Raw genomic sequence first — 72089 nt, 5'->3', positions numbered from 1 at the left:
CTTCGTAATAGAGGTACTTTTACCGGGACCGCGTTTATCATCACTAGAGTAATCATGAGAGTGGACTTATTGAGTCCCTATCCCGCTTGGTCGTTTTTAAATTTTCTGCATCCATTTGAACTCCTATATGAGATTAACTATATGCTATTGAGAAATTTTTCTAGATCCACTGTATTTGAGTCTAAATCGTCTGGGTTAGAAATCCTTGCCCCTTGTTTAACAGTGGACAATTTATTCATTTTCCACTTAGTGGATTGCTTCTACTTCCAGTATTGATTTACTCCCATCATATTACACCTCAGTTTTTATCTTACTTTCTGTTCTAACTTTTGATCTTCCTTTGATTGTAACTTCTTCATTATCCTTGAGATAGCACTGGCTATTATGGAATTATTCCATTACTTGAGCTTGTCTTGTTCAAGATCAGACATTTTTATTCATCACATCCTAGTCCCTACCACATCCGACAAGAGTTAGGAATCTCTAGGTAACTAGGATGGCATAACAAGAAGAGTTTTTGGAAGAAAACACGAGTTATGGGAGCAGTCGTAGAATATTTTATTACGAGACGAGCACAACAGTTCGATTATGGATTTTCTTATATTAGCCAAGTATGTAGAAAGCTAACCATTTCGAGGATGAGAAGAAGTGATGCTAAGCCAGAATAGGCAATAGCAGATTCAAGGAGATCGAGATGATAGATTAGAACAGACGACGTTTTCCATGATAGCAGACTGAGATGACGACTAGTATGGAAGTAGAAACGGCATAGTATTACGGGATGTTTTATTTCCGTTATACCCTGCAATTGGTAAGAGTTCTCGAAAGAGAAAATTTTCTTATATGTCTATACGACGATGACCAGAGAGTCTCTATGCTTGAGTAGAGTTTTGAGCTGATGTTACAATGATAGACATGAAATATGTCTTTGACGTTGAGTTATGAGAATAACATGATGATTGAGTAAGAGTCTGATGATTTGTGAGTGATGAGAATTAGTTCTAAGGCTGATACATGTCCCCTTAGACTTTGCCGAGAAAGAGAAACCGATTGAAGAAAGAAATAGAGTTGATGATATGAGATAAGGCAATGAAACCGTAGCTGAATACGAATGTCAGTTTTGCGACTTGGTTCGGTATGCCACATATAGAAAAGAGATGAACGAGAAGATGTCAGAATTGTTTCGATCAGGTTTGAGACAAGAAGTACGAGACGATTTAACGAGTCAGAGTGCGATTTTGTGCACTGAAGCACTAAATAGAGCATTTGATATAGAACTGGCAATGTAGCCAGAGAAAGCGAATTAAGCTTCAGCACCCCAAAATGGTTAAGAGCACTCGAACGTGCAATCCATCTTTTTATGAACGAGAGTATGAGGGAAAGAGAAAAGGAGACGACCGAAGTCAAGGCCTTAAGAAGCCGTGGCAGAGTTAGAATGCGCCACCGCAATATCAGAACTGAAACAAACGGCCTTATGTTGGCCCAACTGCCCCAGCAGCAGTAAACCTTCAAGAACCGCGAGGGATGTCGCCTTGTCGAAGAGCAATAAATTACATTTGAGATAATGTAAGATGAGACAGAATAGCTGTTACACCTGCGGAAGGGTCGGGCACTACTCGAACCAGTGTTCGAATCGGTAGCAAAGTGGAAGCGGAAGACGACCGAGTCAGTTCGGCTGCAACTCAAAAGCAATGGAGGGAACTCTACCGCTACCTCCACCACAGCGACAACAGCCAGCCTACCGACCACATCAGTCAAGAAGGAACCACCAGCCCCCGGGCGAATCGACTTCATCACCAGAGACTGTTCGCACTTGAGCAGAAAGCACCGGACAAGAATCGAGGAAAATTGTCAGATATAAGCGAGTTGAAAGATGTGCCCATAGTATTTTGTTCAACACCGAACGAAGAGCCTGTTCCACAACCTCTAAAGAGTAATCACACCCATAAGTTGAACCACTACGGTTCCATCCATGTGCCCTAACTTAGAATTCGAGTTAAGATCGATTAAGCTCGAGGCAAGAAACTTGAGATTGATGCCTATGTGGCACTTGGATATAATTTTGGAATGGACTGGATAGAGGGAAACCATGAGAAGATACAATGCAAGGAAAGACGGATATCTTTTCAGCCACCTGGCCAAGAACCTACTTCCTTCATTGGTATTGAGAGAAAATGGAAGAAGATGCTGATCATCTCGGCACTGCAAGCAAGAAAGTTCTTGCGGAGAAACGATACAACCGCGTACGTTGTATATCCGAGCTAGAAAGACGAATCCAAAGCAAACGATGATGATGCAAATCGGGCGAGAGTATAAAGATGTTTTTCCTAAAACTTTATCGGGATTACCCTAGACCGACAGCTTGGATTACGATTGATTTAGAGCCCGGCGCGTCACTGACGTCGAAAGCGCCATACAGGATGACCCCCACAGAGTTGCGAGAGTTAAAACTGCAACTACAAGAACTGCTAGATATGGGTTTCTTTTGACCTAATGTTTCCCAGCGGGAAGCACCAATCCTTTTGGTTAAAGAGAAAGATGGAAGCTTGAGGTTGTGTATCGATTTTCGAGAGTTGAACGAAGTGACGATAAAGAATAAGAATCCGTTACCCCAGATCGATAATTTGTTCGATCAACTGCAGAGAGCGAACACTTTTTCAAATTTTGAATTGAGAACGAGATACTATCAGCTGAGGATACAATCGGAAGATACTCCGAAGACGGCATTTCGTACGAGATATAGACACCATGAGTTATGGTAATGTTTTTTCGGATTGACGAATGCTTCGGCAGTATTCATGGATCTCATGAACCGCGTTTTTCGAGAATACCTAGACAAGATCACGTTAGAAAGATTATGAGTTGAGAAGTTTTATGCGAGTTTTGGCTTGAAGAAGTCAAGTTCGTTTGGCCGAACATTTATGAACGAAGTTTTCAAGAGTTAAAGAAGAGACTTAGTACGCACTTTACATTGATGCATCTGAAGGAATATTAAATTGAATTAATACTCGATTGCCCGATGATCGTTTCTTGGATTATTATTAATTCATCATACAACGATTAATTCCTAACATGCTCCTATGAATTTAACAGCTGCACACAGGTGTTAGGAAAACTTACTTGAGAATCGGATGCACAAACGGTCGATGATCGCGTCGAAAGATTCTGACTCCAGCTCTGATCTTCTCGACTGTATCCCGCTCAATTCCCAACGTTGGATGGACAACGAGCTATGGAAATTCCCAAGACAGAAAAGCCTCACACGTTTCCTGCGCCTCCCTCTGCTCTCAAAACCCTAATTTTTATCAGTGTATTTTCCTGAGAGCTGACAGCTGTATTTAATAATACAGAAAGGAGGAGGAGGCGCCACTTTTAGTGAGAGGGCCGAAAATCTGTCTTCTTGGGCTAGGAGACATTGGGCCAGCCCAGGGACCAGATACAAGGAATAAAGATGGGCCTCAAATAAATTAATTTATCTATGGTCAGCCTAGACCATAATTAATTTATAAATATCAGTTCATTCCACTAGAGAACCGATACTGACTTACCCCTTTATTGCCGGTGATGAGTCGGGGCTTGTATTTAGACTTATTAAATCTCCGTATTTAAAATATCCGACATCCATTAATTAATTAGAGCTCTGACAGCTTAAATTAATTAATCTCTTAATAATTCCTTAAGCAGTACCACTCAATCTTTATTATTACGCCTGAACTTAATCAACCTGCAGGGTTTAGCGTAATAAACCTTATTGAGCTCCTTAAGGGGATGTCATTATCCTATACCGGATACGGGTACTAATACAGATAATCAAATATCATATATTAACCGCTATCACCCAAGATACAGAGTACTCGAGTTAGTATATAACTTTCACCCATAGTAAGTCAAAGTGATATACGAGTTAACATATATATCTGAATACTTATTAGTATTAAGATTTATAAGTCACCGAGATCTTGATTCTTCACTTAAGTCAGATAGAAGAATACATCTCAAACTGTGGTCCTATCAATACGTAATGACGTACCAGTATAGACAAGTAGCCAAGACAAACTACTTCCATCTATACTGCAGCCTAAACCAATAACTTGTCCTAGAGTTATTTCGGCTGTGATCATATTATATCTCTTAAGGTTATTCCAATTATATGGTCTTCTGTGATCTACAACACACCATATAATCTACTTATACAGAGATAAAGAACATGCATATGCAATCATGAACACAATCAGATAGGAGATAAGAATAGTGAAAACAGGAATCATTGTATACAAGCATAAAGTTCTTGCTTTCAGTATACAAATCCAACAATCTCCCACTTATACTAAAGCAAAACTTTTATTATACAATGTGTCTAAATACTAGCTATTACAAAAACTTCACTTCATCTCTCCCACTTATACTGAAAGTTTTTCTCTAAGTGGGTGGCATCAACCGCAATCCCATCCCTCGAGCATGCTTCTCATAGGTCTTTTGCGGTAAGCTTTTCGTGAAAGGATCAGCTAGGTTCTCCAATGTATCAATCTTTTCTACTAGCACATCTCATCTGTTTACGATTTCTCGTATGATGTGGTACTTTCTCTCTATGTGTTTTGACGCCTTGTGGCTCCTGGGTTCCTTAGAATTTGCCACTGCACCCGAGTTATCACAATAAATTATGATACTCTTAGGCAAATTAGGGACCACTCCTAGATCCAAGAGGTAGTTCCGGAACCATACAGCCTCTTTAGCAGTTTCCGAAGCAGCTACATACTCGGCTTCCATGGTGGAGTCTGCAATGCACTTCTGCTTTGCACTCCGCCACGATACGGCTCCACCTCCCAAGGTAAACACATAACCAGAGGTAGATCTCTTCTCATCCCGGTCAGCCTGGAAATCCGAATCGGTGTAACCCAAAGGAAAGAGACTGTCTGACTGGTAAACTAGCCTATAATCTCGAGTCCTCTTCAGGTACTTGAGAATATGCTTTATCGCAGTCCAGTGTCCTGGTCCAGGGTTCGACTGATATCTTGCAACCATGCCAACGACATAGCAAATATCAGGTCTCGTGCAGAGCATCGCATACATGAGGCTACCTACGGCGGAAGCATAGGGTATCTTCCTCATCTCCTCAACCTCACTAGGCGTCTTAGGACACATGTCCTTAGACAGAGGAATGCCATGTCTAAAAGGTAGCAAGCCTTTCTTGGCATTTTGCATGCTAAAACGAGCAATCACAGTATCAATGTAAGACGCTTGAGATAAGCTCAACATCCTTTTCTGGCGATCACGAACGACCTTGATCCCCAGGATGTACGCTGCATCTCCTAAGTCTTTCATTTGAAACTGTTCGGATAACCACTTCTTTATGTCTGATAATAGCTCAACATTGTTGCCAATGAGGAGGATATCATCTACATAAAGTGCAAGGAAAACCACGTCACCATTGGCATCTAAACGGTACACGCAACTTTCGTTCTCACAACGAGTAAATCCATAGGATTTAATGACCTCGTCAAAACGTTTGTTCCATGACCTCGAAGCTTGCTTAAGTCCATAAATGGACTTCTTAAGCTTCCACACAAGATGCTCTTCGCCCTTTTTCACAAACCCTTCAGGTTGCTGCATATAGATGTCCCTTCCTTCTTCAAGGAAACCGTTTAGGAAAGCGGTCTTGACATCCATTTGCCAAATCTCAAGGTTCATGTGGGCTGCTATGGCAAGGAGTATTCGGATAGACTTGAGCATGGCAACCGGCGAAAAGGTCTCATCATAATCTATACCCTGTTCCTGGGTATAACCTTTCGCCACCAGTCTAGCTTTAAAAGCTGCGACTTCGCCATCCGAATCTCTCTTTCTCTTGTATACCCACCTACTACCTATAGCTAAAAAACCATCTGGCAGTTCGGTCTTTTCGTATACATGCATAGCACCCATGGATTCTATCTCAGAAACCATGGCCTCGTACCAAGAATCTGCATCTTGATCTTTCATCGTTTGTCTATAGTTATCAGGGTCGACATCCTTTTGTTCATCAACAGGAAGTAGATCCGAAGATTCTCCCAAGAACATAAATCGATCGGGTTGGACTACAACCCTCCCACTACGACGAAGCGGTGGTGGTACAGCTGTGACAATGGTTTGTGCAGTGTCTTGTGGTGCATTCACTTGCACACTTGGCTGGGGTGATGGAATCGCCTGTCCATTGCCTTCGATTTCTTGAAGGACAATCTCGGACCTAGACTTGTGCTCATTTATATAATCATGCTCCAAGAATCGTGAGTTGGTGCTAACAACCACTTTCTGATCCTTAGGATTATAAAAATAAGCACCTTTCGTTTCCTTAGGATATCGTGAGTTGGTGCTAACAACCACTTTCTGATCCTTAGGATTATAAAAATAAGCACCTTTCGTTTCCTTAGGATATCCTACAAACAGCATTAATTCGCACCTGGGTTCCAATTTCTTCGCTTCCTTGTCTAGCACGTATGCAGGACAACCCCATACCTTTATATGGTTCAAACTGGGCTGACGCCCTGACCATAACTCGATAGGAGTTTTAGGAACCGATTTGGACGGTACCCTGTTTAGCAAATAAACCGCTGTTTCCAAGGCATATCCCCAAAACGAAATAGGCAAAGATGCATAACTCATCATTGATCGTACCATTTCCATAAGAGTTCTGTTTCTTCTCTCTGCTACACCATTCTGTTGGGGAGTACCCGGTGCAATCCATTGGGATGTAATCCCACATTCTGACAAGTACTGTAAGAATTCGTTTCCGAGGTATTCACCACCGCGATCAGACCGCAATGACTTGATAGATTTACCCCTTCTCTTCTCCACTTCTGCCTTGAATTCTTTGAATTTCTCAAAGCATTCAGACTTGCGTTGAAGTAGGTAAATATACCCATATCTTGAGTAATCGTCAATGAAAGTGACGAAGTACTCATACCCTCCACGAGCTCTAGTGGACATCGGTCCACACAAGTCAGAGTGAATCAATTCTAACACATGCAAGGCCCTATTCCCCTTGGCCTTAAAAGGCCTTGCCGTCATCTTTCCCTCTATACAGGATTCGCAGGTTCTAAATGGAACAACTTGAAAGTCTTTCAAGACTCCATTTGAAACGAGCCTTTGGATCCTATTTAGATTGATGTGGCCTAATCTTAGGTGCCACGCATGCGTATATTGTTCATGAGAATAATACTTCCTCTTATTCGGATTTGGAAGGATTTGTGATGTAGATGCAACATGGACAGAGTTGTTAACTGGACATGTAATAGTATAGAGAGAGCTGTTCAAAATTCCAGAACAAATAGTCTTGTTATCTCTCATGATAGAAACACCTCTATCAAAAATAACAGAATATCCATTCAAAAACAATTTTGAAATAGAAATTATGTTCCGCCGAAATTCCGGCACATACAAAATATCTCTCAAAACTAAAATGTCATCACCAAAACATAAAGATAAATCTCCAATAGCAACAGTTGCGACCTTCGACGCATTGTCCATGGAGATGGTGATCTCATCACTTGCTAGCTCCCTTGTTGGGTTGAAGCCCTGCAAGGTGTAACAAACATGGTCAGTTGCCCCCGTATCCACTACCCACGAATGAGTAGAAAACGAAGCTAAACATGTTTCTGTTACTAAAACTTGTGACGTACCTTGTCCCTTTGCCTTGAGCACTGGACAATCTTTCTTCCAATGCCCAACCTTGCCGCACTTGAAGCATTTTCCCTTGGCCGTTGGCTTGTTCACGCAGCCGGTAGGGCCATCAACTTTGGCTTTACCGCTCCCACTAGCCTCATGGTCATGCTTGCCCTTTGGACCTTTCCACTTCTTTTTCCCGCCTTTCGACGAAGAAGTAGATCCCTTAGCAGCAACAAGGACCTCTTTCCCATTGCGCGTGCCCATGACTCCCTCCGCCGAAACTAGAGCATTCAATAACTCATTGAGAGTATAGTTGGCCTTGCTCATAACGACGTTGAGTCGGAAGTTCTCATAGGTTTTGGGGAGAGTGTTGAGGATGATATCGACCTTGGCTTCGCCTTCGATACCCCCTCCTAGCAGATCAAGCCTGTCAAACAAATTTGTCATATGCATGACATGATCGTGCACCGAGCTGCCCTCGCTCATTTTACAAGATAAGATTTCTCTCATCAAGTTATAACGAGCAGACCTCTCGGACTCCCCATAAACCTCCTTGAGGTTTAACATGATTTCAGCCGCGTCATTCATGACCTGATGCTGGAGTTGCAAAGTTTGTGACATAGTCATCATAATATAGCACTTGGCCATATTATTTGACTTGTGCCACCTTTTATGCGTTTCTCGTTCCGCATCAGTGGACTCATCAGTTAAGGGCGCGGGACGTGGAGTAGTAAGCACAAAACTGTGCTCATCAGCCTCAAGAATATACATAATATGGCGTTTCCATTCGGTGTAATTTGGACCGATGAGAGGATTGTTTGCTAAAATGTTAATAATCGGAGACATAGACATATCTGAAAGTAAACAAATAAACATGTAAGAACATGAAGCACATAATTCGTAACAATAATATTGTAACCTTTTGATAAAACAATATTAATGAAACCTCCAACGGCTCAAGGAATTCCATGTGTAAGCCACGTGGGGTGGACAGTTACACACGAACTCCTCAACCAGACTATTTACCTAGTCATTTAATTTCTATCCATGTCAACTTAACCTTTTGACAAAAGAAATTAATAGTTGGCACCTTGACTAGACCATATCATCATCAAGAAGGGACTCCGTGGGGGAGTTGTACATTGTACTTGATATGATATCTAAGCAATAACCACATTTTAACCTTGAAAATTAAATTCTCGAAATTAACATACTCACGCGGACCATGTCGCTTTCAATTTAATTTTCTTGGTTATCTTATTTAATACCATTCTCCAAAGTACTTATGAAAATTACACAAGTAAGCCACGTGGGGTGGACCGTTACTGCATAACTCCCACTACTTCAATGGTTTAAATATTTTTATAGAAACCTCTTCTGACAAACTTATGAGAAACAGATATGAAGTAAGCCACGTGGGGTGGACCGTTACTCATATTGCTAATCACTTTGTCTAGAGGCTGCATGTGGAGGTCTAAAATAATTTTTAATTACTATAAAAATTATTAAACAGCTTAGTCTTTTTCTTTCAAAAGGTTTGTCCATGCTCAAGCACATAAACCTAAACATGCTTTTCTAGAACGCAACATGTAAATCATGCTCGCAGAATTCTAAAACATGCTTAAGAAAACGGCAAACCTACTAGCATGCTCGTCTAGGCGCAATTAATAAACAAATATTAACAAGCAAAGACGTGCAAAAGCAGGTAAAGAGCATAAGGGATTAACAACCACGACATGCAAAGAACAGTAATAAAAGAATTAAAATTCTTCGTGACCCATTCGTGGAACCCAACATCTATTCTATTACAAAATAAAATAGAAAAACAAGCCCAAAACTAAACGAAAAAACTCGGCCCGAACACATAGGCCCGTCAAGCTAGGGTTTGGGCCCCCTAGGGTTTGAAACGCAGCTAGGGTTTGGAAACCTTAGCCGCCGCCGCCCTTGGCAGCCTCCATCGCCGCACAGCAGCCTCCAGCGCGGCCTCCAGCGCGAGCGCAGCAGCAATAGTAGACTCCCGGCGTGGACTGGACGGCAGCGGCATCAGCGGCAGTGCGCCGCCCGCTGGGCGCGCAGCGCGCAAAGCGCGCAGGCGCTGCCCCCGGGCGCGCTCAGCCCCGTCGCCCGCCTCCTTCCTGCCCGTCTGATCTGCGCGAGCAGCAGCAGCAATCGGCCTCGGTGTCTCGGCGCGCAGACAGCAGCTCGGCAGCAGCGGCCGCGCAATGCCCTTCGGGCGCGCAGCGCGCGAACGCGCACGCGCAGCCCCAGGCGCGCACCGCCCCCGCTCGCCCCGGCCCAGCCTCGCCTCGCCTCGCCCAGCACGCAACAGCAGCAGTAAGGGCGCACGGCGCCTGCCCAGGCGCGCGACGCACAGCGCGCAAGCACTCGTGCCCGCGCAGCCCTCGGCGCCGGCGGCCTTGCTCGCTCCGTGCCCGTTGCGCCTCTGTTACTCCAAACACCGTTCCTCGTTGTTGATTCGTCGTCATCCTCGTTTCGTTCCTCAGTTTTACAGATTTACAACGGAAAAACAAATACAATTGAAATCCTAATCTAAAGTTTTCAAGAGTTAAAGAAGAGACTTAGTACGCACTTTACATTGATGCATCTGAAGGAATATTAAATTGAATTAATACTCGATTGCCCGATGATCGTTTCTTGGATTATTATTAATTCATCATACAACGATTAATTCCTAACATGCTCCTATGAATTTAACAGCTGCACACAGGTGTTAGGAAAACTTACTTGAGAATCGGATGCACAAACGGTCGATGATCGCGTCGAAAGATTCTGACTCCAGCTCTGATCTTCTCGACTGTATCCCGCTCAATTCCCAACGTTGGATGGACAACGAGCTATGGAAATTCCCAAGACAGAAAAGCCTCACACGTTTCCTGCGCCTCCCTCTGCTCTCAAAACCCTAATTTTTATCAGTGTATTTTCCTGAGAGCTGACAGCTGTATTTAATAATACAGAAAGGAGGAGGAGGCGCCACTTTTAGTGAGAGGGCCGAAAATCTGTCTTCTTGGGCTAGGAGACATTGGGCCAGCCCAGGGACCAGATACAAGGAATAAAGATGGGCCTCAAATAAATTAATTTATCCATGGTCAGCCCAGACCATAATTAATTTATAAATATCAGTTCATTCCACTAGAGAACCGATACTGACTTACCCCTTTATTGCCGGTGATGAGTCGGGGTTGTATTTAGACTTATTAAATCTCCGTATTTAAAATATCCAACATCCATTAATTAATTAGAGCTCTGACAGCTTAAATTAATTAATCTCTTAATAATTCCTTAAGCAGTACCACTCAATCTTTATTATTACGCCTGAACTTAATCAACTTGCAGGGTTTAGCGTAATAAACCTTATTGAGCTCCTTAAGGGGATGTCATTATCCTATACGGATACGGGTACTAATACAGATAATCAAATATCATATATTAACCGCTATCACCCAAGATACAGAGTACTCGAGTTAGTATATAACTTTCACCCATAGTAAGTCAAAGTGATATACGAGTTAACATATATATCTGAATACTTATTAGTATTAAGATTTATAAGTCACCGAGATCTTGATTCTTCACTTAAGTCAGATAGAAGAATACATCTCAAACTGTGGTCCTATCAATACGTAATGACATACCGGTATAGACAAGTAGCCAAGACAAACTACTTCCATCTATACTGCAGCCTAAACCAATAACTTGTCCTAGAGTTATTTCGGCTGTGATCATATTATATCCCTTAAGGTTATTCCAATTATATGGTCTTCTGTGATCTACAACACACCATATAATATACTTATACAGAGATAAAGAACATGCATATGCAATCATGAACACAATCAGATAGGAGATAAGAATAGTGAAAACAGGAATCATTGTATACAAGCATAAAGTTCTTGCTTTCAGTATACAAATCCAACAGCATCGAAGAATGGTCTAGGTTGTGTGCTGAAGCAAGAGGGAAAAGATATCTTACCTTTCGATGATTTGAAGTTGAGCTCTGCTCTGGAACCAAAACTGAAGTTGAGCTCTGCTCTGCTCTGACGACAGAGCTGAAAGCATTCCTCTGCACTGGAGCCGATCCCTCTGCACTGGCACCGATTCCTCTGCTCTGACAGAGAAATCACGATTCCTCTGCTCTGGCAGAGAAGGATAAAAAGATGGAAAGGCTGAGAATGAAGATTCGAATCTAGAAAATGGAGAATTACAAAGAGGCGGCAGATAATGCCATTTTGTTTAAGGAAAGAGACTGAGTGTGCCTGATAAGAAAAGTTGAAGAATAAAATCACGAGTGAATCCGTACTTTTATGAGAAGTAGTAGTGTTGAGACACTACAGAGAGTACTACGGTACTAAGATATGAGATTATAATTAAGATGAGATGGAGTTATGATGATAAATAGAGATATTGGGCATGTGAGTTACACTTTTGTTGAGGCGAGAGCGCTGAGATATAAACATAAGTTTATGATGAAATGAGATATTTGCGCTAGAGCGGAAGCCATTCCTCTGACGATTCACTTCGCTGCCCTGGCATTCAGTTCCTCTGGCTAATGATTTCGCTGCCCTCGTTAGTGATTTCGCTGCTCTAACAGAGAAAGTATGATTACGTGCCAAAACAAAAACGACGTTGTGGTTAGAAAAAAAAAAAAAAAAAAAAAAAAAAAAAAAAAACGAGAGATGGCATCTTTCGTAGGAGGATGTTCGATGTGTTAACACGTGTAGGCGCCACTTTGGCAGCCTCATACAAATTACACCTGTTAGAGACTTCCACAATAGAAGTGAGACCACATGCTATGAATTATGATATCGATTAGCAAAATCGAGAGAAGAAAATCCGACAGTTGAGTAATCACTGATAGATTCTTTTGACGATAGAAGCGATGTTTATGTAAGTTCTCCCTATCTCGGGGAGCGTGTTATTTTCGAGTAAGGAAAGACTCAAACCGAGATATATAGGATCTTATGATATATTAGAAGAAAAGGCCAAGTAGCCTATAAACTAGCGTTGCCACCGAGCTTCGCGAACGTCCAGGACGTTTTCCATGTTTCTCAACTGAGAAAGTATGTGTTTGATCCAAAACACGTCATCCATCAAGAAGAAGTATCCCGAGTACCAGTTTTGACCTACGAAGAGAGAGACTTGATGCTATACTGGACCGGAAGATCCAACAATTGAGGAACAAGTCGATTCATTTGGTGAAAATCCAATGGAGACATCACGGTCAAAAAGAGAGTCAACATGGGAACTTGAAGAGAAGATGGTTGTAAGCAGATGTTTAAAGCAGCAGTTACAATATAGCCAATCTCCAATAAACTCTAATAGCTGCAAGGCACAAAATTCTAGATGGCTAAAAAGCGAAGTTTGGGAAGCGTAGAAAAAATGATAGTCACATTTGATGGGCTACTTGGAATCAGCGGGAATGTATTCCCCTAGAGCTTTAAGAGAAGATGAAAGAGAAGTACCCAGAGCTTTTTCCCAAAGACGAATAATTCAAATTTCGGGACAAAATTTCTTTTAAGGGGGGTAGGATGTAACACCCCATACTTTTCCCTTATGTTGGGAGATAGTGTTCTAACACTATTGATAATAATGAGATGTCGAGATGCGAGATTATTTTCTTTTATGACCAGAGAAGACAGACTTCCTTTTTAATAGAGTGATGAGTGGATAAACCAATGATGGAGTTAGAGTGATGAGATTTGAGAAACGAGTCGAGTTAGAGATGCTGATTGAATTGAGTTAAGATTTATTTTACTTCCGACCACCGGGAATAGAATTACAGGATACCGAGATATCAGAGACTGACTGTCCTATTAAGAAAATAGGAATAATGAGTTTGACATAGAGTCGAGGAAGAGAGGGAGAGAACCCTTGATGATGTAACACCCTGTATTTTGGTTACCTTGAAATAGTATTAAAGTACTATTGAGGACCTTGAGAGTTAAAGACTAGCTTACCAAAATCGAGAGGAAGTTATCGATGGATGGTAATATGAGTAAAATACAGATGTTGATAGAATTGAGAATGATGTTAGAGTTGAGATAGAGAGGATAATTGATTTTGAGTTGAGATGAAAGACGAGAGATAGAGTCGAAGTAGTGATTGAGAATCACTATAAAGAGGATTAAGCTAGAGTGACGATTAGATTAATGACGAGTGTTGATCTGTTGTTAATGTGATAACTTTGTGAGCTATTTTAATTGACGTTGTGTGATTTATCTGATATGTGTGCACTTATAATTGAGTAATTGTGGTAGCACATGATTTAATTACCACCACACTTTTCCTACACTCACACGTTTTTTTTAATCTTCCTCACATGTGTGATTAGATGTGATTAGACAAGTGGCCAAGTGGGGAGACAAAGTACTATTTGAGCATTTAATGCTTCTTATCTTTAAGGGTAAGAATTGTGATTAAAACAAGAGACTTTTCTCTCTCTTGCCGTCACTTTCTTTTTTTCGACCCTTCACCTTCTTCTTTCTCCCCCACGCCATTCTTTCTCTCCTCCATTGGAGACGAAGCTCAAGCTTTTAAAGATGAATCTATGGTAAAATCCTCCACTAAATCTAGTCCTTAAACACTTTCTACTCTTGATTCAAGAAGATTAGTGGAGTTTAATGCTTGAAGAATAGAGAGAAGATTTCCTTTTCTTGAATCTGTTTGAGTAAGTATTCTGATCTGTTGGATCTAGACTATGTGTGTGAAGTATGTGTGTAAAGGATGATTAAAGCATGAGAAACTTCCCCCTCCACCTTTTTCTTCATTTTCGAAAATTAGGGTTCATGCCCTTTAAAAATCTTTCTGGATCTTTTCTTAAGTTGGGGTGAGAAATATGTTATATGTGATGATTTGAATTGATTAAGATGTGTTTTGCAAAACTTAGTCTTGAGATATGAGTTTTTACAAAATTCAGTTTGTTTTAAAATTTGGAAAATCCTTGAGGTTATGTCTTGAATGATGATTTGATGAGGAGCATGATTATATGAAAGGATTAACGTGATGTTTGATGAATGTAGTGTTTAAATGAGTTTTGAGTTAGCTAAGAGGTTGAGTGATAGTAATTTTTGATGTTTGAGAGTGTTTGATGAATTTTTTAGAATGAAAAAGTTGATGAGTTTGCGGGTTGCTCTTGATGGCACTGTTCTGCTTTGAGTCTTGTTCTGCTCTACCGAGTTGTGTTTCCCCGCTGGTACGCCAGAGGGTTCGTTTCCCCGCTGGTATGCCAGAGAAGTCTTTTCCCCGCTGGCATGCCAGAGAATTCATTTCTCCGCTGCCCTGACCAGCGAATTCACTTCTCCACTGATATGCCAGAGAGTTCGTCATTTCTCTGGTATAACGGAGAGTTCGTCATTTCTCTGCTCTGACGATCGATTCCTCTGATGTTTGATTCCTCTGACGATCGATTCCTCTGACGATCGATTCCTCTGACGATCGATTCCTCTGATGTTTGATTTCTCTGACGAATAATTTCTTTCACGAGTGATTCCTCTGAGATGTTGATTTCTCTGGCTTCCCATTTCTCTGCCTTGACCCGAGAAGTCATTCCTCTGGCGATAGAGAGTTCGCCATTCCTCTGGCGACAGAGAGTTCGTCATTCCTCTGCTATGACTAAGAGTTCATTTCTCTGCCCTGATGTAAATTTTTCCTTTACTTTGGCGAGCATTCCTCTGCTCTGGCGAGTATTTCTTCTCTGCTCTGCCGAGCTAGTCTGCTCTGCTCTGCTGAGTTTTTCCACCCTGACCACCGAGCATTTCTTTGCTCTGGTCTCCGAGTCAAACTTATGTTTGTTTGTTTGTGATATGTTTATGTGAAGTTGTATGCTTATGTGATTGTGCACGCCTATGTGCTTGTTTGCTATGAGTATGGTCCGAGTTGAGAGTTAAATCGAGAGTAAGACATGTGAATCCTTAGAAGTCGAGTATGCCTAGGGATTTAGTTTTACTGGGTAAATAGACGTTGAGTGAGAAGTTATTGTTGAGACGAGTTTGGATTTTAGTAATGAGTTCTAACTAAGGTTTATTTTATCACATGAACTTTCATGATGATGTTGATGATTTATGAAGACCCGAGCGAGACGAAGAAGTAAGTCACCTATTCCTATCCGAGCTTAAGCGAAGGACTACAGGTGGGCAATATTTTGAGTATACGTTTATCGTATGAGCTTTCTAAAATGACTGATGATGATATTTATGAGTTTATCAAATCTTGAGATAAATGATGTTTAAGAACTGTTTGACTTGCCAATTTTTGATGTTGAGCTTGTATGTTACCCTCTACTGATGAGACGAATTCGGTCCTGCCACAAGCGGGATTTTGTGCACAGAGGTGACTGTGAGCCGTCTTCGGGTCGACCGGTCACGGTACTTGAGAGGGAGGCCTACTTCTCAGTACCTTTGATGATGTTGTAGATGTGGTACATGCATGATGAATACTTTGATAGCGCTATCGTTTACTTATGATGTTATGATTATGAAAACTGCATGCACAGATTCTTTGATGCTAACTTATTTTTGTGTATTGCTGATGATATGGCAAGTTTCAAACATATAGCTCTAAGAGCACCTTTCATGATGTTTCTTCGGCATTTGCCCACTGAGTATTATTACTCACGCCCTGCATATATTTCTAAATGTGCAGGCTAAGCGATGGAGCGAGATCGGACTGGTGCTAGTGGGGATTGTTTCATCGATGAAGTTTCTTTGATGTTAGAGTCTTAAGGATGATGATGTACTTTGCTTTCCTTCTAATGTTGATAAAACCTTAGTGAAATGATACTTTATTCCTTTCTAATCAAGCAATGTACTCGCGGTTATATGTCTTCATACATATAATTGTTACGCCTTTTGCTGTGAGACTCTTGATATTATGCTTCCTTATGAAAATAAGTTATACCTACTTTGCTTTTCTTCTTGAAATTCCTGATATTCAAGAAGTTATAACGACGTTGACGATTTTACCCTTGGGTTCATGTATGATGATCTCCTTAGCACCTTTTGATGCGAGCTTCCGCTTGATGATTGGTCTATACATCTTATCTTCTTTTCCTTTAAAAATAGTCGTATCGATACTCGTACCCCGCTATCACTAGCGTCGGGAACCGGGCTGCGACAGCAAAGGTGTGTTAGGAATTTGAAAGCTTCATTGGGCTGGGCGGCTAGTGGGTAGGCTGGGCGGGGCTAGTAGGTAGGCTGGGCGGCTATGAGCTAGTGAGTGCTGATTGGATAGCAAAAATCCCTCAGGATTGAAATATCATAACTGTAATATTCGTCAGGGTTCGCTAAATAAATAGCTCGTGTAAATGCTTGAATGCTTAATTAAATAAATATGCTATGCATATAATTTAAATAAATAAATTTACAAATACTCCTTTTTGTAAATCATCTTTGTTGGGATTAATACAAATTTCATTTTTGTTGGAATTAAATAAATCATTTTTCTTTTATCCGGCGTGAATCATCTTAATCTAAGCTTAGAATAAATTCTAAACTTAATAGGAATGGGCGGGATATTATAGAGAGTAAGTACCAAGTTATACGATTATTCGTAAATCGAGGTTATGTGCTCATAGAATGAATTAACACATACTGGAGAAACTTACTAATCCTTTCACAAAAGGAATATCGCAAATGGTCATTGAAAGATGAGAATGCGATTGATGCCACCCACTTGGAAAACTTTAAGTCTAAGTGGGAGAAGTGTTATGTGTTTAGTAAATAGACACATTGTATACTAAAAGTTTACTTTAGCATAAGTGGGAGATAGTTGGATTTGTATACTGAAAGCAAAATATGCTTGTATACAAGAATTCCTGAGTTCACCATCTAATCTCCTATTCGAATTGTTCATAATTGCATATGTATGTCCAATTATCTCTATATAAGTGGATTATATGGTGTGTTGTAGATCACAGAAGACCATATAATTGGAATAACCTTATGAGATATAAAATTGGTTACAGCCGATACGACTCTAGGACGAGTTGTTATTTTAGGCTACAGTATAGATGGAAGTAGTTTGTGTTAGCTACTTGTCTATACTGATATGTGTAAAGGTATTGATAGGATAATAATGATATGTATTCTTCTGTCTAACCTAAGTGAAGAATCAAGATCTCAGTGACTTAAGGGGACCTGGATCCTAATAAGATTTCAAGTGTAATATAAATTTGTGTATCACTTTTATTTACTACGGGTGAGAGTTACATATTAAATTGAGTACTCTGTATCTTGGGTAATAATAATTTATATATGACATTTGGTAATCTGTATTAGGTTACCGTATCCAGTATAGGATGATAATATCCCCTTAAGGAGCACAAAAAGTTTATTGCACTAAACCCTGCAGGTTGATTAAGTTAAGGTGCAATATCAAGGTTGAGTGGTACTACTTAAGGATTAATAAGAAATTAATTAATTAATATAAGCTGTCAGAAGCTTTAATTAATTAATGAATGTTGGATATATTAAATATGGGGTTCGATAAGTCTAAATACCAGCCCCGACTCATCATCGACAATAAAGGGGTAAGTAAATATTGATTCTCTAGTGGAATGAATTCGTATTTATGAATTAATTATGATCTGAGCTGATCGTTTGAGGCTTCAAACGAAGGGTTAAAGTCGACTGACCTGTTCAGCGATTTATGATAAATTCCAATAATTCTTCAGGTATTTCTAAACACCTATGTGCAATATTTAAATCAATAGATGCATGCTAGGTTTAATCGATGTATGACGAATTTAGATAACCCACGAGACGATGCTCGACAAATTGAATGTTAATTAATTTTAATATTCATACAGCTTGGACACAGATATTAAGAAACAAATAGTTTTTAATAAAATAGGAGAGAGGAAGTAACTTTTTTTGAGGATATATTTGTCCAAAAAGTAGGAAAGAGAAATAAAGAAGATATATTTATGCGTATGGTACAATGATATTTGGTGTAAATATGTGGAGATATTTGTTATGTATTGACTTTCCATTTTAGGAAGTGGCTTATTGAAATGGAATGTCCAAATAAGGAAATATGGCCTATTGAATTGGGACGAAGGGAGTATTAAATAATATTATTTCATACAATGTAAATTTTATTTACATTTAAACAAAGTCTTATTTTCCGTTGAGAAATATATTATTTAATTTTATGAAAATTATTATAAGTGTTTGTGAAAAATAAAAATAAATAAATAAATAAAAACCCATCAACTAGGAAATGGTGTGAAAGAAAAAGTTGTGAAACAAAATGGAAAAAAAATAAATTGTGAAAAAGAAATGGAGAAAACAAAAATTACGAAAATAAATAAAACACAAAATTTTGAAAAATAAATAGAAAAAATGAAATGAAAAAAAAACTATGAAAAGAAATAAAAAAGAAAAACAAAAATTATGAAAAGAAATACTCCCTCCGTCCCAATAAAAGTGGCCACATTTCCTTTTTGGGTGTCCCACTAAAAGTGACAACTTTCCTAAAATGGAAATATTTACTTTAATTAAGTCATATTAATTAAGTTAATTAAAGCTTCTAAACACTGCTCAAATACACACACAAACACCACAGTCGGTCCCTGCCACCCCCCTTCCCCCCTCCCGCTTTCTTCATCTCTGTCTCATTTCTTCTCCGGCGAATGACAGTAGCGCCGGCCGCCGCCCCGTCCCCGACCTCCCTCTCACTCGTCTCTGCTCTCTCCGATTCACGGTGGCGCCGATTCATGGAGGATCTAGGGCTCGAATCGGAGGGCCGCGAGGCGTCGATTCAGAGATCCAAACAGCAGCGGCGGCGCCGATTCATGGAGGATCTAGGGCTCGAATCGGAGGGCCGCGAGGCGTCGATTCAGAGATCCAAACAGCAGCGGCGGCGCCGACTCATGGAGGATCTAGGGCTCGAATCGGAGGGCCGCGAGGCGTCGATTCAGAGATCCAAACAGCAGCGCCGGCGTCGATTCACGGTGGCGCCGATTCATGGAGGATCTAGGGCTCGAATCGGAGGGCCGCGAGGGCGGCGCGGGTTCGCTCTTTGCCGACGCTCGCCTGTGAAGGTGAAGGAGCGGCGGCGACCCTAATTCCACAAATTCTCTCTCTCCCTTTCTCTCCCTCTCTGTACATATTTTATGTCAGATCCATGGTGGCCGGAAATCATTTCCCTTCACTGCGTCGACTCATTTCCCTTCACTGCGTCGACTCATTTCCATTTTGAGATGATTTGTGTTGATTTTTTGTTAAATTGATTTGGCTAAAAAACCCCCTCATTTTTGTGGATGATTTCTGCCATCGCCGGAAGTCTGATTTGGGGATGATTTCAGGCTGCTGGTTCGACGGCGAGGGCCGATCGCCGGGGCCGGCACCACTGTCACGCCCAAATGCAGTGAATGCAGTGAGAGAAAGAAGAAGTTTTAATTAAATCCTTAATTTTGGTGGACCACAATTAATTAAACATAACTATCTCCTTCTTAATCTCCGTGCCCAAATAAAAGTGGCCACTTTTATTGGGACGGAGGGAGTACTAGAACAAACGCAAAAAATTAAACCAGTGCTTCTAATTGGTTTCAAATCCAAACTATAAAGAAAGAGCAAGCCTACTTACCCATTAGACTATAGTGAAATTCTTGAATTTCTTCTAAACATGTTATTATGATCCATATAATTATAAGGTGGAAAATTAAAAATACGGGCAATCAACCAGATTCAAAACCAGAATCCTTGGTGCATAAGAGCATCCGACGTGGTAGTTGGGGCGCACCGCGACGGTGCGTCCTCGGATCATAGCGGAGAACCGAGGCGAAGGGGGAGGGGGGTGGGGAATGGGGAGCGCGTCCCCAACATGCGCGAGAATAAAAAAAAATGAAAAATTAGAAAGAAATGAGAGATTGCAGAGGACTGGAGGAGGAAGAAGAGAAGAAAAGGGTAGGTGGGGGCGGCGGGTAGGTAGGGTTAAATGATTTTGACTTTTTTTTAAAAATATTTTTAATATCTTTTGTTTTATTTATTGTTTTTTATTTTTTGAATTTTAAAATTTAGCATTTTTTAATTCCTTTTAATTTTTTATCTAATTTTTAATTGTTGTATTGTATTTAAATTAATGTAATATTTATTGTTAATTTTAATAAAATATTAAATTTTAAAATTGAAAGAGTAATTTTTCGTAATTTTTAGGATTTTTAATTTTTTGTAATTTTTTAGTTATTTAAATTATGTAATTTTTTAATTATTTAAATTATGTAATCTTTAATGGAACCGAAAAAATCGGCCGAAAATGAACCGAACCGATCGGTTTTCAGTCGGTTTGCTTACACTGGCCGGTCAGTTCGACCAAAAATTTATAGTGATTTCGATTTTTTCGGTCGGTTCGATTTTCCCGAATTTGATCGATCGAAAACTGAACCGACCGAATATATATATATATATATATATATATATATATATATATATATATATATATATATATATATATAGGGTTGGTATCAAGTGAGAATTTAGGAATTTGTGACACCTAAGAACAATCATACACCATTGATTAATGTTAATCCAATGGTTCTAATTAATAGATGATAATTAAAAATTAAATCACCTACCAAAATGTAACAACCGAATTTTGTGTAAAAGGGCTAATAAGTAATTATTCTTGTGAATAAAAAAGGCAAGATTTTAGATCCCTAAATTACTGTTGACTTAAGGTGAAAACTTGATTGGGATTTGCCCCTTTTAAAATGCAGATTTACCCCTTCTTCCTCATAGAATTCGTCCGCCATAATCGAGGAATAAGAAGTTTTTCCAAGATCCAACATCCGGCGACTCATCCTTAGAACGCCGCTGTTCATCGACGCGGAGGTCAAAGGTTGGTTGATCCAACATCCGGCGACTCATCTTCTATGGATGTATGTATTTTACACCTCTCTGAATATTATTTTGTGGATTTCCGGCGACGTGAATAGGAATTGTTTACCGCTGAGATATTTTAATTTAAAGGGGATTTTTTTCGACGAACATATTTTAATTAATTGTGCAGATGCAGACAATGTCGGGTTTCACTGGGAAAAATGCTTATTCGGGTCATTGTCGTAAGAAGAATATTTTATTGTTCATGTGCTTAGATGTTTTGTTCATGAAAGTATTTGTTCATGTTCGATATTTGACATGAATATTATGGGTTTGAATCTGGAGTTTGCTTTGTTCATGACTTCTTTCTTCCATGAATAAAATGAGTTTGAATATAAACTTGTGTTGTTCATGTCTGGAATATACTAGGAGTATAACTATGAATACGAGCAAGCCTTATTCATGTGAGTTGTTCATGAGTGATTTTTTGGTTGTATAAATATACCAGTATTTGCGCTTAAAAAAATACCAGTATTTGTTCGTTTCATTTTGTGCATGAACATAATTTGGATATGCGTTGTACTTGTGTGAATATTTAGTGTAAACATGAATATGTTATGGAGTTGTTCGTTGATTACTATAGCTATGAATATATTACGTTTGAATAGTATTTTGAATTGTTCATGTATATAATGTTCGATGAATATAGCGTAAGAAAAAATATTCATCATTATTGCATGGCTAAAAACGAATATAAATATTGCTCTGAGTTTAATTCGAGATTTGTTCATGTTTCAATATACATCGATTTTTCATTACTATGCCTAATTTTTCACAGGGTTATACCTCATGCGCCATTTGGAGACTTTTATGGGAGATGGTTCAACAAGTTAGAAGTGTGGAATGTCGTCATCGTCTCCATGTCATATGAGCCGTATGCGAGTTAGATATTGTGGCACAATTTTGAGTTGCGAGTTCAATGATGTGAGGGGGAAGCTGTTGAAATATGCGGCTGCACATTATCTGGAGTTGTGCAAGAATAGCAACTTCAATGCTAACTACATCTTGCTTGGATGATACAACTCAATTTTCATGAATAAGTGTTAGACATTAAACAATTTTTATGTTTTAGGCCATTTTTCTATAGGTCAAAGACCCGTTATTACATTTGACAATTGGAATCTAATTTATGCATATTGGTTGTTCTAATTTGCTCGCATGTGGTTATGAATAAATATATGTTGAAATTTTTTAATATGTTCCATTGTTCAACACTTAAACATGTGAACATAGAAAGAATGGGCATGAATGTTGTTCATGTGAATAAATCTATTTTGAGATTCTTACTGTGTTCGAATGAACAACATAAATATGATTGAGGTGTGAATAACATGAATATGAGCAACAACAACATGAATAATTACATTAATTGTTTTGCTGAATAAAACTATACGCAGTGATTGAACAACTTTGCCGATAAAAATATTCGAATGACCATAAAGGTATTTAAAATTACATAAAATAAGAATCAAACTCATGAAACATTTAATCCAATTAGAATTCACTTTTGTTGTTCGACACTTGAATCAAACTCAGTCTGATTTAACTTTTCATCCTCATTTGTTGCCTGAACAATCAGAATTCACTTTTATATTCACATGAACACTAAGAACATTGTTATGTGAATCAAACTCATGAACAACCGATTACTAAGAACATGAAAGTGGAATTCACTTTTAAATCAAACTTAGTAATTGTTATGTGAATCAAACTCATAAAACATTCAAAGTGAATTAAAACATTACAATTTAAGTGTTGAAAACAAAACAATTTAAAGAATATAAAAGAAAACTGAGATCCACGTAAATAATTAAGCAACAAATGATGATGGAATTAAGACATGAACAACCAATTACTAACCTTCGTCAGACATTGTTAAAACTATGCGTAAGTTACATGTTCTAAATGGCTTTGAAATTTTGATTAATAAAAGATAAAATCACAATAATATTTTCGTGAGTTAGTGGGTTAGATTCAAAGATATGTTTGTTTGACCAACATGTAAAATACCATAATTATGTGATATCATTTGCATGAAATAAGGAAAGTAACAGATTTGGTGAATTGATGAATTACATAATTACCCTTTAAGCATATATTTATAGGTTGAATGTGAATAGCATATCCAGCCGTTAGATTCACAAATTAGATGGCTAGGATTAATTCTTAGGTGTCATAAAAATATGTCATTCTCACATGATCCTCCATCTATATATATATATATATATATATATATATATATATATATATATATATATATATATAGGGAGAGGTTCAAGAAAGAACCATAAATAAAAGAAGACCGGAGAACCATTTTCAGCCATTCGATCATCAAGATCTACGGTGGATGCATCATCTTGTTGGATGAATGCAGATCTTGGGTTCGAATTCTGAAGGGAGCATTTTTTTAAAATTTTTTTAGTGCATTAATTTTAACAGCGAATGCATTAATTTTTACAGTGGATGCATTAGATTTGATGGTTCTCCCGTTCTCACAAATAATGTAGTTCTCTCTAGAACCACACCCTATATATATATATATATAGAGGGAGGGTCCTGTGAGAATGACATTTTATTGTGACACCTAAGAACTAATCCTAGCCATTCATTTTTGTAATCCTACGGCTGGCATAACAATACACAATCAGCCTCTTGATGATTGAATTAAAGGGCAATGTTGTATTTATTCAATTATCACCATCCGTTACTTTCCTTATTTCATGCAAAATAATATATCTTAATTATGTTATTTTAGATTTGACCAAACTTATATTTGATTACCCCACTTACTCACGATTTTGGAGATTACATATCTTTGTGATCTTATCTTTTATTCATCAATCGCCGATTTGCCAAAAGATTTCGAAGTCATTTACTTATTCAATACCAACATGCATTCTTTTTATTCGCACGAAAATCGTATTTGAACAATGTTTTCACTACTGAACTATATATTTAGTTGCCTAAATTCATGTGAACAATCCCCAATTCATGTGAACAAACTCCAATTCATTTGAACAAACCATATATATATATATGGAAAGGTTCAAGAAAGAACTACTAAATAAAAGAAGAACGAAGAACCATTTTCAGCCATTCGATCATCAAGATCTACGGTGGATGCATCATCTTGTTGGATGAATGCAGATCCTCGGTTCGAATCCTGAAGGAAGCAATTTTTTTTTTATTTTTTTGAGTGCATTAATTTTAACAACAAATGCATTAATTTTTTTATAGTGAATGCATTAGATTTGATGGTTCTCACGTTCTCACAAATAATATAGTTCTCTCTAAAACCACACCCTATATATATATACATTCTAGTATTTTCCAATTTCCCCTAACCCACCAACTAATTCCCATTTGTTCCCCACCACAACCCCACCCCAAAACAAAGATTCAATTCCCCAGAATCCAACTTGCCCCCCCCCCCCCTCCAATTCCATGTGCGCCGCCTCCCCCACACCAAAACCTAATTTCTAAGCCAATTCATAATCATCTCACTTCTATTACTCTCATGTGGCGCCTCCCTACCCCAAAACCAGAACTTGCCTCCCCCATACCCCCAAGCCAATTCCAGACTAGCTAGCGAGTCCTCCGGCGAGACGTTGCTCCAATCCGGTGAGACGTGCTTCAAACCACAGTTCCTCGCTCCACCCGCTGCACAAAGCCACTTGTACCCTCCATTCTTTATCGCCGCACGGCCTCTAGCCTCCCTCGCACCGCCGCCTCACCTGTAACCGCCTCTTTTTACTGCTGCTGCTGTTGCTTTTCCAAGCGCGATGCCGCCGCGCGGCCTCCAGCCTCCCTCCACGTGGCCGCCACCAGTTCATTCATCTATTCGGCTCGGTTCGGTCACTCGAAAATCGAATATTTTGACGGCTCGATTTTCGGCTGGCTGGTCTCATTACTTCGGCCGGTTTGGCCCATAAATCATCCAAACCGTCGGTCATTCGGCTTGTGTTTTTTGGGTCGGTCGGCAGGTTGAACCGACCGATGCTCATCCCTAAATAGAAGTGTAGAAATGAGATTAAATGGAAATAGGGATTTAAGCAACCCCTTAAGCACTTTTGCATTGAAGAGATAAGGTGCTAAGGTGGGAACCACCATTTATGCACCCCCTTAGACTATCCACAGTCGTGACACTCTTCCGACTCAACCTTACTCAACTTTTTAATATAATATTCATTTATCTCTCATCCACATACACAACCACAACCTAATATAATTTCTACTCCCATTAGTGACACCAACCCAATCTATATATTTTTTTTCTTTTCACTTTATTTTTAATTATCTTGTCTATAATATTTTTATTATATTTTTAAAAATAAAATAAAAAATTATTTAAAATATTTAATTTATGGAGTAAAATTTATAATCATATTAAAATTTGCAAAATTTTAATACTTGGTATAATCTTGTGATTTGGACAATTTTGAAAATTTGGATAAAGATAGTTGGGATGATTTTGATCCATAACTTAAAATAAAAATAAATTTGTGAACAAAAAACTAAAGTGAATGTGAAATTGTGAGTAAGAGAGGAATTTAATTTGTGTGTGAGAATATAGTAAAATTAAGATACAGTTATAAAGCTAAAATTAAGAAAATTTGTAATTAAATAATATTTATAAAAAAATTTAAACACCAATGAAAATATGCCATCTAGCACAATATAAATATAGGATGGCAGATGACTTTGGGGCGACTGAAACCCCCAGGTCACACATTTTTCTTGACTTTCCATTTAATTTATTTTCCATCAAATTTGTCTTTTTTTGGAGGGTCACCGTTGTTGGTAGTCTTAAGCACTTCCTATTGGAGATGCTCTAATCAGTGCACTTTCACCATTGCGCTACTACCACGTTTTTGTATTTTATCAAAATAAATTATATATATATTAATCCCCACGGATCAAAATAGTTAATTGGATTAACCCGTCTCATACACAAATTCTATAGAGTGTCAAGTTATTCGATTACGAGTTATTCGAACTGTAATTTTATCGAATTAAAATTTTTTCTCTAATTTTTTTGAAATGACGATTTACTGGTACCAACTCACGAATTTTGAGCTAAATTGATATCATCGTGCATAGGTAAAATTTTAAGGCAATTTAAATTTGAAAAATGGTTAATGTGGTTATCATTGCCGTCCCAATTGTAGCTGCCGTGGGAGCAATCACTTTCATCCCAAAATCTGATAAATCCACTTTGTCTCTCTCAGTATATATTTGACACTAACTTCGTTTCTGAGTGATCTAAGCTTATTTTGCAATTAAAAAATGTCAGCTACATTGCATTCTCCGCTGTCTTCCTCTGCCATGCCCTCTCTCCAGGCATCACTCTTTACTGCGTCTTTTGCATTCATACAGTCTAATTTGAGTGATTTTTTTTTTCTGTGATCGTCAATATACTTGTTGATTGTAACAGGAGAGACGATTTTTAGGATTCACAGCTCAATCCGCGAAGCCAAGCTCCGTATTCAAGCATCGGAGAATATTTTCTTCAATTCGAGCTTCTTCTAGCTCCTCTTCGTCTCTTGATGCTGGTAGATTCTTGTCATTGTGATTTGAGTTTTGCTGGTTTTGATGCATATTATGTCGTATTTGGGTGTTTCGGAATTTATTTATCTATTTTTTAATTCTTTTATTGAAATGGTGATAGGTTTAAGCACTGAACTAGATGTGGTGACGGGTTACAGCGAGATCGTTCCCGACACTGTTGTTTTCGATGATTTTGAGAGGTTGCATTTCGGCATTCCTCTTGAGTTGTTAATCGTTTGCTAATTATTTATCTTTTTTTTTGGAGGATAATATTTATCTTGATTGTGTGACATTGTCAAATTTCTAGGTTTCCTCCAACTGCTGCCACTGTTAGCTCCTCGCTGCTCTTGGGTATTTGTAGCCTTCCCGACACTAAATTCAAGGTAACTGGAAATTAACTTTGTATTTTCGTTTAGGATTTCCATGACTGGATTTTTAGCATACTTGATTTCTATAGGCTAGGGATGCCTGTCTATAAAAAGTGATCTATAAATGCATCAGCATATGTCCTGTTTCTTCTTAGATATTTGGAAGAGAAATAACCGTATTTGCTGAATTTTATAGTGCGTAATATTGGTGGTTATGATGTTCCTTTTTATGTTTAGTCCTCTCTTATCTACATTAAAGGAAATGAAACACTGCTTTCTCATATAAGAAACGATTTGATCTTTTGCTAAAACTGTGTTATATCGGACAACAATTGCTGAGGTGTGTTAAAAAGCATCCCTAGAGATTTAGTTGAAAACTTTCCCGAACATTTAGATTAAAAACCGAGGACCAGGTACAGCGAAATAGCAAAAGATAATTGAACAGATAGAAGAAGATACGGGGAGAGGAGAAACTATAATACATGTCACGTGTATATCTCCTTGCTACTTATAAGTACATAGATTATAGAATGTACATAGATTTCAAGGGTAGTAGATATACCAATTTTCATTGATTTTCTTTTCACTGTGCTTTATAGAGTGCTGTTGATACTGCATTGGCCTCTTCAGAGTGTTACACCTTAGAAAAATCTGATGATCGAATGTCTTGTTTCTTTGACAAGGTATGATTTGTAACTTGCAAACTTGATGAAATATTATCTTCTCGTTGAAACTGAATTCAAACTTCTGATACATAAAACAATAGGCTTTGGTAAATGTTGGAGGTGATCTTGCAAAGCTTGTGCCTGGTCGTGTTTCTACTGAAGTCGATGCTCGTCTTGCATATGATACACACGGTATTGTTAGAAAGGTAAACTTTTACGTGGTTTCCAAATTATTGGTTTAGCATCTGCAGTTTTGGCATGTATGATAAATATTTCTCCCATTATGTGCTTTATGCTTGAAAATTGCTTGACTAAGAGACAACATTCACTAATAACGTCCTTGGCCACATTTAATAACCAAGATGCTAAAATGGTGGTTCCTTTTCTTCTGTCCTAACTACTTTATTTGACAGCTGTTTTGTACTCCCTCCGTCCCATTAATAACGTCTCAATTTCCTTTTTGAGCTGTCCCATAAATAATGTCTCAAACCATAAAAGGAAATAAGTTAGAGCCTAATTATACTAGAGGAAACATGTGGGTCCCTTCTGCTTTTTGATTGAAGCTTTTTTAGTTTTCTCTATCGTCATTAAACAACTGGGATACCACCAATTTATGCCCTAAACAACCATTCCTTAATTTGCGTGCTCCAATTTTTTGAGACATTATTAATGGACTGATGGAGTATATATTTATTGCTGTATATTGTATTTTAGCTGTCAAATGATGTGAGTAGAGTTGTATATATATGAATGTACGTATGCATATATGCGGCCTTTGTCTAGACAGTGTGTTACTGGCTTCCATTGGTAATCAACTCAAAGGTGAAATTGTCTTGGCTCACCAGGTGCATGACCTTTTGAAGCTGTATAATGAGATTGGAGTGTCTCCAGAGCGACTATTGTTCAAAATACCTTCAACCTGGCAAGTTAGTAAAGGAGTACAGGACTTTTAATCGAGATTTCTTACTCGTGTTGCTGCTTACCTTTAACCTCTTCATTCTAGGGAATTGAGGCATCAAGGTTGCTAGAGTTGGAAGGCGTACAGACTCATATGACTTTTGTCTACAGGTAAACTGTAGCTTGTTTTTAATACTTGTAGTCTAGAGGTAGTTAATTGATATCTGAAATATGAAGGAATGCTCCAATTTTGTTACAATTTACCAAAACTAGCTGCAGCCAGGCAGTGGCCTTTATCCCTTTCGCTTCTTCAAAAACAAAATTGTCTTGCAGTTCCACTATTTTCTCTTCAAAATTCTCTTCAAATCAGGATGTGGTATCTTCTTTTGGCACAATGCTTGAGCTTTATCATTTATGTAATACTGCAAAATACAGGTTATTATGATGTAACTGAGAAAGCTTTAGTATGCCGGTTATGTGGATAACCTTGGTTAAATGAAAAATTGATACTGATATCCCTCACATTTCCAGCTTTGTCACTGTCAAACAGTTCAGACGATTATGTTTTCTTTTATCATTATTCATTTCTCTCTTATTTTTTATTGGAAACAAGAAGTTCAGACATATAATTGGGGGATTTGTTCTTCAAAGCTTACATAATGATCTTATGACAATTCTTTTTATTCTAATGCAATCTTATGGCGATTTCGCATATCCATAGTGGTGCTTTTTAAAATATTTTTGTGGCTTATGGCTTCTTCAACTTTGTACAAATTATATGTTCATGAATTTGAGATGAGTGGTGTTGTTTTAGGACATGAAGATTTAAAAAATATTAATAAAAATCCCCTGTATAAGGTTTATGTTTAAACCCTGCTTCTATAATCATTTTCGTCAAGTTTGTGCATACAATAAATATTTTTCTTTGATATTATAATTGCTGCCATAACATTTTTGGCACTTTGGGCGTGTATGAACAGCTTCGTACAAGCTGCAGCTGCAGCTCAAGCTGGTGCTTCCGTTATTCAAATTTTTGTTGGTCGCCTTAGGGTAATGTATTCCTATAGTAATAGATACTAGAATGATATTCTTTTACTATAGATAGGATACAATAATAAAGAGTCATTCATGTTATTAGGACTGGGCACGCAACCATACTGGTGATCTGGAAGTAGAAGCTGCTCTTAGAAGAGGAGAAGATCCTGGGTTGGCATTGGTCAGTTTAAACATCTTTTTTATCTCCACTTTAATACTTACACTGGAATATTGTCTCATCCATCAGTTTTGCTATATTGCTGTGGCAAAGTGAATAGCAATTATATGCATTCAAGTGAATACTCATGCTGCCCATGTCTAGTTTCTTGTTCATATTCAAGACATAAAATATGCATGCCTGTGAATACTTCTTTTCCTATCATTAAGGGGGTGGCTATGCTTATTTTACACATTTTATAAGTACGAGCATCTTATAACATGTTTCAAGAGCTTATAAAATGTTAATTTCTCAAGAGCTTATAAGCTGTAAAAATGTTTGGACAGTAAAGCTTATAAGTTATTTTAAAGAGGATCATAACTAGAGAGAGAATCGTAGTTAGAGAGAGCGAATTGTGAATCATAGAGAGATGAAATGGGAAAGGTATATGTTGAATAAACATAGTAGGGTTATTTTTGTAAATTGATTGTTTCTTATAGATCATGAAAAAATAAGACGGGGTTGATGAACTTAAATTTTTGGAGCTTATTTTCACATCTTATAAATTGTTTAGGATCTTATTTTGCCAAACACCCCCTAACTTACTACTATAATTCCATTTATCCTACTGTCCTAACTGCTCAGTTTTCTGCACCAGGTACATAGGAACACTTGAAATGCATAGTTTGCTAATCCTTTATGATGTTTATGTCTCATTTCAGGTGACAAAAACCTATAATTACATTCACAAATATGGGCATAAATCCAAATTAATGGCAGCTGCAATTCGTAACAAACAGGATGTTTTTAATCTTTTGGGGTAATTACTCGAGCAAGCGTATGTATGTGTGTGTGAATTATGTAGTCCCTGTCGTGAGTACTTATCTGAAATTCTTTTATTTTGACAGAGTTGATTATATTATATCACCATTGAAGATATTGCAGTCTCTAAAAGCATCTGTGACACCTCCTGATGAGAAATATTCTTTTGTGAGGCGACTGTCACCACAATCAGCTGCATCCTACAATTTTAGCAATGAAGAGGTTAGTTTTCCTTGTTTCACTTTATATTTTCCATGTCAGATAACACAAACATGGACTAACATGAAGCCGGGAAAGCTCAAGTTATTATGAAAATATGTTTGCATAATGTCACTTGAGTTTATGAAACATATAACCGCATTGCATTTTAATCCAGTTTTATTAAATTTTGGTCATGTGCTCCTATTCTTTACATGTTTACTCAACTGTATAAGATTTTGCTACCAGGTAATTTTTGACCAAGCTATCAAATAACATTGTAGACTATGGAGAACTGGTAACTTATTTTGAACCAAATGGCCATTTGTGTGTGCTGATTGGATATCAAGTCTAAAATAAAGTCATCTTAGTTATGTGGCTTTCCTGTGGCATTGAGATAACTGCATCATGTAAATATAATATGGACCTTCTTAATAAGGGGAGAGTTAGGGGCGCTTACTTTTGAGGATTGGCCTAGATATATAAGAACAATATAAACCAAATCATCGTTTATTAAAATGGATTGGAACTTTTGGCTATCCTAAGACCCTTAATATTTTTTATAATTTGAGCTAATTTTGCTTCGTTCATATCCTAGTGAAAGGGTAGGATTGAATAATTCCTACTAATAAGGATAAAAATACTTAATCTTGTATCTTATCAATCATGAAAAGTAATAGCTCCATTAAGAAATGAGATAAAGTTGTAGTGATATGAGTTTCTATTTCTTTCTTGTGAAATAAATTTTCAGCTTGTGAAGTGGGATCAATATAGCTTTGCTTCCGCGTTGGGGCCTGCAGCAGTCGAGCTTCTAATTGCGGGGCTGGATAGTTATGCCAGCCAATCTAAACGGGTAGAAGAATTGTTTGGGAAAATATGGCCACCTCCTAATGTGTAAAGCATATCGGTAATAACCAAGACCATCTTGCTAATTACCCCTTGATATGTTGCTCTCCTGTCAAATGCTGTTTTCATTGTGACCACTGTGATGCCAACACATACTTTGTATTTTCATATTATTTTACTTCGGAGTATCTTATGAGGACATTGCATTTCTTGTTCACCCTAAGTTCAAATTCTGATGATGAAAGAGCTCCCCTTGTTTAATATATTTTATCTGATCTATCTTCTTAAGTCTTTGAAAATGGTTGTCATAAATTATTTGGCTGGAAGAGAGTAAGCAGACTCACAACATTATTGCATTTTGCCTTCTCTCTCTCTCTGGAGTCCAGCCCTTCTTTATTTTTCCTTTTCTTCTTCACATTTTTTCTTACTACACTTGAATAACTGAGATCGAGCACGACTTCTTTTCAGCGTGTTTTACTATTTAGGTTGCATTTACTTTGATGGAAAATAAGAGAAAAAATATATTTTCACCTATTTTTCACCATTTTCATATGTTCACTATTATGGAAAATTTTCTCCGAACAGGGTGGAATATTTTCTCGGACAACCCATTTTCACTCCTTTTCTATCCAATTGTTGGACTTGGATAATATTATCCTAAAGTAGGGGTGTGAAAATATTTTCCAACATTTTCTCATCTTTTTCATATTTAGTAAACATGTGATAAAAAAAAAGAGAAAATGATAATATTTTCTCATCTTTTCTTATCCATTACTCCCTCCGTCCCGGCCAAGACGCTATATTTGCTTTTCGGCACGGGATTTAAGAAATTGTAGATTAATGCTTTAAGTGTGTAATAATAAAATGATAAAGTAAGAGAGATAAATTAATAAAGTGATAAAGTAATAAATAGAAGATGATAAAGTGATAAAGTACGAGAGAGAAGGTAATAAAGAAATACTTAATTAGTGTTAATTAAGTGTTTAAAATTTCTTATTTTTGTTAAATATAGAAATGTAGCATCTTCGTTGGGACGACCCAAAAAGGAATATGTAGCATCTTGGGTGGGACGGAGGGAGTATTTTGCAATGAAAATTTTACAACCAAATATAAACGCACCCTTAGGATTAAAAGAACTTATCTGGATCAAAGGGGGTATGATAAAGGAAATTTTTGTAGGTATGATAATTTTGGCTAAGTGGTTGTTCGAAAAAAATCTGCCTAATTTCTCCGTGTGTTCTGCTTTAATCAATAAGGTCTTGACAAGAAGTGCAGACACATTCACCTAGATGAAGAAAAATCTGTCTCCAAGGGGACACCAAGCGGTGCGAATTCTTGTCTACGAACAATGAAATCCAGGGTTCAAACCCTACCGCTCCCCTTCCTCCAAAGTCAGGAAAAAAAAAATGAAGAAAAACCAAACACACTATAACAAAACATGCAATTTATATGAAGTATAGCATTTCAACCTCAAAATCCTCATAGGTGTGCTCATCGTTCTTCTCTCATTTAGGGGTGTGCATCGATTCATAACTCAACAGACCGTCTAAAAAATGTTTGAATCAAGAACCAAACGGACATAGTTTTTTTAGGACCGAAACCGATCAACTAAGGTTGGAAAACCGACGCAAAATCGAATTGAGAAAATCATAGATTTTGTTTGGTTTTTTGAACCGACTGAATTGTTGGGCAATTTTTTCCAATTTGGATTCTACAATTTGAAATCGGCTGTTCTATTTGACAATTGCATTGTTTCAAAAAATGTTTGGTTAGCATACTGATTTTTTACATTTGTACTAGTAATCTTCATATCTCGAATCGTTCTCTATCTATACTCCTAGTAATTTTAGGATCAAATATGATTTTTCAAAGGTCTAACTCAACATATGATTAACGAAGGGAGAGGTAGGGTGATGTCGTGCTAAGCTGACCAACGACGCAACAAATGGGGAGGCGATGTTACGTTGCTAACCGACGATGGCGAAAGGGGAGACGACAAGTGAACAGAACAGCTATAGGGGACACAATCGTGAGTCGACGCAGAAATGTGATGAAAAATGAGAATGAATATGAAACGACGACATTTGCATTTCTCAATGTACAGGGTTAGGTTCTATTGAGAAATTAAATATTTTGCGAAATTGCGGAACGTTGAACAAATCAATAATTTTGATGAATCTACCATTAATTTTATTGAACAAACATGTTGGTTTGTGGTTCGAATCCTGGAGTGTAAGATTTTCAACAAATATATATTTTCAACAAATATGTCCGTTCATCAAAATTATTGACATGTTCATCAAACTTACTGACATGTTCATCAAAATTTGGACATTCTATTTAGGATTGATCATATACTGTTAGATACTTAGATTACGTTAATTGAGTGAATGAGATTGTTTTTCACTTCTAACAACATTTGCATTTCTCAATTGAAATATATATCTATTGAGAAGCATAAATGTTGTGAGAAGTGAGAAGCTATCTTGTTCATTGATTTTTTTGCATCTAATGGCCACGATTTATTTAACACTATTGCCGTTAATTTTGAAGATAGGGTTAGGGTAGTAATTTAAATATTATCCATCGGTTAGATATCTTTTATTCTTCCATTTCCATATCAGTATATAATAAACGTATCTAATTATTTATGGGAGTTTTGATTTGATATCACTTTTAGTTACAATGCAGAGTGATGAAGTATTAAACATTACAATAATTACACACCATAGCAACACATATAAATATCAAACATCAAGGTCAATTCATCGAACAATTAATTTGTATCGATTGAACTTATATTGAATCAATTGAACTTATATTGAATCGATTTTGAAAAAATTATATCCATCTTTATATTTCATCTTAAATCCATTGAACTTATATTGAATCAATTTTGAACAAATAGTTATATTCTTTGAATTTTAATGAACAAATCTCATTTTCTAGATGAACATAACCCTTTTTTTTTTCAATGAATAGTGTATTAATTATGATGAACATCTTTTACTGATTTGATGAACATATTTTACTAATTTGTTGAACATATAGTTATATCATTTGAACTTTGCTAGAGTTTTCCGGATTGATGAAATTATAAGTATAATGAATTTTTAATACGTTTTGTATGAACAAATAGTTATATCATTTGAAGTTTAATTCAAAGGATTATGATGGTAGCATAATCAATTTTGTTGAAAGAATTGCATATGGAAGGTCGAAAAATGGGGAAAGATTGATGTGCATTGATTCGGTAAAATAAAAGTTACATTACTATCCTCATGTAATGTAAAATATTGTTATTTTGAATTCATTGAATTTGATTTACCCAATTTATGGAATTTGTAGAGCCGTAGGATTACACTAGATTAAAGGCTAGGATTGCTTCTTAATTCTAAATCTTATAGCACTTCTCAATAGATACTAACCCTATATATATATATATATATATATATATATAGGGGCGCGCTCCAGTGAGACCCTCTATTTTTCGTGTAACATGAGTACAATGAATAAAACATATAATACTAATGAACAAAATGTATATCTAATGAACAAGATGTATATACTGATGAAAAATAAAATTTAAAAAATTCGTAATGAATAAGACATATATACTGATGAACAGGACCGTATATATTGATGAACAATGCAGTATATACTGATGAATAACAAAATTTAAAATATTCTGCTCCCTCCAGGATTCGAACCCTGCGAAAAAAAATCACCCTCCAAATACAATATCAGCCATAGGATTGATAAAATAAACGCACCAGATCATGCCCTAGATCTCACTAAAATTAGGGGGTCTCATTGGAGCGACCCCCTATATATATATATATATATATATATATATATATATATATATATATATATATATATATAGGGGCGGTTATTCAATAAACCACCCTTATTTTAAGAATTACGAACCAACAAAAATGCATGAATTTTATGTATAACACGCATGAATAAACTGTATAAAGGCATGAATTGCGAAAAATAATTTTTTGCTACCTTTGGGATTCAAACTCAGGACCATGAATTTATCCAACAAGGTGATAAATCAACCGTAGATCTTGATGATCTAAAGGCTGAAAATGGTTCCTAATTTATATTTTAAGAAGCGTTCTTATTTTAGCCTTCCCCTATATATTTAGGGTGCGGTTATAGTGAGAACCACACTTATCGTGAGAACATAAGAACCATTAAAATCAATGCATCTACTATATAAATTAATGCATTCGCTATTAAATTTAATGCATCCAAAAATAATAAATTTTTTGCTCCCTTCAGGATTCGAACCCAGGATCTGCATTCATCCACCAAGATGATGCATCCACCGTAGATCTTGATGATCGAATGGTTTAAAATGGTTCTATGTTCTAATTTTATTTAGTGGTTCTTATTTGAACCTCTCCCTATATATATATATATATATATATATATATATATATATATGGGCACGCTCCAGTGAGACTCCCTATTTTTTGTGTAACATGAGTACAATGAATAAGACATATAATGGAGTACTAATGAACAAAACGTATATCTAATGAACAAGATGTAACACCCCAATTTTCATAAACTTTTCAATATAAAATCTTTGAAAACTAATATATAAAAATAAAATTTCTTGAATTATAAAAGTTTAAACCAATTTAAAATCAACTTGTCAAAACTAAAGTAGTAACATGAAATAAAAAAAATAAATAAAACGATAAACTAAAACTTAACAAATTCTACAAAAATGTTCAATGTAAAATCCTTATCACTAGTCATTCTCCACTTCCATGGCCACCTCGACTCCAGAACTGCAAAACTGAAAAGATAAGGGGGTGAGCATATTGAAAATATACTCAGTGAGAAACCATGCAAATATTCACGTATACATAAACATGCAAATAATTCACATTGTCATACACATATTCTGAATTCTGAGTGTTTCTGAATTTATGATCATGTACTTGAACATGATATTCTGAATTTCTGATCATGTACTTGAACATGATATTCTGCGTTTCTGATCATGTACTTGAACATGATATTCTGAACATGTATTTCTACATGGCTGAGCAAGTATAATCAAACATGAACTAAAAGCATATTCAAACATACATGAATATAACAACAAGCATATAATCCCTCACCTTAAAGTCGAAGCTAAATAAATCAAATCCGGAATGAAGGTCTTAATAGCGCCGCACCAGAAGAATTCGTCAAAATCGCAGCTGAACAGACCAGTCAGCTTTAAGTCTTCGTTTGAAGCCTCAAACGTCCTCAAATCGTATTTTGCCCAGAAATACGACTTCTTCGTCTTCGAGAGAACTTTCCGTGGCCGCCTGTTTCGCTTGAATCGGAGTTCTGTGGAGGAAGTTATGGCCGTTCTCCCGAAACTGCCAGAACTTGTTTTCCTGCGAAAATCTGGCTCCACACGTTTCTGGCCCTCTCTGCTCTCTAAAACCCTAATTAATTAGCGTGTCCGTCTCTTTTAGGGTTTGAAAATAGATCCCATATTTATACTAGTTTCTAAAGAGCTTTTGATAAATATAAAAAAATTATTTTCTATGTATATCTCCTACTAAGATAAAGAATAAAGATGATAAAAGGAGTTCTAATTCTAATAGGAATCATTAATAATAATAATAATAATAATAATAATAATAATAATAATAATAATAATAATAATAATAATAATAATAATAATAAGCTATACAAGAAAATACCATTAATTAAACTTATAAAATAAATCTAAGTTATCAGGGTGTTACACAAGATGTATATACTGATGATTTTTTTTTAATTCGTAATGAATAAGAAATATATACTGATGAACAGGGTCGTATATACTGATGAACAATGCAGTATATACTGATGAATAACAAAATTTAAAATATTATGCTCCCTCCAGGATTCGAACCTTGCGAAAAAAAATCACCCTCCAGATACAATATCCACTACAAGAAATTAAGGGTTTTAGCCACACATGGATGTGTGGCTAAAAGTATATTTATGTGTCACTGTTTCTTTTTACCCACACATAAGTCAAATGTCAACATGTGTGGGTAAAACTTTGTGAAGAAAAGGTATTATCCACACATATGTATATGTGTGGGTAAATCACCAAACATTTACCTACACATATATATGTCACGAATAATACATTTTATGTGTGAGAAAAGATATTTATGATATACTGCAGTGATGATGTGGAAATGACATGGCATTTACACGTGGCAAATTTTATGTGTGGGTAATTCATCAAGCCTTTACCCACATATATATATATGTCACGAATAATTTATTTTTTGTGGGAAAATATATTTTTGAAATAATGCAATGATGACGTGGAAATTACGTGGTTTTTACACGTACCTTTTGTGACACATATATGTGTAGCTAAATCTTATAAATTATGTATAGGTAATTATTTTTTAATATTAATTTTAGAAGAAATATTATTATTTTTTAAATATATAAAATAAGTGTGGATAAATGTTATTATGTGTGAACAATATTTTTTATCACAATTTTTATAAAAATATAAAATAGCATATCATACATTATATGAATCAAATATAATGAATTATGAAATACAATCTTTTCATGTATCGCATACAATGATAGATACATTGATAAACATATAATTCGAAGTGTCTTCCTAAAAAGAAAGAAAATGAAAGAAGGAAACAAGTCCCTATTGTTTACATCCTATGCTCCATGGGTTGATGAGCATCTGCGTCCTTTTACCCTGCAACTTTTTTGCAATCCTCGATTTCACAATGGGTTGATGAGCATCTATGTCTTTTGAAAGTCCCTTCACTTTTTTCGCTTCTGCTTCAATTCTCAACTGCTCCTTTCGTCTAGCTCTCCGGTTAAATTCTACCCGAGTCACCCTTTTGGTTTTCTAAGAGCTGCATAGTTTTCATCACAATCAGTGATATTCACTTTTCTTTGACAAATTAAATTGAGAATATAAATATCATACGGATCAATTTAACAATGAAAAATGAATCCACTAGCACCAAAAGAGAGATGTTCAATATGGACCCCACACCAGACACCAGAACCCATAACTATACAAGCAAAGCTACTTGTTCAATTATCCTTGCAGAAAAAGGAAACAAACATAATAGATGGTTAAAAGAACCCAAAACAAATGACTCTCACCTCTTTTCTGTATCCACATCTCCATCATCAGCCTGATTTTCATTTTGTTCATCATCATCATCATCAGTTCCATCATCCGCATCTGCCTCAAGGAAATATTTCTGACGCATATAAGAGGGAAGTGCATGAAAACTTCATATGCAAATAAGTGAAAGCACATGAATATGGAGGGACAATATTCATTTCCACTTCAAGTGACCAGTTCGGGATGAAGTACGAACATATTCATCAATAGCTTCACCAGGGACAACTAAAGGGATGGGCTGAGGCCCCAATTCATGTTGGTAAATTTTCTGCATTTCATCTGCAACAGCACGAGCTAAGGCATCCTATGGTAACAGAGTGTAAGGTTGAACCATTAATATAGAAAGAAAAAGAAAAATGATGAAATTACACACATAAGAGATTGATACCAACCTGATGGCTCTTAGGATGATGATTGAATGAACATCCAGGATGTTCAACCTCAACAGCAGGAATAACGCAAGACTTGGGCTTCTGTCATGATTAACTGTTAAATAAACCCCATAGATTCTAAAAGAACTCGCATTCTAGTGAAATATATTGCTCAGTAGTAACATCAAGAAGTTCTAATGCATACAGAGATAACTGAGAAACTATAAGAATCTCTAACATGCAATACTTATCTCATAATGCCTCCTTGAACAATATAATTGGCTACACATGCAGACACCAAAAGTGCAGAACAGATTATATTATACCTTTTTTATTTTGGCCTTGACTTCTCCTGCAAAAGTGAAATAGCAAATTCTATTAGAAATAACAAAGGGTCGTCGCAAACCTAATTCTCTGTGTTACAGCCACAAAGACAAAATGCATCACAAATTCAGAAAACCATATATTAGTGCAATCAACACCAAAGATATCTCCACATGGTAAAGGCATTTAACACTTCTATATCCCTGCTATCTATCTTCATTACAAAATCATTCACCTATAAAAATAAAAGTTCAAAGTGGTCACATGGAAGTCTCACATTTTGGATATGCTTTTAAAGTAGCAGCCTCGCTATAAGCTCCTGGAACCCCCTAGATGAGGCAATACAATAAGCATTAAGAGAAATAGGCTAAAAGACTAGCCATCTTAATATCTTACTACACAGAATCAAGATCATACACCTGATATGCAACACGGACCTTCCAATTCCAACACCTCAGCGGCAAGGTACTCGAGCACAGAAGCCATATAGATGGGCGCTCCGGTGCCCATACGCTGGGCCTGGGCGTAGCGCCCCTTCTTCAGAAAACGAGCCAAGCGCACAACCCGGAATTGAAGCGTCACCTTGACGGATTTCGGTATATTTCTTCCTGTTGCCGCCTTGCCTGCCTCCGGCGCCCTTGATTGGGGTTGCACTCGCAGCTACCATCGCTGAATTGAGGGTTGTGTGAAGTTTTGGTAAAAATCTAAATATGAGTTTGGGGAATTTGATGTTGGGAAGGCTACACCGGTGAACCAGATGGCCGCGGCGATGGAATCTGGGACGGACAACTTGTAGTATCTCTCTAGATCTGGCAAAAGCAAAAGAACCCCTAACATAATTCGAATGGAGCTTGCCTGTTGGAGAGGAAAGACATTTGGCCATTTTGAGAATAAGTAACCGCCCACTTGTGGATGGCGGTGAAATGATATTTTTTTGTGGAGATAGCGGTAAAATGAGATGTTTTCATATGGCGGTAAAATTTAATTTTTTGGTGCAGATAATAATGGTGAAATAAGATACTTTTTTTTGTCCGTAGGTTAATGTTTGTTTTGGATTTTCAGCAATTTTATATTTATTAATTAATAATTACGTTATATACTTATGATTACTTTTATTATTTCAAGAAGTTTATATTTAAGTACAATATAATATATGCTTATGATTACTTCGATTACTTCAAGTACCAATCTATTTATTTTGATTTCTCAAAACTTTAAAATCAACTATTATTTTGATATGAAGTTTATGTTTATTTTCTAAGTTTGAACTTTACATAATTAACTTTGATTCCTAGGATTTTAGCCAGAAAAATTAAATTTCTAATAAAACTATTAATTTAAAATTTTAATATTTAAGCAAATTTACTTTTTACATTTTAAATAAACAATATATCAAATTAAAGCTCTTATCGTAATCTTGAATTTTATAAGCATATTAAATATTTTATAATTAATCGTCTTTCACAATTTTGGGAAAAAAAAAATTTAAACAACGAATAAGAAGTTAAAGAAAAGAAAGTAAAAAGAAAAATATAATTTAAATATAAACCTTCAATTTTATTATAACTATAAAATTGTCATTCAATTTAGAAATTGATTTGAAATTAATTTTAAATTGAAAGTTGCCTTTTAAATATAGTATAGATTTCTCTTTTTTTTTTTTAATGTCTCACCAGAACGTAAAACAAGTGAGATAGCATTAAGTACGCTGGCATGTCTTCTAGGTGCACGGAGTCCTCCTCTTCAACCAGCCACGTATTAACTGTACAATTATAATAAGTTTAGATAAGTAGAGCAAAAACAAATACGAAAATTCATATTATAACATTGGGTTACCTACGTGTATACTCATGTACTATCAAGATCATCATCACTTTGAAAATCTGAGTCATTGGAGTTTTCATTAACATCAGACTCTAAAATGGATTCATCATTGACGATAAATCTTTCATCGCCACTATTTTCATCTGTATCCTCCCCAATTTGATCGTAATCTCCAACATGTAGTGAAGTCATCAATCCATCTGGAATCGTGATTGGATCAATATCTTCTCTAACCAATGAACTTGTTTCAACTACATCTTCTGTTGGATGAAAATGTGGCAATTCACTTGAATCATCCTCTTGAAATACTTCATTGGTAATGGGTTCTTCTTCTCCTTCTTCACGTTCAACAATATCAAAAATATTACGGTGGTTTACCTTTTGCACAACCATCCAATTCTTCCCTCGAGATAGGTCTTGCAAATAAAATACTTGTTGAGCTTGTGTGGCCAAAATAAATGGTTCATCTTTATACCATTCAGATGTCACATCAATTGATGTCAAGTTGTGATCAACTACTATTCTTTTCCCCATTGGATCAGAATTGTACCATTTGCAACGGAACAAGAACACTTTTCTTTGGTTGATATAGTCTAGCTCTAAGATTTCAATCAATACACCGTAGTATATGATATCATCAACCCCTCCATCACCCCATGTACTAACTCCACTACATTGTGTCTTGAACTTGTCATCACGTATCTTGCAACGAAATCTTACACCATTGACAATGCAACTAAACCAACTTCGGTAGCGATCATCCGGCCATTGTGAGAGTGAATACAAATCATCGGTAGCTCTAGGATCATTATTAACTCTAAGAACAGACATCTATAAAAAAAAAAATTGAACTTAGTACTTATTATAATCAATATAAAGAATTTGAATCTTAGTAAAATATCGTAGGCTAATCAAATATTGCATGCTAATATATTTACCTTTTCCTTGAACCAAGTAGGAAATTCATTTTTTTGAATTCCATCAACATCTTCCTCTCGTATATTCTTAGATCGTAGAATTTCTTTATGCTCACTACAAATTAAAAAAAAAAAAAAGTGAAATTCATACCCCTACAAAAAATTCAAAAAAATAGTGTAATATATAGTACTCACTTTATGAAAATGTCGACTGTATCTCCGCAGTTATTTAGAATATACCAGTGCGCTGTATTGCGATAATCCTTCAAAAGTTCAAAAGTAGGTGCTCCCAATGTGCGAATTTGGTTGTTAAATATCTCCATTGAGTATTTTGCAATAGATATATCCCAATTTCGTTCTAAACGAGTAAATCTTGTCTCAGTATTAAGTAAATAACGAGACAGAAATGTAATCGCCTCATCAACAATATATGCTTCAGAGATAGATCCATCAGGGCGTGCAAAATTACGAACATATCCTTTATATGTACCCATACGACGTTCAATCCCAAACATCCATCTCATGTTGACCGGTCCTCCTAACAATGCTTGCTCCGGTAAATGGACACATAAATGGACCATAATAGTGAAAAATGCCGGTGGAAATATCTTTTCAAGTTTACACAATAAGATAACAATCCCATTCTTCATATCCTCAAGCTCACTAACGTATAATGTCTTAGCACATAACTTTTGAAAGAACTGAGATACCTCAATAAGCGCGACGCGTATTTTCTTTTCTAAGAACGGAAGAATGGCTGCCGGTAGTATTTTTTGGAGCAACACATGGCAATCATGAGTTTTCATTCCCCCAAGTGTGTTGGAACTCATCACGCATCGACTAATGTTTGATGCATACCCATCTGGTAGACGAATAGACTTAATAAAATCACAAAACTTCACACACTCTACTTTACTCAACGTGTAATTTGCGTGAGGTTTAACAAATTTTTCATTTCTCTTCCTCAGCCATAATTCCTTCCGAATGTTGAGATCCTGCAAGTCTAAGCGTGCATTTGGCGTATCCTTAGATTTATAAGGATCGTTTAACAAGGTCCCAATGATATTGTCGCAAACATTCTTTTCTATGTGCATGACATCAAGGTTGTGACGCATTAACAACTTCGACCAATATGGCAGTTCAAACATGATACTTTTTTTAGTCCAATTCAACTCATCCACACCTCGTTTGCGCTTCCTGTCTTCATTATTTGGTGCTTTACCAGGAGTCAATGCAGGTAACCCGTCTAATTGTAACAAAATATCCTCACCGGAAAATTTACGAGGTGGTCTTCTTCTTTCAGCTTTTCCGTCATATTCTGTGCTTCTTCGCCATGTGTGTGTCTCATCTAAAAAAGATCGGTGACCTGCATAACATTGTTTCCCACGAATTCTTCTATAACGAGTGTCCTCTAGACATATTGGACATGCTAATTTTCCCATCGTGCTCCATCCAGATAAGTAAGCATATGCTGGAAAGTCACTTATTGTCCATATAACGGCTGCACGAAGTGTGAATTGTGATTTAGAATATTCATCATAGGTCTGAACCCCAGTTTGCCACAAAGCTTTAAGTTCATCCACGAGCGGCCTTAGAAAAATATCAAAGTCTTTGCCAGGAGACTTTGGCCCCGGAATTAATAATGTCAAGAGATAGTTGCTCTTATGCATTGTACACCATGGAGGCATATTATAAGGCATCAAAATAACCGGCCAAATACTATGTGATGTTGACATATTGCTAAACGGATTAAACCCGTCTGAAGCTAGGCCCATTCTTACATTCCTTGAATCGGAAGCAAAATCAGGATATAACTCATCAAAATTTTTCCATGCCTTCCCATCAGCAGGATGACGTAAGACACCGGGCTCTTCTTTACGAACTTCTTTATGCCAACGCATATTTCTAGCCGTGTGCCTTGAAGCATAAAGTCTCTTTAGACGAGGCGTGATAGGAAAGTATCGCAACCTTTTATGTGGAATCTTATGACGTATGTATCGACCGCTTTTACAAACTGGACACACTGTAGCATTTTCGTATTCTCCATAAAAGATGGCACAATCATATTGACAAACGTCAATAGTATCGTATCCTAATCCGACTTCACAAAGCAATTTCCTAGTGTTATAATAACTATCGGGGCAATTATTATCTTGGGGCAATACCTCGTGCAATAATTTCAGTAGCATCTCGAATGATTTATCACTCCACTTGTTCAACACTTTAATATTCATTAGCTTCACAACAAAAGTCAACGCAGACTCGCCACATCCCTCATATAGAGGATTATGCACAACTTCAAATAACTTCTCATAACGAGCATTATTCTCATGATTTGGTTGTTGGTTTTCGATTAAATCGTCCGTCGGCCCAATATCAAAAAATTGATTACCGACTGCATCATGTAATCCTGCTTCTAAACCAACATCGTCATTAGCAAAAACCCCATCAAAATCCTCATCTGTTTTTTCCTCACCATGGTAGACCCATCGTGTGTATGAAGTATCAATTCCCACATCAATCAAGTGAAGTTTAATGTCTTCCATACTTTGCAATCTTGTATTCAAACAGTTGTTGCAAGGGCACAAGGTTAATCCATCTAAATTCAAACTTTGTCTAGCAACATGCATGAACTCCTTTATTCCATCAATATACTCTGAAGAAATTCGATTCCTATTCTTTACCCATTGATGATCCATCTCAAGTTATCTAGAATAAAAATATGAATAAAAAAAAAAAAAAAGATGCAATGTGAAACAAATCCATATAAAAAAAATTACATAACCAAATAAGATCACTGCAGATTAATTTTTGCAACTTACAGAATTTGACTAAAAAGTGCATAAATAGACAAATTATCGAAAATTCGCAAGACATAAATTCGCAGCAACTAACTACCAAGAGCAACAAATTAATGTATTGAACATTTATATATTCGCAGCAAAAAAACTACTAATAATTCGCAGCAACTAACTTGTGTTGCCACGCCGCCGGGTGGACACCTGGAAGGGGGACGCTCGTGCTCACAGTGGCGGGGCTGTCGGCGCCACCGACTGGAGAAGACGGTCTGCCGTCCGGACTGGAGCTGGACGAGCCGGAGAAGACGGTCACGAGAGAGGAGAGCGGCTGTGACGCTGAATGTGTGCAGATTAGATTAATCACATGAATTTACTACAGTAGAAGGAGAAGAGACATGACCACTCAGCTCAATAATTCAAATATATATAGAGATTACATTGTAGATTTGGCTAACAAAATCAGGAGATATACATGAAATAGTCAAAAGAATCTAAAACAAATCTTTTTAGAACAACCAACTTATTTCCTAATAAAAAGAAAAGGATGGTATTTGAATTAAGGAGATATAGATTATTAACATTATTTACTATTCGTAATATATATATACTGTTTATTGTTTTAGTGATATTTTATTAGAGTATATATATATTTCATAATTTATCAAGTGTTTGTATCAAAAAATTACACTACAACGTGATATTTTATTAGATTATATATATATTTCATAATTTATCAAGTGTTTGTATCAAAAAATTATTAACAAGCCAAACTGTTGGTAGTTTAAGTTACTGTAAGAAGCATATATGATTATAGAACAGAAAAAAAACAAGATGAACAATAAGTCCAAGTTTTAATCATCAGTACTGTCTGACTCAATTGTTATTTCTCTAAAGCTGCTTAGAATTTAATCATGAAATTGAAGAGGCTTCAAAGGATACCAAATAGTTCCACTTCATACAGGTAAAGAATGCAAAGTGCAACAACTAGCAGTAGGACCATCTGCATACTTTAGTATAAGATAAAGAAAAATTGTGTCATGCTAAACAACTACTGCAGACCTGGGTTAGAAGAAAACTAATTGCCTAATTTGGAGCATTTCTAAATGAAAACATTCGCAGGTCCCATTAATGAACAATCCAGCAGGCCACAAAAATTCATTCATGAACTCCAGAGACCAGAATTTTTGTAGAGGAAAGACGAAAAGGAATCCAAACAGATTAAAGGAAAATCTGATCAATGAAAGTTCAGGCAATGCATGTTTATGAGAGCTTGAGAGTAAAGCTATATAATATAAAATTAGAAAAGCTTAACCAAAAATTAGAGTCTAATGACAAAACAAATGAAAATTTAGTCAAAAACTACCGCAGCTAATGGAAAACAAATGCAAAATCAGCCAACAATTGGAAAATAAAGCCTACACCCTTGCATATTACAAAGGGTGGCGAGTTTGCACAGATATCAAGCAGCACCAGGTCCTCAAGCAAAATAAGTGCAGAATTCACAAATATACTAAAAGTCGATCAACAAATATCATCTGAATCATAACCATCATCACTTGCAGGAGATGCATTCATATTAGAAGGTGCGGAAGCGTGATCTGAGGGAGCTCGTCGTATGGAAGAATTATGTGCACTGTTATTCTCAAGCCTTTCTTCCAACATCCGAATCCGATCTTCAAGTGTTTTAACATGCTCTCTGTTCTCATCTAATTCATCACGAAGTTGTTCGTACGAGGGACGAATTGAGCCTTGGCTACACTCGCCTCTAGATTTGCTAGGCGACCGCCCCCAACCATTCAAACGTACTGATTGTCGCCCAAGGACTTTCTCTATGATCTCTTTATCAGTCATTTCATCCGGTGGATTATCTCGCCTTAGCTGCATCATATCTTCCTGTTGATATAAGTTATTCAGTGAAGACAAGGCATGTACAAATGAAACAAGTCTTAACCAACAACTTTTAAGAAATCCTCTCAAATTTTTAATTAGCAAATAAGTCCAAGTTTAGCTAAAATACAAAATATTCTACAAGCTATCATTTTTGGTCTAAATTTAGATATAAATCCCAAATATTTAATCTTGCTTCACTTGAACTAATAACAAGAGCACTTAGGTAAAAAAAAATGGCATTACAATAGTAAATTAATAATTTAATACTTAAATACTTACATATTTCGCTTCGAGCTCCGGTGACGACCATCCCTTGTCGGATTGCCAATTACAAATGCGCCATGTCTCAATTTGTCCAGTTGGAGCATCCAACTCAACTCCACGTTCAATATGGTGGCGCAAAGTACTCTTGGATCCGTTTCTAGATTCCCACTTTCTTTTTGATCTCGAAATGGCATTCTTCTTGGCTCGTTCCTTTACAGAAATAACATATACAATACTAAATTATTAAAATAACACATACATATTCATTTTACCTTTAAATTATTGTGTACCTTGTATGATTCACTAGCCCATAAATCACACAAATAATCCCAGTCCTCCTTTTTAACTCCTTTATGTCCAATGCTCTTGGCCTTGATTGGATCTTCATCTCCTCCAATCTCTTTGAACTTTTTATGCAGAGTGTATCGGTAGGAACGCCAAGATCTCTGCATTTGCCTATTGATAACATGTATGACATTCTGATCTTCAACATCTATATCGAAGAGTGTCTGCAATTTCAATGTAAATATACATTTGACTTAATATTCATATGACAATAACATTAAATAAAATTTAAATTCGTAATTCTACTTACAAGAAGTTTCTCCCTCAGAGGTGCCCTAACAGACTCTGGTACATCCCTCCACTCATCGTAATGGAGACTACAATCCGTACGCAAAATTTTTCCAATTTCATTGTTGAACTTTGAGGTGTTGGCACATACAGCTGCTCTCGCACCAAATCTAAACTGGACGTTAAACCTGTTTTTGGCATGTTTCAATGCCTGTCGAGCTCCTAGACCAGAGGTCTGTCCACGAACACGAGATGCCCTAGCAGAGGTCTGTCCACGAACACGAGAACTCCTAGTTCTCCTGTTCGATGGTGAGCCGTGAACTTGGGTTTCAGTACCTGGTAGTAGGTAAAAATGATTAATGAACAATTATATAAAATGCTTAAGTAACTAAATAATTATCTAACTAACCAATATTGTTCTCCGTTCTATCTTGACTTTGAGCTATATAAGAAATAGAAACAAGTTAGACTAAGATAAAAATTATTAAACTTATATAAGTTTACTTACCAGCGTGCGGTACAACCGTCGCAGACGAGTCTTTAAATAAAATGAAATAAGAATGTATCAGTCAGCAAATTTTGTAAACACTAAAAGAATAGCAATCTTGTCATATTACACATTTATTTAGGTCTAACCAGAACGTAAAGCAGAGGACGTAGAATTGGGATCACTGCCATGTCTTCTAGTTGCACGAAGTCCACCTCTTCGGCCAGCCATATTAACTGTACAACTACAATGTGTTTAGATACATATAACAAAATTTTAAAATTGAAAATTGAAGTCGTGTATACTCATGTACTATTAATATCATTATCATCAATATCATCATCACTATCAAGATCTAAGTCATTATGAAAAATTATGCTCATTCGTACCCCTTTAGCAATAAAAATCAGCTTTAAAACTCAAAGAAGATAACAAAGTTTTCGGCAAAATACTAGCATAATATTATTTGACACCTATTTACATATAGCTGTGACATTACAAAATTTGAGATAAATAAACTTAGTTTAAGAGGCATAAATAAAGACTAGAACAAGTGGCAGATGCACATTTTCTTCCCCTATAGATTAGGTTCCTTTCTTAATCACGTAATCTAATGATGTAATAGAAAAATTGGTGTGAATTCAGTAACTGTTCAACATCATAGTTATATGTGTGTAACACGGAATACAAATATATTCTATATATTCTGTAGCATCTTTATCGGTATTTGTCTCCAATACTATATGGTTCATAATCCAAGAATAACATAACAAAACTATCTTTTTTTGTGCTGTGATAAAATTTGCAATATATGTTGATTATAATTATCAAAATTAAGATGTGTCCTGGTTGAATAAGTTGAGTTCTCCAATAAGAATAGAAATTTACATGAAAAGAAAAAAAAAGAAGAAGATAGAATCAGACTTACTCTCGAGTGACACGCGTATTTGGATTCTTTAGCTTCTTCACAATATTGTCGAGCAGAGCAACGGATAATAGACAGAGGACACACAACACTTCTGTGAAAACATGATAGATAGAGTGTTACAAATTCAATAATAAGTTGTGTTTTCAACAAAAAAGTAGACGGATGAAAAGGAATTCCAGGAATTTCACTCACGAAAAATAGTACGACAATGAATTGAATCGAGTCAACAAATAGTGGAATCAGAAATTTTTTGACAATGCATTTACCTCAACTTCAGTACTGATATGTAGAGAAAATAAACGGAAGCCCACGTATAAATTTACTACGGAAACTAAAAGAGTTCTAAGAGTCCTAAAAAAAAGGAATATGCATTCACCTCAACTTCAGTACTGATATATAGAGAAAATAAAGGGAAGCATGTATATAAATTTTCTATCGAAACTAAAGTCCTAAAAATAAGGAAGACTCCACCAGAATTTGTTATCTGTTATTAGTGATAACAATCCATCAAATTTTTTAAAAACGTGAGCTTAATAACAAACATGAGCTTTGCCATTATTCATCGCCTCAAACCCTTACCCATTTCTCCCCCTTTGCCGGAAAAATCGTACGCCCCCTCAACTTCGCCCGTTGCCCGCACGACTCGATCTCTTTCACCATCGCCGAGTTTGATCTCGACTTCGCCGAACTCAGCGCCAATCACGTCGCCAACAATTTCCACGCCTTCGTCCCTCACCTCCTGGCGGCGTAGCGCCCTTCAGAAACACGGCGCGAAGCTAACAGAAATAATTGGGCATAACAGAGAAGGCGAGAATGACGAGATCATTAACCACACATATATTAACTATGAAGTAGTAATTTTTACTAATTGCCACGTCAACATTAATATATATTAAGAGTTAAACAAAAATAAATAAAAAAATGTAACTAAATATTTGTGGGTAAACATTTATCATTTTAATGTATTTTTTGGGCCAATTATTGGGTAACTCCAAAAATATAATGTTACAAAACTCATAATTTTTTAATTGTAAAAAACATCTAAATTTAGCATAAAAATAATTTCAATTAAATAACCATCTATTATTTTTGTGGTCATTAGAAAAAAAACACGACAGAAATAATAGAATATTGATATGAAACTGTCTAATGAATTCACCTACACATAATCTTGATATTAATTTCATATTTATTTTCTAAGTTTCATATTTGCAAAATTAATTTTAATTCTGATTGAGAAACTTGTTGGACAATTTTAATTTCAATATTTCAATTACTTATTCTAAATTTTGAATCTAACATCTTGAATTAAATTTATGATGTATAATATGATGACAAGAAATGAAAGGCTAAAGCTCAATAACTCAATAAACTTAATAAACTCAACAAAACACGATCAATAAGCAAACCATGACAAGAAATTATTTTAATCCATACCACAATAAGCAAACCATGAACATAAACTATTTTATCCATATCTATTTTTTCAATTTAAAATACTCTGGTAAGAGAATCTTAAGTATCGAGTCCGAGTTTCTAACAGTTTCTTGCTCATCTTCATCACTCACAATGGGCTTCTTTTCAACCTTGATTATGGGCTTCTTTTCAACCTTGATTGCGCTACGTCGAATGCATGGTGCACGAGACTCGTGAACGTCGTCTTCAACTTCCGAATCAGGCGCATACAAATTCATACCTTCTTGTGCAGACCTAAGATGCAAAGCCATGTATTCAGCTTTTTCTAAGGATTCTTTTGCCTCCTTTAAAAGCTTTTCCACCGATGCTATTGGATCCACAATGCAATCATCGACTAGCAATTGCATATCCGATGATCTCACTTTCTTATTCTCATTCGCATTCATAACTCAAGAATATAGAATTCTCACACCTGCAACAAAAGAGTCTATTAAAATTTCCTATAAACTCAAATATATATAGAGATTTGCATAACAAAATCAAGAGATATACATGGAAATAGTCAAAATAATCCAAAACAAATCTCAATTGAACAACGGACTTGTTTCAAAATAAAAAGAAAATGATGGTACTTGAAAAGATATGAAAAAAGAAATTTACATGAAATTAGATTGAAAGAGTCCTAAAAAATGGGATTTTTGTTATTTGTGATTTGAGATAAGAATTCATTAGATTTTTTTAACGATGTTTTGCTATAAAAAAGAAGAATAAATAAATAAATTGAATGCAACATAAATTTTTTAACTACACTATATAAATGTTAATATATGAGTTATCAACCAAGCACATATATTCGATACATATGTGTATCTAACACTATAGTAATTTTTCACATTAAATAATGTTTAAACAAAAATTAAATAAAATAAAAAAGAAAATAAAATAAATATAATCAATGGTAAAAAAAAAATGTGTCACGAAAATGTTCATCTCACACTTTAATTGTTTGCCAAATATATTAAGAGAAAAAAAAATGTGACTAAATCGTTTTACCCACACATAATAAAATGTCTTAAACTATTTATAATCGTATACTGAATTTACCTACACATATTCAATTATGTGTAGGTATTTTGCCACACATAATTATGTGTGACAAATTATATGTGGCTAAAACTTCCACGTCAGCATTAAATATATTAAGAGTTAAACGGAAAATAAAAAATAAAAAATAAATGTGACTAAATATTTTTACCTACACATAATTAAATGTCATTACCTATTTAAAACTGTCTAATGAATTTACCTACACATATTTAATTATGTGTGGGTATATTGCCACACATAATTATGTGTCACAAATTATGTGTGGCTAAAACCCTTATATTCTTGTAGTGATCAGCCATAGGATTGATAAAATAAACGCATCAGATCGTGCCCTAGATCTCACTAAAATTAGGGGGTCTCATTGGAGCCTCTAAATTTGGCGTTAAAGGGTAATTATGTATTTCCTCAATTCACACAATCTGTTACTTTCCTTATTTCATGCAAATAATATCCCATAATTATGGTATTTTAGATTTTGGTCAAACAAACATATCTTTGATTACCCAACTATCATGCATTCTCATTATCACGACTGCAGATTCAGTGTTATCATTATTCCATATCCCATTATCACTCAATCTTCTTGTTTGAGTTTTATGCTTCTTGAATTCCATATCCACTATTCATAAGCCATCATACTTTCATATATATTTATCTCTCATGAACAATGTTTTAAGTTTTATACATTACCTTTTTTTGTGGTTTGAACAATTTTGACATTACATTTTATTCATGACTATATTATATATATATATATATATATATAATTATTCATGACTGTATTATATTATGAACATGCATTTTTCAATCAATGAACATGTTTTCTGAACTTGTATGTTTTCACATGAATAAAGCTTGAATGTTGATAGGGCTTGTTCACATGAATATTGTCATGTTCAATGTATGTTGTTCGTGTGAACATAATGTCACATTCATGTGTGTTGTTCATTAATGACCGCATTGTTCATGTATGTTTTCACATGAATAAAACGAATGAACATTTACTCATTACCTTAGTTTTTGGTTTGAACAGTTTTGACCTTAACTTTTATTCATGACCATATTAAATTATGAACATACATTTTCCAATCAAGAACATATTTTTTGTTCATGTATGTTTTCCACATATTCAACAATCAAAGCTAAGCTATCGTACAGAGCCCCCAGAGTAGTTCTTGTGTTCAACTTCGAAAACTTGCCACCATCAACATTGTCTGCTTCTCTGGCCTACACCCCATGCGTTTGCATTTTATATCATTTGGATTCTTCGGTATTGGTTTGTGTTTCCCTCTACCAATGGTTACCTTGTCGTTTCCTTCCACATTTTGAACAAGCTTTGGGGGTTCATTGACTGTCATTCATGTGAATATCACAACATATTCAGTATACATTTAACGATATGCAATGATGAATGCACTCTTATTAAATCGTACCTATTTTTGCTATACCATTTCCCTTCTCTTTTCTTGTGTAGCGTCTATGCTTGGATGATGAACCTTTCTCTAATGTTTGAGATGAAATAATAAAATTATATAACATTAATATAAGGGCGTGATAATCATTAAAAAAGTATAAATATAAATCATTAATCCATGTTCATGAATAAATATAACAACTACGTGGAAAAAAAATTATGTTCATGAGCAACCACATTTGCAGGTAATTTGATCAGATTTAACTTCTTAGTAAATATTTTTTGTTACATGAATATCATCTACGATAAATGCATTAAAATACTCATGAGTAAATCTAAGTATAAACTGGATATGCTAATATAAGAATAATATTCACGTGAACAAAACAATAAGATATTAATGAACAAATTGACATCGGTATGAACAAGGCTTAAATCTACATGAACAATCAACTTTAGTACATGCATATGGTATAAAAGTCAAATGAACATCAACATGAACAATCTCCTTTACTATATGCATATGGAATAAAAGTCATAACTGATGAACAATAATAAAAATTAATGAACTACCGAACATCAACATGAACAGTAATGAGTACGCGAACAACTGACGAAGCTGTCGTTTGAGCTTTGTGCAAATAAAATATCCTGTGCCCACAACTAGACTAGCTAGTGGTAAGTCCAGAGTCGAATCCACAGGGAACTGAGCAGTAACTTCTCCTGCAAGGGTGTCACTAAAAGGGTTTTGTATCCTGCAGTGTTCTGACCAAAACGTGGTTATGGGCAGAACGGGTATCCAACCTAAACTGAAATAACAAAGTAGATAAATCAAATAACAAAACAATTCTGACTTGGGTTCGAATCACTAAACATGAACTAACACTCGATCATTGGTGCAAAGATAAATCACTATACTCACATACCAGTGGTTATAGACATAAGAATTGTTGTGCCCCTATTGTCACTCGTCACGCACACAACAAACCCCTTGCCCAATCTATCCTTTCAGTTTATGATCCCTTAGAAGGGTCATCTAATGGAAATCAACTATCCCGGGCAACATCCACGCTTTCTGCGATTGCCTATCGCTAGTTGTGCTTTGCCCAGAATGCTTTAAGAATTAGATAGACCCACTTGACTCTTACGCCGATATTTCACAGCAGTCACGGCTCCAACACCAGTTGTACTATTCGGAGGTCGATGGCAACTCGCCTTATGCCCAAATTATTACTTGTGGTCAGAACTTCCTAGTTAACTAGTGATCAATTAATTAACCAAGTTGTTACAACCTTTTTGGAATCAAACCTAGTGTATCGGGAATATGCTCATATATTTGTTATGCCCAAATTAGACCTCTCGAGTTTATTCATTCATGCTTAGATCATCTTGCCCAAATCAGAATATAAAACTTAGCCAACCATAACGTAAATAACACAAGCAAAAGATGTAAAGGAAAACATAACTGGAATTGAAATTACTTAAATGAAAAGAGAAGTACCTACGGCCAAAAGTGCCGTGCAAAACATGAACAGAAAAGTACTAGATTATGCCACAGCCTGGGCCGGCTTCACTTCTCAAATACTGCACAACAGAACGGAATTTCAGCACCCTTGGCTTTTGAAGCTCGTCGGGTATTTATAGGAGCCATTAGGGCAACAAAGGCCCACCCCATGAGGTGCGGCCGGATCCATGCAAGCATGGAGATGCTTATCCTTTTTCAGACCTAATCTTCATAAAGATATGTTTCCTTTTGGATAAGGCGGTGGTTTGGCCTTATCGGTCTCTTTTGGATAACTGTCGCCTTCCGCCCTTTTCGGACTCCCACTTGCAATCCTTCCTCGCCCGCCTGTTGTGCCTTCGTCTTCTTCCCTTGCCTTCCTTCTCTTTGCCTGCCAGCTCTCGTGCGGTACTTTTGGGCATAAGGGATGGTTTTGCCTCCAAATCCCCTTTGCTTCCGGCGCATACCTCTTTCACGAGAGGTGACAACACTTTCGACCCCTGGAGCACCTCTTGCCCACAAGCTGGTCCTGCCACTGAACTACGCCCTCCCAGGCGACCAAACGACACAAACACAAGGAAAAAGACTCGATCTAGACTTAAAACGAACACAAAAACAGAGCACAAACCTAGGCTCATCACACGCACACACTTTAAACACGATTGTCCTCAAGCGTGCATGCATGATTTTGCCCAAGTACAGACACGGACGAGACAGACACGCAAAAACATAAAAGAACGAAAACACACAGCATGCTATACTTTCTCAGTCCAACAGCGATATGAAGATTAAAAGAAATAAATAGTAGCATGATCAAACAAACAAAAATGCCATCAGTTAAGTCAAGATCGGGTTCTGGGCATAAGGATGTTCCTCCCCTTTCACTCTTTCTCTCAAGTGTTTAGGCTCGTGTTTACACTCCGGACATCTTGATTAGGTTCTGACCATAAGCTTGCCTGTCTTCTATTGTCTCCCCCTTTAGTCAAAGTCCTAGGTGCATCTCATTAGGTCTTTCATGGGTTGTAATGTGGCTTAAGGCATAAGGTAGGAATTTTTGGGCATGAGGCTAAGGTCATTCTGAACTTCATTCTGGGCAACAGACTTCCCAGATTTTTTTGATCCTTGCCTATTCTTGCGGGCCTAAGCACATTCTTCCCCTTATTCTTCCTCTTTTCTCTTTTTTTTTTTTTTTTTTTTTTTTTTTTTCTTTTATGGACTTTTTTCTATTTTGGGATTAGATGTCCCATTATGCAATTTTTGCACTAGTCCTGCCCATAGGATCCACTACACTATCTCTCCTTCTTTTGCCCTTAAGTTCAGTTTGACCAGGACGGCTCAAATCTAGGCAAATTTATAAGTGAATTCAAATGAATTATTAAGCTCAAAAGGGTTTGCAAGCGATAGATGTAGGGTTGGTCAGTTTGGCTTTGTGGGCTAAAGAAAGAATTTGCCTAAATCATTTAACGCACCTAGACTATGTACACAGGGTTCGACTAAGAATCAAGGCAAGTTCTAGCATTACCCTAAGTCAAGATGTCAAAAAAAACACACAATGAAAGAAAGAATTGTTGTGGGCATAAAGTAACAATTTTAAAAGCTCAAATCCTCACATGGTATGCCCAAATCCCCATCCATCGTCCTCAACTACATACGGCACAAAGTTTGCAGAATCCTACTCACAAAATTGCACTTTTAAATCATCAAAAAACTGAGTACATCGATTGTACAGCATGCTTGACACAAAACTTTTAAAAACATAAAAAGATATTGGGTCTTCCCTCCCACTCACACACTTTGCCTTAAGGCAAAGGGTGCGAGAACAAGGATTACCCGGTAAAGCCACAACAGACGTCTTGCCCCCCTCCCACACACACACTTTGCTTTGGGCAAAGTGGGTGTGTAGAGGGGGTCAAAGAAAACACAAACAAAAACAAACTAGACAAGCAAACAACAGAAAACACATAAAATGGTCATTACTTTGGGTGCCTGCACCAAGTGGCTTGCCTTTTGGGCAAGACACCGGTGCAGGCAAAAGGTTACCCTTCCCGCTGCTTTGGCCAGACAGACTCAACAAATAAAAGGAACAAACACACAAAGACGCAACAAAAACAAAACAAACTAAAAACTAACATCCTAGGGAGGGTTAAATTTAAGGGGCAGGTGCAGGTGGGTACCTGAACCCTTGGTGCTTGAAGAAGGCCAGAAGGGCCTTTTGGGTTGCTGCTAGTGCTTCTTGGGTTTCCACGATCATGGACTCAATCCTGTCCAGCTGACTTCCTTCTTCCTCTGACTCCTCCTCTTCCACCTTCTCTTTTCCTTTGCCCATAACAGGGCTTTGGCCTTCGGCCGCTGAAACTTCCCTCTCGTCTGGGTTGGTAAATTTGGGCACACCTCGATCCATCTTGACATCCTTCATGCGGATCAGGGCTTCGATGTTCAGCTTCTCCGCCGCAATCTTGGTGTTCCCCTCCTCGATCTCGATCTCATTCACTTGGGCAAAAGCGGTGGTGAACTGGATGCAGGAAAGCCTCTGATTAGGCTTGCTGATGATTGAGTCGATGTGTTCGATCAGAAAAGCTCCAAAGTTGAGCTTCACCCCGCTGTGCATTGCCCAAAGGATGTAGAGATCCTTCTTGGACATAGCATTCCCGCTGTCAATTTTGCCGAAGAGGGAATACGAGAGGATGCAGTGGCAAACCCTCAGGGCTGAGTCGCGAATCTTATGCCCTTTGACCTTTTGGGTCCTGAACTGGCCTCCATCGCCGATCTCTGCCCACATGACATCCCACTCTTGCGTAGTGAAGGTGGGAATTCCTCTCTTTGCATTCTTGTACTCCTTTTTCTGCAGGTCCTTCAGCTTCACCATTCCCAAATTTAGGTTGAGCTCATTCACGGACATATCTCTGGTTTCTCCCTTCATGGAAAAGCTCATGCCCAAAGGTCCGCAGGTTGGGTTGATGTCCACCTGCATCGAGTCAAACACTTCTCTGACCACCTCCTCATATGCGTGCCCTGGCCACTTCAGAAACGCCTTCCAGCCAATGTTTTCGAAGTACCCCTTCACTTTGTCCACTATGCCCAAAGGCTCCAGTGCGTCCATATCTGGGATCTTGGGCACATCGATCCCCTTCTTTGTCTTTTTTCCACTCCTCGGTGCTAACGTCGGCTCTCCCTTGATCATTTGAATCGGGGTTGGGGCCATCACCTTCCTCATTCTCTTCGCCGGAGTTTCTTCTTGCTCTTCGCCGGACTCCTCTTGCTCACTCTGCATCACCGAACCCGAGGGTTCGTTTCTTTCGTTGGATGATCCTTCTGTCGGCGTGGCCGATTTCTCGGCCGCCGACTTCTTCCTCTTCGGAGCAGTGGGGGTCCGCTTCTTCTTGGATGGCTCTTCCTCGCTTTCCTTCGCCTTTTCCGGTGTCGCCTTGCCTTCTCCTTCAGCTGCATGCTGGTCACCGGCGCCGAGAGTAGGGACGTCTATCTCTACCGTGAGTTGCTCAATGGCATGTTCGTCCACCGGCGAGGGGCTCTCGGTTTGCGGTAGGGTTTTGGATGAGGGGGTAGGTGTGGTTTCCATCGGGAGTGGTTTTTTACGTGGGGTTTTCTTCGAAGCTTTGGGTTTTGACGGTGAGGGGCTTTCTCCGGTGAGATCGATTTCTGTTCCTTGGGGTATGCCTCGGAGCTTGTTTTTGGGTCTGGTGGAGACCATGGTGGCTGGGTGGTGGTTTTGTATTCGAAAGGCCGAGAAAGGGGGGTGGTGAGTATGGAAAGTTGGATAGTTAGGATGGTGACGTCGTGGGTAGAGGTTTTAGGGTTTTGGGGGTATAGGGCTGACAACTGTCACTTGATGTGACGTGCGTCAGGCGGTTTCAGTCGCGTTTTGCCCGAGAGCCCCCTTCTGCCCTGGAATCAATGCTTATCCAATCGTCTGCTTTTGCCCATAACTGCTCCCCCTGTATCTGCAAAACAAATTCAAACTCCCGCGTAGGCGGGAAACTCAAACTCGCCCACTGCTGTGGGCATAACCAGGTTCCTAGGCAAACAAAAAAGAAAGCGAAACAAATTAAAAGAAAATAAACTGAACGAAAATACCAGGTTACCTCCTGGCCAGTGCCCTATTTATCGTCCTGGGCATGACGTGATACCTTTCACTTAATCCAAGGTGCTTGTGGCTGGGTCGAGATTCAATTCCTCCCCAGCGTCGGGTTTATGCCCATAATAGGCTTTCAGCCTTTGTCCATTCACCTTAAATACTTTCCCAGATTTTGGATTTTCGATCTCAACGGCTCCATTTGGGAATTGGGTCTTCACCACAAATGGGCCGGTCCACTTGGTACTCAGCTTGCGTTGTGCAAATTTAAACCGTGTTTGGTACAGGAGAACCTCTTGCCCAAAGCTGAATTACTTGTTTGTGATCAAGGCATCGTGGCTCTTTTTCATTCTTTCCTTGTAGAGAACAGCATTGTCGTATGCCTCTCTCCTGATTTCTTCGAGCTCTTGGATCTCTAGCTTCCTTGCTTGCCCTGCCTTGTCCCAGTCATAGTTCACTTTATTCACTGCCCAGAAAGCCTTGTGCTCCAATTCCACCGGTAAATGACACCTCTTGCCATACACCATTCGATATGGTGACATCCCGAATGGAGTTTTGTAAGCAGTTCGATATGCCCATAAGGCATCTTCCAGCTTAAGACTCCAGTCCTTCCCTGTGGGGCCAATGGTCTTTCGCAAAATCATTTTGATAATGCGATTTGAGAGTTCGGCCTGTCCATTGGCTTGTGGGTGGTAGGCTGTCGAGACCCGATATTGGACTCCATACTTTTTGAACAAGTTTTCGACCGAGAAATTGCAGAAGTGGGATCCTTGGTCGCTGATGATTGCTCTGGGCACACCAAACCTGCAAAAAATGTTAGTCTTTAAGAAATTCACCACTACCTTTGAGTCATTCGTTGGGGATGCTTTTGCCTCCACCCACTTGGAGACATAATCCACCAAAAGTAGGATGTACAGGTTTCCTCTTGAACTGGGAAGGGGTCCCATGAAGTCCATTCCCCAAATGTCAAATATCTCCACGGGCATAATGGGCATCATGGGCATTTCATTCCTCCTGGTTATGTTCCCTTCTCGCTGGCATTGTGGACAATTCTTGCAGATGGTGTAGCTGTCCTTAAAGATTGTCGGCCAATAAAAACCACACTCCAGAACCTTGGCTGCAGTCCTCTTATGCCCAAAGTGTCCCCTACACTCCTTTGAATGACAAAATTCTAGGATGCTTCTTTGCTCATCTTGTGGGATACATCTCCAAAGCACTTGGTCCCCGCATTGCTTCCACATGTACGGTTCGTCCCAAATGTATTCTCTGCTGTCTTTGGCCAATTTCTTCTTCTGGGCATAAGTGTATCCAGGGGGTACATATCCAGAACATAGGTAATTGCACAAATCTGTGTACCATGGATCTTCCCTTCTTCCTTGGGCATAGAACAGTTGTTCATCCGGGAACATCTCCTTGATTGGTTCCCCTTCTTCCTTCCTTACGATCCTGCTTAGATGATCGGCCACTTGGTTTTGTGCTCCAGCTTTGTTCTTTATTTCCAGGTCGAATTCTTGTAGAAGTAGGACCTATCGGATCAGCCTGGGCTTAGACTCCTTTTTGGCCAGAAGGTACTTCAGGGCCGCATGATCGGTGTAGACTGTGGTCTTTCCTCCAAGCAGGTAAGACCTGAATTTTTCAAAGGCGAACACTACTGCCAACATCTCATTCTCAGTTGTGGAATAATTGATTTGGGCTCCATTCAGTGTCTTCGAGGCATAATAGATTACATGACTTTCCTTTCCCCGCTTTTGCCCAAGAACTGCCCCTATGGCATATCCACTGGCGTCGCACATCACCTCAAAGGGCATACCCCAGTCAGGGGGTTGTATTATGGGTTCGGAGATTAGATTGTTCTTCAAGATCTGGAAAGCCTCCTTGCAATCCTCATCAAAATTCCACTCCACTTCGTTTTGTAGCAACCTTGTCATAGGTTGGGCAATTTTTGCAAAGTCCTTTACAAACCTCCTGTAGAATCCAGCATGCCCAAGGAATCCTCGTAACTGCTTGATGTTCGTTGGGTATGGTAGCTTGGCTATGATTTCAATTTTTGCTTTGTCCACCTCTATTCCTCTGCCTGATATCACATGTCCGAGCACAATCCCTTCCTTGACCATAAAGTGGCATTTCTCGTAGTTCAACACCAAACTCTTGTCAACGCACCTTTTTAGCACCTTCTCTAGATTAGCTAGGCATGAGTCGAAGGTTTGCCCATACACTGTGAAATCATCCATGAAGACCTCGATGCAATTCTCAAGGAGATCCGAGAATATGCTCATCATGCATCTTTGGAATGTGCCCGGGGCGTTGGATAGCCCAAATGGCATCCTCCGGTAGGTAAACGTCCCGAAAGGGCAAGTGAATGTCGTTTTGCCCTGGTCCTCCTCCGCGACCCAAATCTGCATATAGCCCGAGTATCCATCCAGAAAGTAAAAATATTGATTCCCTGCAAGTCTTTCCAGCATCTCATCGATGAAAGGCAAAGGGAAGTGATCCTTCCTCGTCTTCTGGTTGAGTTTGCGGTAATCAATACACACCCTCCAGCCGGTTTGCAACCTTGTGGCAATCAATTCTCGGAATTCCACCACTTGTATGCCCGACTTCTTGGGCACAACGTGTACTGGGCTTACCCACCTGCTATCGGATACTGGGTATATTATGCCCAAATCCAACAGTTTGAGTATCTCTTTCATCACAACTTCCTTCATGGCTGGATTTAGCTTCCTCTGGGGGTCCCGGACTGGAACTGCATCTTCCTCTAGTAATATGCGGTGCATGCATACAGTAGGGCTTATGCCCTTAATGTCGGCTAGGGTCCATCCAATTGCTTCCTTGTACTTTCCCAAAGTCATCTTGACTTTGTTCTCGTCTTCGAGTGTCAACTCTGAATTGATGATTACGGGCAAAGTGTCGTCCTCACCCAAGAAAATATACTTGAGGTGTTTGGGCAAAGACTTCAGCTCGAGCTTGGGTGCCCTTTGGATCGATGGAACAAGTCGGTCTTCTTCCTTCAGGGTGGGGATTTTCAGCGCCTGAGTGTGGTTGACCTCTTCGCTCCACGCATTAAGTACCTTCACCGCCTCTTGCAAGTCCTCCTCGGTTATGCCATTCTGGATTATAGTGTCATATGGCTCCTTGAATACTGTTCTGGGCAAAACCTCCTCAACAACCTTCTCGATCATGTCGACACTTTTCACCATCTCTGTATCGGCTGGATGTTTCATGGCATTGTATATGTCGAAGGTCACCGTTTTCCCTTCAAACTGACATGTTAGCTTGCCCGTATCACAATCGATGCGAGTCCTGGCAGTCTTTAGAAACGGTCTGCCCAAAAGCATGACCGGATCTCATGCTTTTGACTTCCCCATGTCGAGAATGTAAAAGTCCGCTGGAAAGATGAGTTCCTCCACTTTGACCAAAACGTCTTCCAATATCCCCTCTAGGTAGACATTTGATCGATCTGCCAGTTGAATCACCACTCGGGTGGGCTTCAGCGGTCCTATCTCCAGGTCCTGGTACATGGATAAGGGCATAACGTTGATGGACGCCCCTAAGTCGAGCATTGCCTTCTCCACCTTCATGGTTCCTATTACACATGGAATGTAGAACATGCCAGGATCCCCACATTTTATGGGCATATCTCATTGTAAGACCGCGGATACGGATTCTCCTACTTGAAATTTCGCATCATCAGTGTATTTGACCTTCCGAGTGCAGAGTTCCTTGAGAAATTTCGCACATCTGGGCATAGAGCGTAGTGCGACCAAAAGGGGCATATTGACCTCCACTTTTTGAAGATTTTAACCAGTTCAGTTAATTCTTCCTTCTCTTGTTCCTTGGCCATTCTGCCTGGAAAGGGGATTATGGGTTCAGTCTGGCCTGATTTCTCTTTTCCCTTCCCTGTCGCCTTTCGCTTTGCCTCTTTCTCTCGGGCAAATTCTTCCTCATCTGTTGATCCCATTCCGACTTGCTCGTTGATCTCCAGCTTTTCTTGATTTTTCTCTTTATCAACTTCGGGCAACTCCTTTCCTCCTCTGAGCGTCATGGCATTCACCTTCTTTACCTCCACTTGGGATGGGAGTTCCCCTTGTTTGCTTTCAAGTCTGGCGACTGCTTGGGCAAGATGCGATAGTTGAGAGTTCACATTCTGCATTCCTCCTCGTGTCTCCATTATGAACTTCTCGGTCTCTTGCTGGAATTTCACTTGTTGTTGGGCCATTTAATGCATGAGCTCTGATAGGGAGGATCCTCTTGCCTGTTGATGTTGTTGCGAGTATTGTGGTGGATTACTCGTCTGCCCTTGGTTTGGCCCCAAAAAATTGTTGTTGCCGTACCTAAGGTTCTCATGTTGCCTCCATCCTTGATTGTTGTACTACTGCCTGTAGGGCTCAAAAGGTTTCTGGTTTTGCCCTCAATTATTTCTTCCTGGCTGTTGACCAATAGCATTAAGCTCTTCATCTTCGAAAAGTTGTGGACATTCATCGGTTGCATGTGAATTTGCCATGCAAAGTTGGCATGCCTTCACAGGCTTCCGGATGTTGGGGTTCCCTTGATTGGGTGTTCCTTGGTTCGTCATGAATTTCTCAAACATGTTGCACAGTTTGTCCAACTTGTCGTCTTGGGCAGAAGGGGTCGGCACCGGAGTAGTTCTGACTATAGTCCCTTCCTCATCTCTTGATTCCTCGGCCATATCGGCTATGAGCTTGAAAGCCTCCGCTGCTGATTTGTTTAGGATTGATCCCCCACATGCAGCGTGTAACCATTGCCTATCTTGCCTTCGGAGTCCTCCCACGAAATACCGAATAAGATCATGATCCGGTATTTGGTGTTGTGGGCATTTTGCCAATATCTGTTTGAACCTTCCCCAGTATTCATAGAGGATTTCTCCCGTCCCCATTTTGATGTTACTTATTCGAGTCCTCAAATTCTGGATTCGGGCGGCTGGGAAGTATCACTCCAAAAACTTGCTCTGTAGCTCCTGCCAAGTCCGAATGCTTCCTTCGGGCAAATCATACAACCACTCCCTCGCTCCTTCTAATAGAGAGAAAGGAAAAGTAAGGAGTCGGATGTACTCGCCAAGTGCTTGACTAGCGGTGCGTACTGTTCCACATGCCATCTCAAAGTCTTGGAGATGTCTTTGAGGGTCCTCTCCGGGCATATCACTGTACTTGGGCAAAATCTAGATAAGAGTATGCTTCAGCTCCCAATTTCCAGTGATCTCCGGTAGTACTATGGCTGATGGCCTGAGATTCAGGTTGCTTGGAAACATCATGTCTCGAAGGGTCCTGTTGTTGTTGTTGTCATTCTGTCCTTCCGGATTTTCTGCCATCTCTCTCTCTGCTTCTAACTGCCTTTCTCTTGCCCGTGCTTCTTGCTCTGCCCTGCGCCTGTCACCGTTGTTCCGTCGTATAAGTCTCTCGATCTCCTCGTTAAACAAAAGATCTTCGTTACCTGCACTCCTGGTACGACGCATACACAAACGTCAAGGCAAAACTCACACAAATATTACAAAAGAAATTACTAGCGCTCTCAGTTCCCCGGCAACGGCGCCAATTTGACGAAGCTGTCGTTTGAGCTTTGTGCAAATAAAATATCCTGTGCCCACAACTAGACTAGCTAGTGGTAAGTCCAGAGTCGAATCCACATGGAACTGAGCAGTAACTTCTCCTGCAAGGGTGTCACTAAAATGGTTTTGTATCCTGCAGTGTTCTGACCAAAACGTGGTTATGGGCAGAACGGGTATCCAACCTAAACTGAAATAACAAAGTAGATAAATCAAATAACAAAACAATTCTGACTTGGGTTCGAATCACTAAACATGAACTAACACTCGATCATTGGTGCAAAGATAAATCACTATACTCACATACCAGTGGTTATAGACATAAGAATTGTTGTGCCCCTATTGTCACTCGTCACGCACACAACAAACCCCTTGCCCAATCTATCCTTTCAGTTTATGATCCCTTAGAAGGGTCATCTAATGGAAATCAACTACCCCGGGCAACATCCACGCTCTCTGCGATTGCCTATCGCTAGTTGTGCTTTGCCCAGAATGCTTTAAGAATTAGATAGACCCACTTGACTCTTACGCCGATATTTCACAGCAGTCACGGCTCCAACCTTAGTTGTACTATTTCGGAGGTCGATGGTAACTCGCCTTATGCCCAAATTATTACTTGTGGTCAGAACTTCCTAGTTAACTAGTGATCAATTAATTAACCAAGTTGTTACAACCTTTTTGGAATCAAACCTAGTGTATCGGAAATATGCTCATATAGTTGTTATGCCTAAATTAGACCTCTCGAGTTTATTCATTCATGCTTAGATCATCTTGCCCAAATCAGAATATAAAACTTAGCCAACCATAACGTAAATAACACAAGCAAAAGATGTAAAGGAAAACATAACTGGAATTGAAATTACTTAAATGAAAAGAGAAGTACCTACGGCCAAAAGTGCCGTGCAAAACATGAACAGAAAAGTAGTAGATTATGCCCACAGCTTGGGCCGGCTTCACTTATCAAATACTGCACAACAGAACGGAATTTCAGCACCCTTGGCTTTTGAAGCTCGTCGGGTATTTATAGGAGTCATTAGGGCAACAAAGGCCCAGCCCATGAGGTGCGGCCGGATCCATGCAAGCATGGAGATGCTTATCCTTTTTCAGACCTAATCTTCATGAATATATGTTTCCTTTTGGATAAGGCGGTGGTTTGGCCTTATCGGTCTCTTTTGGATAGTTGCCGCCTTCCGCCCTTTTCGGACTCCCACTTGCAATCCTTCCTCGCCCGCCTGTTGTGTCTTCGTCTTCTTCCCCTGCCTTCCTTCTCTTTGCCTGCCAGCTCTCGTGCGGTACTTTTGGGCATAAGGGATGGTTTTGCCTCCAAATCCCCTTTGCTTCCGGCGCATACCTCTTTCACGAGAGGTGACAGCACTTTCGATCCCTGGAGCACCTCTTGCCCACAAGCTGGTCCTGCCACTGAACTACGCCCTCCCAGGCGACCAAACGACACAAACACAAGGAAAAAGACTCGATCTAAACTTAAAACGAACACAAAAACAGAGCACAAACCTGGGCTCATCAACAACAATGTTATACACGTTGAACATAAAAACTATTAACATGAACAACCCTAGGAGTAGAATTTTTTGAAACATTCAAAGTGGTGTACTAATAGTATCTCAGTATTCAAACAAACCAGAATTTTTTTTTCAAAAAAAAAAAATCACTTTTGTTACCAAAAAGTCCAGATGTATTCTTTTCAATGAACCCCGACACAGTCCTCATCTACTCAATAAAATATGATATTATTCATAATTAGATAAACTTGCTCATAATATAATGAGGATTTGACAAATATAAAAAAAATTAGAAAACCTAGATAGATAGAATAAACTTGTTGGAATTCACAGAAGATCTCCGAAAACCACATAATAAACTCGTCGTCGGAATATGCACGCCAGAAATCACACAAAATCGAAGGTTTTCAAAAATATTCGTCGCTTTGCCGGAAATCAAAGGTTTGTTCAAAGGCTTTACGATTAAAAGAAAAAGAAATACATACACAGACGAAACAAAAATCTAATATTTGTTCGATGGTAGCGTGGTCAGTGGGTGTTCATCGAACTCCTCATAATCTCAATGAAAACAAAAAAGTAGATGAAACAAAAAAATTAAACAAGAATATGATGCTCACCTTGTTCGATGGTGGTGATGTTCAGCAGACTCCATCGGACTTGAATGACCGAAACTCTTGAACTCTTGCTTGACCGTAGATGAACAAGCTTTTACTCACCTTGGTTTTACTCGGTAATGGAAGCCCAAAAGTGACAGAAGGTAATAAGTGAAAATGGCGGTGGAAAGATGCTATATTCACTCATCAATTGATTTCTCTTCCATTTAGTCAACGTGGTAAATTAGGGAAATGCACAAATCTTTAATTGCACTCGGTTATTTGTCTTCAATGTAATACCCTAACTGCCCTTATTCACACAAATCGGCAGAATCTAAATTAAATGGTAATATAAATTATAACTATAATCTATTAATGTCATCCGTTAAATTAACAATAATCAAGGGTCTAAGATGATTCTTAGGTGTCACAAAATTCTAAATTCTCACATGATACTAACCCTATATATATATATATATATAGGAGGAAGTTTAATGGAAAATAAATGTTTGCAAAGAAATGAGAAACAATCTCAGCCATTGATCATGGTCCATCGAACGGTCAATAATCAAGATTAAATTTCGCATCCAGATTTTTGATGAATGCATCGGTAATTGTGTTGAACGTATCTAGGTTCGAACCCCAAAAACCCTAAACATTCCATAAAATTATTGGTATGTTCAACCGCATTACTGACATGTTCAATTTCTCATTTTCTTGTATAAGCTCATTTTCTTGTAGAACCCAACCATATATATATATATATATATATATAGGGTTGGGTTCCGGTGGGTCCCTATGCTTATAATAGATCCGTAGATCCAAATCTAGACCACACATTTATGACATGTGGCGCTTCAAGATGGTGACACGTGTTTTTGAAAATCAGTTTTTGAAAAATTTGAAAATCAGTTTTTTTTTAAAAAAAAAATTGGGGGGGGGGGGGTGGATGGGTGGGTGGGGGGTGGGGGTGGGGGTGGGCCAGCAATCAGAAAATCAGTTTTTGAAAAAAAAAATTGGGGGGTGGGGCAGGGGTGGGGTGGCGAAACTACCAGATTTATTAAAATGAAATGCATTTTTTGTATAATTTAATGCATTTTTATGTGAAAACTTTATGCATTTTTGTTTGATTTTATATGCATGTGAAACATGCCTATTTTTGGGGGGTGGTAATGGGGAGGGTTGGGGGGTGGTGTGGGCTGGATTGGGGGGTGGTATGGGGTGGGGTGGCGAAAATACCAAAACTGGAAAAATTAAATGCATTTTTCTGTTCAAAGTTATGCATTTCATGTGAAAACTTTATGCATCTTTGTGTGAAACTATATGCATCTAAAATATATCTATTTTGAGAAAATCTAAAAAAAATATATATATTTTTTAATTATTAAATCCGAAAATTACATTCCAATTTTACCCCTCCAGATTTTGCCTTGGAATGCTTGGAAGCTCCTTGCCACGTGTCACCATCTTGATGCGCCACATGTCATAAATGTGTGGTCAAGATTTGGATCTAGGGATCTATTATAAGCATTGAGATCTATATGATCCCATTCCTATATATATATATATATATATATATATATATATATATAGGGGGAGACTAAAATAAAAATCATTTTTACACTATAAAATAAGAACACTCATCAGCCGTTAGATTAGGAAGAATGGACAATCAAATTTTTGTCCATTTTCTTGGAGATTCATGTGCGCTCATCTCCAAAGGGTTATTTTAGTACTTTTAATTTATAAAGATAATCACACTCCAATAATTAAGGGATTGCATATTAATTATAGAATAGTTATCAATTCTAAATTCTTGTATTGTACTACCAATTTACCGTCAAAATTTCTTAACTTCAAAATTTTTATTGGAAATCAAGTTTAGAATTTTTTTGTATCGTCATTCATGATGTTCTTTTTCGTTTACCATGTATTGTTTAGTAGAGTAGTTGTTTGTTATTTTATTTTTTATTATTCTATACTCATTTTTGCCAAACCAGGATGAATTATACGTGTAATGTTACGAATTATTATGCTTTAAGTGGATAAATTAAATGGATCATTTTTGTTATTGTGAATGCTTTGACATGAGTAGGGATGGCAATGGATCCTGGACCCGGTCCAGATCCGTGGATCCAGATCCGTTTTTACGGATCTGGATCTCATTTTTTTGGACCCGACGGATCTGGACCGGATCTGGATCTGGATCTTAAAATTTTAGATCCGGATCCGACCCAGATCCGACCCGTGGACCCGTTTATTTTAATATGTATTATTTATTTTTTATATTTAATTTAGTAATAATATTAAATATATCGAAAATTAATAACAATACACAAATTAGAAGTTCAAACCCTAGTTTCTATTTCTTCTCCAACCTTCCTCTCCAGCCGCCTCCCTCACCCTGCCCATTCTTGGCATCTTCCTCCCAACCTCCCTCCAAGTCGTCGTCGTCGGCCTCACCGGCTCACCCTGCCAGTGCCGGCCTCCCTGTCAATCCAGTTTCGCCGGTGAAGGCATAGTTACAGGTCGCCGCCCTCCCTTACCCTGCCCATCTCCCTCCCAGCCTCCCTCCAAATCGTCGGCCTCACCGTGCCAGTGGCAGCCTCCCTCTCAATCCGCCGGCGAAGTTACAGCCTACGGGTCGCCGCTCTCTTCACACTCTCTCTTTTACACTCTCTGCCCAACTCGCCGAGGTGTCGGCTTCTCCATCTTGCCGCTGCGCCGCACCATTCGCCGCCACCATAACAGCCACCTCTCGACACACCGTTCGCCGCCAGAACACTGCACCGCCGCCAGAGCTTCATATTTGAAACTTATTGTTAGTTGTTGATTTGGCAGATGTGTTCAAAATTAAAAATTCAGCCATTTTAATTTCAATTGAGGTATTGATGTGTTCAGCCAATTGATGCATTTCAATTGAGGCATTTTAATTTCGATTGAGGCATTCAGCCAATTAAAAACTTAGATTGAGTCATTGATGTGTTCGAAATTCAGTCATTTTGTTGATAAATTGTTAGATTTATGACTATATTTGAAACTTATTGTTAGATTTGTTGATTTGGCAGATGTGTTCGGATTGTTAGATAAATTCAGCCATGGATCCATGGATCTGGACCCGTGGACCCGCGGATCTGACGGATCTGGATCTGGATCCAAAATTTTCAGATCCGTGGATCTGGATCCGGATCTGGATCTGATAGATAGAAACGGATCTGGATCTGGTATTGATGAGATCCGGTCCAGATCCGGCCCGTTGCCATCCCTAGACATGAGTCCTGATCATCTTTCAATGAACTATAATTCACACTAATGTTGGTTATAATTCGTAAATCTGTTTGTTATTTTTAATCTGTGTTCTAATTCACATGATTCACGTATAGTTCGTCATGAGTATACTTTTAATTCAAACTTATTCATTATTTATTTTATTCTTGAACCATCATGAATTATTGTCTATGTTTTGCCATTCTTTTTAATCTATATTCTAATTCACATGATTTACGTATAGTTCGTCATGGGTACACTTTTAATTCAGACTTATTCATTATTTTATTTTATTTTATTCCCGAACTAGCATGAATTATTGTCTTGGCATGAATTATTAAAAATATTAATTTCAGACGTATAGTTCGTAATGTTCTAATGAATTATTTGACGAATTATCCATGTAACAACAAGTTTCAATGATAATATCTTCGTTTCTAAAAGTAATTTGTTTTAATTCCGGAAACACGTTATTAAGAGAGAGAGAATTAAAATTCGAGCAAAAACCTTGCCATCATTCATACACCATCCATAATAAAAATATTACATACAACTAACAAAGCAAAAAAAATTTATGTATTTTCACTTCTTGTATTGCTACTTTGACCATGAACAACGGATCTGCTTGCCTTTTTCCCCGGCTACAAGAGATCCATCATTGGCTGTCAAGAAATTTGATTAAATTTCATCATGATAAAGAGATCAAAATTTCAATGTGTACAAAAATGATTATCGGCATCATACAATGAATTAAAACTTAAAGACATTGTTAATGAATAATCTATAACAAATATAACAATATACACTAAGATTATTCACTCAATTAACACAGTAACACAACACAACATTTAAGCTTATAATTCATACAGATTCATCATAATGAAACATAAATTTAGAATATTTGTGTACGAATTATCCGACATATGTAATGATTCTTCATTACGAATTAATGTCTTTTATTACAGAAATTTAGAATATTTGTGTATGAATTATCAGGCATTGATTCATTATATGAGCTTAATAAATCATACAACCTACCAATTCATTGTATAAGCTTAATAAATCATACAACCCCATACAATACAACAACATAGTTCCTACATACACTCAACAAGGATGAAAACAACAAATCTTAAAGTAAAAAAATTAAAACCATAAGATATATATACTGAATCGTGCGCAATCAGAAATTTAACCTCAAAACTTTTCAAAAATAGTTCGGTTTTTACCGTATAATTAGTTCCCCCAGCCAAATATTTTAGATTTGCTTAACTATTTTGAAATCCAAAAAAATAAATTCATTTCGTAAACAACATTATTCATCTACGAATCGTCAACACACAATTCTTGTTGCTCTACCGATCAAATATACTTCATAGTTAATTTGATGTAAAATCGAAAAACTATTCAGAAAAAAAAAAATCGAAAACTCACCATTCTTGCTCCCTTTAGTTCTCGCCATGACCTCCAAATGTTTAATGAAATCACAAAATTCAAACGAGTTCCAAGCCCTTGTACCGTTTCCCTAACAATAGATCGAAAGAGTATTTTGGTCTCCAGAAATTTTACCTACACCAACAGTCACAGTCGAATAATATGAAAAGGTTACCCAAACCCTACTAAATGTGTGCTGCGAATAATTAGTAAATTAGGTGGGATTTCTTGTCAAAGTAATGATTATCGAATTGAATTTCAAAGCTATAGAATTTGAAAAGATTTGTTCCAGAATTATCTCCTTATTTGCTTTGCAGCGTTTTATCATTCTGAAAGTAAAAGATATCGTTTTATTTTCCAAAAAAATTGTGCAATATTTTTGGAAATCTGATCATTAATGTGGAAAGAGATTAAAATTCAATACCTAATTTACCCTGGAACGACACATACTAATGAATTATAGGGAGTTAGCTCCGAATGTAACCGTTGTCTTCAGATGTAATCTTAGCCGTCCAAAATATGATATAGATGGTTGTGATTTGTTCTTATAT

At 37.6% G+C, this 72089-nt stretch overlaps 4 protein-coding genes and 2 long non-coding RNA genes across 32 annotated transcripts; 2 read left to right on the top strand and 4 right to left on the bottom strand.

Moving 5' to 3' along the window:
- The first annotated feature begins 21338 nt into the window (after positions 1 to 21338).
- Positions 21339 to 22699, top strand: LOC130992834 (uncharacterized). The gene is made up of 3 exons (XR_009091424.1): positions 21339 to 21532; positions 21664 to 21715; positions 22312 to 22699. It is a non-coding gene; the product is annotated as an uncharacterized LOC130992834 (long non-coding RNA).
- A 3949-nt stretch (positions 22700 to 26648) lies between these two features.
- On the top strand, positions 26649 to 32285 carry LOC130992833 (uncharacterized). Of its 2 annotated transcripts, none has more exons than XM_057917598.1 (13): positions 26649 to 26873; positions 26968 to 27085; positions 27202 to 27280; positions 27388 to 27463; positions 28048 to 28131; positions 28215 to 28319; positions 28959 to 29039; positions 29117 to 29181; positions 29991 to 30060; positions 30149 to 30226; positions 30925 to 31022; positions 31111 to 31246; positions 31974 to 32285. In XM_057917598.1, exons 1-13 carry the CDS (start codon positions 26820 to 26822, stop codon positions 32118 to 32120), a joined length of 1191 nt encoding a protein of 396 aa, XP_057773581.1. In that variant the 5' UTR covers positions 26649 to 26819; the 3' UTR covers positions 32121 to 32285. The 2 variants fall into 2 exon arrangements, with proteins under 2 accessions (XP_057773581.1, XP_057773580.1); XM_057917597.1 differs by having other exon boundaries at positions 26680 to 26873; positions 26965 to 27085.
- A 6310-nt stretch (positions 32286 to 38595) lies between these two features.
- On the bottom strand, positions 38596 to 40898 carry LOC130992832 (ribosome biogenesis protein NOP53-like). Of its 14 annotated transcripts, none has more exons than XM_057917594.1 (6): positions 40375 to 40895; positions 39958 to 39983; positions 39653 to 39733; positions 39457 to 39564; positions 39236 to 39317; positions 38596 to 38979 (listed from the first exon to the last, which is right to left on the bottom strand). In XM_057917594.1, exons 1-6 carry the CDS (start codon positions 40463 to 40465, stop codon positions 38957 to 38959), a joined length of 411 nt encoding a protein of 136 aa, XP_057773577.1. In that variant the 5' UTR covers positions 40466 to 40895; the 3' UTR covers positions 38596 to 38956. The 14 variants fall into 14 exon arrangements, 4 of the variants coding, with proteins under 4 accessions (XP_057773577.1, XP_057773578.1, XP_057773575.1 ...); XM_057917595.1 differs by having other exon boundaries at positions 40393 to 40894; XM_057917592.1 differs by having other exon boundaries at positions 39236 to 39336; positions 40375 to 40893.
- A 681-nt stretch (positions 40899 to 41579) lies between these two features.
- On the bottom strand, positions 41580 to 45396 carry LOC130992829 (uncharacterized). The gene is made up of 4 exons (XM_057917577.1): positions 42892 to 45396; positions 42718 to 42811; positions 41796 to 42610; positions 41580 to 41717 (listed from the first exon to the last, which is right to left on the bottom strand). The coding sequence occupies exons 1-3, from the start codon at positions 45393 to 45395 to the stop codon at positions 41804 to 41806; spliced, it is 3405 nt and encodes a 1134-aa protein (XP_057773560.1). The 5' UTR covers position 45396; the 3' UTR covers positions 41580 to 41717; positions 41796 to 41803.
- A 1368-nt stretch (positions 45397 to 46764) lies between these two features.
- On the bottom strand, positions 46765 to 50468 carry LOC130992830 (uncharacterized). Of its 13 annotated transcripts, none has more exons than XM_057917578.1 (9): positions 50216 to 50468; positions 49637 to 49727; positions 48858 to 48952; positions 48730 to 48759; positions 48631 to 48663; positions 48244 to 48557; positions 47939 to 48157; positions 47664 to 47858; positions 46765 to 47387 (listed from the first exon to the last, which is right to left on the bottom strand). In XM_057917578.1, exons 1-9 carry the CDS (start codon positions 50217 to 50219, stop codon positions 47016 to 47018), a joined length of 1353 nt encoding a protein of 450 aa, XP_057773561.1. In that variant the 5' UTR covers positions 50220 to 50468; the 3' UTR covers positions 46765 to 47015. The 13 variants fall into 13 exon arrangements, with proteins under 13 accessions (XP_057773561.1, XP_057773568.1, XP_057773566.1 ...); XM_057917585.1 differs by having other exon boundaries at positions 49903 to 50467; XM_057917583.1 differs by having other exon boundaries at positions 48858 to 48944; positions 49903 to 50467.
- Positions 50469 to 53194: 2726 nt separating this feature from the next.
- On the bottom strand, positions 53195 to 67267 carry LOC130992828 (uncharacterized). Its single transcript, XR_009091413.1, has 3 exons — positions 66862 to 67267; positions 53593 to 53661; positions 53195 to 53510 (listed from the first exon to the last, which is right to left on the bottom strand). It is a non-coding gene; the product is annotated as an uncharacterized LOC130992828 (long non-coding RNA).
- Positions 67268 to 72089: the final 4822 nt, after the last annotated feature.

This window comes from Salvia miltiorrhiza, chromosome 7 (genome assembly GCF_028751815.1).
Source record: "Salvia miltiorrhiza cultivar Shanhuang (shh) chromosome 7, IMPLAD_Smil_shh, whole genome shotgun sequence".
Taxonomy (NCBI): domain Eukaryota; kingdom Viridiplantae; phylum Streptophyta; class Magnoliopsida; order Lamiales; family Lamiaceae; genus Salvia; species Salvia miltiorrhiza.
This window is presented reverse-complemented; position numbering and strand designations above follow the sequence as displayed.

Bases quoted from the DNA above. Each gene is read 5' to 3' on its own strand.
- LOC130992833 (XM_057917597.1), top strand. From the start codon at position 26,820: ATGTCAGCTACATTGCATTCTCCGCTGTCTTCCTCTGCCATGCCCTCT. The intron at 28,132-28,214 runs GTATGATTTGTA...ATAAAACAATAG, and splicing joins TGTCTTGTTTCTTTGACAAG to GCTTTGGTAAATGTTGGAGG. The intron at 30,061-30,148 runs GTAATGTATTCC...TCATGTTATTAG, and splicing joins TTTTTGTTGGTCGCCTTAGG to GACTGGGCACGCAACCATAC.
- LOC130992832 (XM_057917592.1), bottom strand. From the start codon at position 40,465: ATGGGCACCGGAGCGCCCATCTATATGGCTTCTGTGCTCGAGTACCTT. The intron at 39,984-40,374 runs GTGTATGATCTT...TCACTTTTGCAG, and splicing joins AGGTCCGTGTTGCATATCAG to GAGAAGTCAAGGCCAAAATA. The intron at 39,337-39,456 runs GTTCGTACTTCA...TATATGCGTCAG, and splicing joins GTGAAGCTATTGATGAATAT to AAATATTTCCTTGAGGCAGA.
- LOC130992829 (XM_057917577.1), bottom strand. From the start codon at position 45,395: ATGGATCATCAATGGGTAAAGAATAGGAATCGAATTTCTTCAGAGTAT. The intron at 42,812-42,891 runs GTGAGTACTATA...TTTAATTTGTAG, and splicing joins ACAGTCGACATTTTCATAAA to TGAGCATAAAGAAATTCTAC. The intron at 42,611-42,717 runs GTAAATATATTA...TTTTTTTTATAG, and splicing joins CTACTTGGTTCAAGGAAAAG to ATGTCTGTTCTTAGAGTTAA.
- LOC130992830 (XM_057917578.1), bottom strand. The intron at 48,760-48,857 runs GTTAGACCTAAA...TTTTATTTAAAG, and splicing joins GTCCTCTGCTTTACGTTCTG to ACTCGTCTGCGACGGTTGTA. The intron at 48,558-48,630 runs GTTAGTTAGATA...ACCTACTACCAG, and splicing joins TAGAACGGAGAACAATATTG to GTACTGAAACCCAAGTTCAC.